Source organism: Dipodomys merriami, unplaced genomic scaffold (genome assembly GCF_024711535.1).
Source record: "Dipodomys merriami isolate MVZ:Mamm:240054 unplaced genomic scaffold, mDipMer1.0.p SCAF_14, whole genome shotgun sequence".
Lineage (NCBI taxonomy): Eukaryota > Metazoa > Chordata > Mammalia > Rodentia > Heteromyidae > Dipodomys > Dipodomys merriami.
Window position 1 is genome coordinate 34,830,836 of NW_027202715.1, and position 71,754 is coordinate 34,902,589.

A 71,754-nucleotide genomic window follows, 5' to 3' on the forward strand; every position below is an offset into this window, starting at 1 on the left:
TGAACCCCATTTTTTTTAGGGTGGGACTGTTTGAGACCGGGTCTCCCTCTCAGCATATAACCCACGTTGGCCCCGAACTCGAGATCCCTTAATCCCAAATTCTAGGGTTCCACCTTAATGCTTATCTTTACTCTTGAGTTTTCCAAGGCAGTTTGAGATTTTTTAAACAATTGGATTGGGAATGGGGAGGGGATGCACGGGTAAACCACAACTCCCAGCATGCTCCGGGTCGGCGTTACGGGTAACGCTGTAAGTAAACTACAACTCCCAGCATGCTCCGGGTCGGGGATACGAGAAACGCTGTAAGTAAACTACAACTCCCAGCATGCCCAGGGGAAGTACGGAGGCTGCACAGACCGGGACACGCGGGAGTTCTTGGGACGTCAGCATGGCGGTGTTTGCAGATTTGGACTTGAGAGCGGGCGCTGATGTGAAAACCCTTCGCGGACTAGTCGAGACCGCTGCTCACCGTGAGTGTGGCCGGCTTCGGAGGTCGCAGCGCTGGCCCCTCGCCGCTCACGTCGGGCTCTGCTCTGCAGATCTTCTAGGCTTCTTGTTCAGGTTTCTCCTGGGGTGTCTGAGATGTCAGGGAGGGAAGCTGGCGCCAGGCTCGGGCCGCTGTGGAGCCCTCTCGTGGGAAAGTTCTGGAAGACGGGTTCCTGTCCCTTCTCGTCTGCCTGCCCCCGCGCAGTGAGGGAGCAGGCCCGAAGGAGACCCCACAGCTGCGAGCGGGAGATGTCAGGCCGGGCCGGGCTCCCCGAGGTTCAGTCATCAACCAGTGCTTTGCGCTTCACCACCGCTTCCTGACCCTGGCGACAGTATCTGGGCTCGTGCAGGGAGTCGGGACACCGGCCGAGAGTGGTGTGGAGGGTCGGAGAGTGACAGAGGAAGAGGAGGGTGGTGAGGGGCGGAGGACAGGAAAGGACCAGAACTCCTTGTGGGAGCTCATTGCTGGCACTTTGCAGAGGCGAAGCTAGAAAACAACCATTTTCTGCCATGTACATCACTGTTTCTTCATGTCACCGTTATGAAGTACAGGCGTCCTGAAAAGCGGCAACACCTGGATCAGGTCCTTTGTCTCTATGGTCTCTAAAAATGAGTTCAGGACCCAGAGGGAGAAGTAAACTTGCAAAATTTATTGAAGAAAAAGATGAGCAGAGCCCCTTCTAGATAGGGGCAGAGGTGGAAATGCACTGTCTGAGTTATGTCATTCAGGAGTTAATATCAAGGTGTCTCCAGGAAAAAGCTATTTGACTCTCAAGATCATTGGACAGCCTGCAAGTCCTATCAGTCCCCAGAGTCTCCATGCATCTTGCACAAGTGTCTCAAGCATTGTTCAGTCCCTCTGACTGGATGCCCCTTTAAGGTGTACCACTTGGTTCACATTCAAGTTTTCCAGGGGTAATGGGCCAAGGGCCTCATGTGCAACTGCTCAAGGCCATGGTGATCTGTGATATCTAGAGACTTGCATACAGGATTGCTCAAGGCCTTGGTGAGAGATGAAGAAGCACTATAAGAAGGGGCCTTGCCCTGATTGCCCAGCCAGGCGCTTTTTCTGCTCCCATTCCCTCTCTGTCTGCAAGAGGATTGAGCCAAGAGCCAACACACACACACACACACACCCCAAAATTTACAGATACTAAAAGGTTCTGTATAAATAGGGTAGTATTTGCATATAATCTGCATACCTCCTGTAAAACATCTCTAGATTCCTTATGATATAGAATAGGATGAAAATGCTATATAAATAACTAATTGTTATAATGTAGTGTTTAGGTAATATGGACAAGGGGGAAAAGGTTGTATAAGATCAATACAGGCACTGTCGGACCCTCAGCCCTCCTCATATTTTCTGTCCCTGTGCACCTATGCAAAGCCAACTGTGTCAGCAGAAGGGCTATCTGTAATAGCCACTAATTAGCATTGTTCTTTGCAGTATACTTCTTTTATCAATCGAAAAAGATAGATTCAATGACCAGAACTGTAAAGTGCTAGTAGTCCTAGCAGTTCCTACAAAATGAATGTACTTGGATGTTGCTTGTTGCAAGTATTACCTTCTCAGCTGTCCTCTCAATGAATACATAAGCATCCTTAGAAAGGGTCTATGTGTTATTCATTCTACTTCTTTGCAATACTCTGTAAAGTCACTCAGCAAGCACCTCTCATGATAGTTACTCAATTAATACTTGTGAAATAAATGAAATACCTTTAAAAAATAAATTTGACAAGTTGTATTTTTTTAGAGAATTGCCATAATTTAAATAGGCTTGAAAGAAATGTGTAAAAGCATGCACATTCTTAGCCAGTCTGTAGTTCTTTAAAATGAAATTCATGACAGGTGACAGGAAATCACTTCAACTTATTAGGCAAAAGGTAAGAGTGTGAGCCATTGGCTCACACTTGCAATCCAACCTGAGGATAGAAGTTTAAAGCCAGGCCAGTCAGGAAAGCCTCAGAGACTCTTAGGTCCAATCAACCAGCAAAACAAAAACAATAACAACAACTGATTGAAGGTATGGCTCAAGTGGTAGAGCACCAGCTTTGAGCGAAAAGCAAGAGCAAGGATAGGAAGCCCTAAATTTAAGCCCCAGCACTGGCACACACGCGTGAGCACACACACACACACACACACACACACACACACACACGAGAAAAGGAGACTGATTTTTTTGGGGGGAGAGGGGGGTCCGGTCATGGAGCCTGAACTCTGGGCCTGGGTGCTGCCCCTCAGCTCTTCAGCTCAAGGCTAGTGCTCTACCACTTGAGCCACAGTGCCACTTCTACCTTTTTCTGGTTATTTGGTGCTGAGGAATCAAACCCAAGGCCTCATGCATGCAAGGCAAGCGCTCTACCACTGAGCCACCTTCCCAGCCCAGGAAACTGATTTTAAAGAACAAGGAAGACCAAGATCCAATGCTCTGTTTATGATGTGACAAAAGAAAAACAATAATGATAAGCTTCACATATATGCTATATAAGTAAAAAGTACACCAAAAACTACTTGGGGAGTTTCTCCTAAGACAACAGATGAAGACTTTAGGAATAAGTTCTGTACTAAATTTTTACTGGCCAAAATGACATCTTAAATGGGTATAATAAAGTGTAACATAGGAATGATACAGACGGAGAACCTAAAATCTAACATTTAAGTAACTTAGTTATATTTAGATTTGGAAGCAATCAGATTTCTCACCCATAACTTCTATGCCAAACTGCTTCCTAGTTTTTTCTTTCCAGTACTGGGGATCAAACTCAGGGCCTGGTGTATACTAGGCAAATATTCATTGGACATGAGTTAAATCCCCAGCCTTATCCTCTAGTCTTTATATCTAGAATTCGAATGATTAGTATGTACAGAATGGAGACTTTCACAAGAATATTCTCTTTTTTTTTTTTTTTTTGCAGTTGGATATTCAGTTGTTGCCATCAATCATATTGTTGACTTTAAGGAAAAGAAACAGGTAAAAAAAATTTTGAAGTTAATATGTATGAAGTATTTATAATTACTGCGTTTAATTGGGAATATGGAAGCTACAATGAGTGTATTTCTTAAATTCACTCTTTGTGCACTCTTACGTGATTATTTTATGTTAGCAAGTCAGCTAGTATGTACTTATGCAAATGATTAATGTTTTTGTGGTTCATTCTGGCATGATATTAGGATTCTCCAAGTTGAATTGGTGTTAAATTTTGTTCAGTCATGTTTACAAATATTAAGCATTGTTACTAACTGAACTGTAACCACAGTATTTTGTGCTCATTAATTTTTTTTCTTATAGACACATTAATTTTCCTGTTGGCTAGTAAATATACACACACATATTTCTCAATAGGCCTACCAAAAACTCTGCCTTATATTTTCTGTCTAAAAAATTGTTTTTAATCCTTTTATCCACTGATGTTATTAGTTTCCTTTCTTTAAAGTAGAAATAAAAGGAAAATCTTAGTCTATTTTGAATGCCAGAATGCCAGAAATTAACTTTATTTTTTTTTCCTTAAGTCTCTTCTTAGACTCATGCCTTAAACACATACAATTGGGGGTGACTTTTCTTCTTATTTGTTATAGGAAATTGAAAAACCAGTAGCTGTTTCTGAGCTCTTCACCACTTTGCCAATTGTACAGGTAGGCATTTTGATGTCGAAGAAGCACTCACTTTGAAGGTAGTCTGTATGAGTACAGTACCATCACCTGAATATACCACCCTCTGCTTACCAGTTTTGCCTTTCTATCAAGACTCAGCTCTTCATGAAATATTCTTTATCCACTCAGTATCCTCTTGAAATCCCTACAACTCCTTTCCCCCTCCCAGCCTCCCCTATAGGGATTGAACTCAAGGACTTCAACTTGCCCGGCAGTCACTATATCACTGGAGCCATGCCCCTAACCTTTTTCTTCACTGGTTTTCTTTTAGGCTGGATTAGCTTGTTCTTCAGTCCTGCTTGTGCTTCCTTGTGTCACTGGGAATGATAGGTGCATGCCACTACACCCAGCACCCAGCTATTGATTGAGCTGGGCATAGGCATCTCAGGAAACTTGTTTATTCTTTGCTGGGCTTAAATCATGATCTCTATCTCCCAATTATTTAGTATTACAGGCTTGAGCACAACACCCACTTGCTCTACAACTTTTAACTGATCTTATTATATGTAGTTTAATAGACCTATTTTATTTTTCCTCTGGTTATATTGAAAACTCCTTGAGAATAGAAGCTAGGCTACAAAGAGGTTACAATTCCATAAGTCAGGTTATGAGTACAATGCATCTTGATCACTGTGGTCACCCCTTCCAGTGTTCTTCCCCATTTTCCCCCTGCCAGTGCCTTTTAATGAGTGCTTTCAACTTAAACAGGAAAATTAATCCATTCTGATTAATGCTTTTTTATTTAAGCTTTTTTTTTGTTTACAGGGGAAATCAAGACCAATTAAAATTTTAACTAGATTGACAATTATAGTTACAGATCCATCTCACTGCAATGTTTTGGTAAGTTAAGTATTTTTCCGCTTTACTTTTGGCCTTGTTAAGTTGAATTGACTAGTGTTAAACATTGTTGTATTTCATCTCACCCCATTCTTTTATTTCTTCTCACCCTCACAACCCACGTGCTCTGTATAACTATGTCTTCTGCTCATACCACAATTAACGCATTTCTTCTCAACTGTTATTCACTGAATTTTTTAAAACCATACATAGGTGCTTGGCAAATTGCTGTGTCTAAAGTAGACATGATCCTTGAACCACAAAGCTTGTAGAACTAAACAACTACTAATTACAAATGTGAGGAATGTTTAAAAGGTGCAAGGGAGATGGAGGGAGTAGCAGATTGAGTGTTCCAGGGGTATATAACCTTAGTAAATTGATGTTCAAGCTGGGACCAGAAGAGATGGTAATTGCCAAATAGCTGACAAATAGGAAAGAGAGTTCCCTTCAAACAAAATGAATTACACAAAGATCCCAAAGTCAAGAACATAATAAGAACTCAGAAATGAAACAAGATAGTTCAGGCAAAGCCTAGTGAGCTGGCTATCTGGAATGAGTTTAGAGAAGGAGGCTTAGTTCAAGATGGAAGGGGAAGACCTTGAAGCTTCCAATCAAGAGAATAAAATGGTGAGATTTGCCTTATAGAGAATGTATTATTAGCAGGAGAGGATTTGAGAGATATCTCAAAGGAGGATTGAATGGATTTTGTGATTGACTGGATATAGAATAATGACTCCCTGGATTGTCTGAGAAGCCAGGTAGACTACCATTTGTTGAAATAGGATGTGAAATGAGAAACTGGCTTTTGTGTCATGTTGGAGACATCACAGGTTATTGTGAGAAGTCAATGGAACCAATCAAATGGGCAGATGGAAATAAAGATATGGCCCTTCAGAAGAGTGAAAGTTAAAGATGTTGTTTTGGTCATCTGTGAAAAGTAATTAAAACTATGAGCATAGATGAGGGTTGTGGTGCTATTTCAAAAAAGGAGACAGTCCTGAGGAACTTCTCCATGATGGAGTAGAAAATGAACAGATTGGAGACAGGAAGCACAGCTCTAGAAAGACAAGAAAGAAAATGGGAAGAAAGAAGGAAAGGTCAGTGGCATCCCTATACCCAAGGTCTCAAGCAGGAGAAGACAAAATCACTAGCTGCCTGGGCAAAAATCATATTATAGATAATAATAGATATGGTCACTGAAGACTGTGCTTGAGAAATCTGACCCTATTAGAGAACAAAAACCATAAGGTAGTCAGTGGATAAAACCTTCTGTGTACAGAGAACTGGGAGAGCTTTGAGTGTGTCTCCTCATAGAAAAGACCAGGTGGTGAGAGAGAAAGTGAGGTCTCTCTGAACCATACTAATCTGGAATGGACGCCTCTGTCATAGAACAGAAGTAAACTCAAAGAATTGTCTCACTTCAAAATAATTGGCATGGGTAAAGAACTCGTGAAAAGACCAACTAATGTTTTATACAGTTACAAGCCAACATTCTGGTTGTCTAGAGTCAGATAAATATAAATGAGCTGAAAAGACGTGAAACAAGCCCTACATCATGTTTACTCAGCATGCCCTCTTGCTTAATCAAGGCACCTGCTACTTCCCTTAAACCTGCCTCCAATTATTATTACACTATATCTTTTCATAAAATAAGGAGTGAAAATGTATAGTATCAACAAATGAAGGTATCATAGCATTATCCTTGTATTCAGAGATTGGACACTGGGACGTGTCTTTCTAGTTTTCACATACAAACTCAGGCTATCATTTGAGATTTTCTTTTTTAAACAGTAAGTCTTTCTCTTTAACCAGTGTGTTTTTCTCCTGTTCTAGGACTTTCAGGTATTTTCTTGTACACCTGACATCTTAATTTGCATTTAACACTACTCTCACTGTGAGCCTAATTGTATCACACGTACTCATTGCACAGAACACATAGCACTAAGTCCTCTATGTTTTTGGTTTTGCAAAAAAAAAAAAAGAAAATGTGAGTCAGGTGCCAGTGGCTCACACCTGGAATCCTAGCTACTCAGGATGCTGAGATCTGAAGATTGCTGTTCAAAGCCAGCAGGAAATGCTGTGAGACTCTTATCTACAATAAACCACTCAGAAAATCAGAAGTGGTGCTGTGGCTCAAGTGGTAAAGCACTAGCCTTGAGCTGAAGAGCTGAGGGACAGCATCTAAGCCCAGAGTTTAAGCCCCATGACCACAAAAAAAAAAAAAAAAAAAGTGAATTCCATTGAAGTCAGACATGCCTTCATGAGCAAGTGCTCAGTAAGTATCTGGTAAGCCCTCCCACTAGTTTGTAAGGTATAAGATGCAGGGCATCCAGGCATGGTGGGTGCATATCTGTAATCTCAGTATTCAGGAGTCTAAAGCACATGAGAACTTCCAAGTTCAAGGCCAGGAGGACTACAATGGAAAATCCTGGATCAAACGAACATACAAGAAAAATCAAGGGCTTTCACTCTTTGGTACACTGTTAAAGCATATATACTGTAGAAAGGAAGAATGGTTGATGGATTAGGTGCTGGTATCTAAACTCCTGGAGCTTTCTGCCAACACACAAAGCAAAACAGAAATGTCAATAACATATAGGAAGTCATGGTTGAAATGTTAAGTGTAACTAGATCTCTAGGCAGAATTCCATGTTTATATTTCTTACTACTGTGTAGTGACATGTGTTTTGTATTACTAGAGAGCAACTTCTTCCAGGGTCCGGCTATATGATATTGTCGCGGTTTTTCCAAAGACAGAAAAGCTTTTTCATGTAAGTAAAGTTATATTTTATGTTAAATCTGATATTGTATCTTTGTACATGACCTTTTTTACATTGCCAAGATACTTACAAGACTACACCTGGAGTCCAGGGATTTCATGGGGATATATTTAACTGGCATGTGGTTTTATTTTGTTTTTATTCATCCCATTAGACATCGGTAGAACAGGTAGAAAGAGCTCACCAAGTTTCCTCTTGTTTCTCTATCCTTGCTCCAGAAATTCTTTTAGAAATTTTTATAGTTATATTGTACTAATAGGATTCCCTTTCCTGTTCTAAAAAACATTATGTATTGCCTTCCTTTTATACTTTCAAAGTTAGCATTTTATTATTAAATTGCCCACTTTTGAGAAGAGCAGAGTTTAACATGCATGTATCGCTTGTTATAGTATAGTAAAGGAAAAAATACAGATAGATATAAATAATATATATACATATATGTACATATATTATTTCTTTTAAGGAATATGTTACTGTGAAAAATTAAGTATAGCTACTTATAGAAATTTCAGAAAGTTGTATTTATCTAAGCTTAAAAAAAAAGATCCCTCTGGCAGAAGTGTATCTCAAAATCTGTTAAAGCAAAATCTGTTCTAAAATTGTAGATTTTTTTCCCTGAGTTTATCCAGTAGATGGAGCTGTTGGCTAAAGGCGACTGATAACTAGGTACCCTATCCAATCTTTTTAAAAATTTGTTTTTGTTATTGTAAAGGTGAGGTAAGTAAGGATTACTGTTACATAAGTCAGGAAATGAGTACATTTCTTTTTGAATAATCTCACTTGTTCCAAGTTCATTTTCAGCATAGTGTCTGGTGAGTGTCACTGCTGCATTTGTTCACCCTTGTCCCACCATTTCTGTGCTTTCTCTTACCCTCCCCCAACCAGATAAACTTTCATATAAGTCAGAAGGTACAGAAATAAAAAACAGTGAGAAATGACTTAAAAAAAAAAAAAAGAAGAAGCAAACTAACATAAAACCTCTCGTTTCCATTCTTGGAGTTCATTTTGATAGACATTTTATATGATTATATGAACATAGCTATAGGGAAACACTTCAGATTATCCATGGGTACCTATCTCTTTTTTTTTATGGATTGCTTTATAAAATACAAAAGTATAATGATTCTCAGGAATTTTACTTTGGTTAAAGGGATAAATGAAAATAAAATGCAAGTAGTAAGTCAATGCACATTCAGCTCTTATCACTGTAGTTAGAAGTTGAAGCTATGTATATGTTTTCTTAAGTTCCATTACAAAAAGTAATTCAATGTTGAAACCGTTGGTGTACAGTACAAGGAGGACCATGGGCATTCCCAAATATGTGAAACAATCACAACTTAGTTTTGTGATTAAATAATAACATTGGGTTATGCACCATGTTTTTCCCCCTGCACTTTAGTGGTGATTATGGAAACAAAACACTGGAAAATATATGTAAATAAAGTCTTTATATATATTTTTATTTATATATGTAAATAAAATCTTTATTTATATATGTAACTAAAAACTTTATTTCCTTGGGGTCTGGGGGCTGTAACCCAACACATGTTAAATATCCACTTACCAGTGAACTACATCCCCAGACTTTTTTACAGAGACAGAAACTCATAAGTTGGTCCAGCAGACCTCGAACTTGGTATCTTCTTGCCTTAGCTCCCTGAATAGCTGGCATTACATTTATGTCCTGGCCTACCAGTCCTTTCCCTCAACATTCCCCTGCCTTGTCTTCAGAAATTCTGGATTACAGGCATGACTATGCCTAGCTTTTATGGTTCTTTAAATGTGCCAGTTAAACATTTGGATTAAAAGAAAGTAAAATCAAATATTTTTGTTTAGAACATTTTAAATTTCAGGTGTCTGAGAGAGCCAACTGGAGTGGTGCTTTATAGCTAAAAGTTTATTATAGTTCATAAATTTAAACCAACACAGATCCTTGTTTAATTGTCTACACCTTCAGTAGAAACATAATGGAGAAATATATAACTAAGATGTGTCCTAACTTACCTCCATCTGGGGGAGAGCCTTTCACAGAATTTTTTAAAATAAACCACTTTTATTTTAAAAAAATTTTTGTCTATGATAATAAACATAATAAAATAAAAAGGTGTACATAAAAGGTATGCCTTCCTGTGGCTCAAGTGGGAGAGTGTTAGTCTTGAGCACAAAGAGGCTGAGGGACAGCACCAAGGCCCTGAGTTCAAGCCCTACAACCAACCAAGAGAAAAAAAAGGTACACCTTCCATCCACTTAAAACTCCCTCTCATTTCCTCTAGTGGCAGCTACTACTACCATTCCTGTTTTCTTTTCAGAATTACCATTTATCTAGCCCTTCTTCCTTTCATTCTGTCTGACTCTTCTTTCCTCATGTCCATGGCCTTTTCACCCCAGAATCAGTAATGCCATGCTTTTCTTCTTCAAACATCAGGTATTTATTGATGACAGTATACTGGTAAGGAAACATAGTCTTAGGACACATAATACCAAATTAATGTGTTTTTTGCCACTTAATAGACTTACTAAAACTTCAGTCCTAGGACAATTCATGGTAAAGATGTCCAGTAAATTGACTGTAGAACAGCTGGACCATACATAAATTCCATTTTGCAAGTTGCTTCCCTGTATTTTGGGAACAGTGTCTTGTTTCTGGGATACTCTGAGGCAGCCTTCTAAGTGTTGAGCCTCCCTAGCAGCCCAGATCTTTGTAGAAGACCATATGAGTCAAAGGTGTTCAGGTCTTATCTTTTGAGAAGGTTCATGGCTATCCCCCTCTATTTCAGCTGAGTCTCAGTTAAACCATCCAAACTAAGGAATGATTAAGTAATTACCTTCATAACAGATCAGATATATTTCAACATAGACCATCACAGAGCCTATGAAGTGAGGCATGCCCACGGAGGTTTTTCTATCTGGTGCGACCCTATCCTTACTCTTACTTGTGCCGGGTTACGGTTTAGCCCTTACCTATTTTTTTCTTCTTCACAGGTTGCTTGCACACATTTAGATGTGGATTTAGTCTGCATAACTTTAACAGAGAAACTACCATTTTACTTCAAAAGACCCCCTATTAATGTGGTAAGTGTTATCTCTTGAATTTTATAACTTTGTAGGAATTTACATTAGCAAATTGGGAGTGAAGAAACCATGTTTCTACAGGGGGAAAAAAGGAGAAGTAATAGGAGGGAGTTTTAGAAAAGAGGATGTTATTATTCTTAAGAATCCAAGCTGGTCATGCTGTCCCAGACGCTCAGGAGGTTGGGGCAGAAGGATCACTTGAGCCCTGGAGTTACACAGTGAGACACGATCTCCAAAATAAACAGTAATACATAATACACTTATTGTCAAGGTGTTTTTGAAAGGCGTTAGAAGTTAAAGTTTATGAAGTATTTTCATTTTTTTGTTTTGTTTTGTTTTTGGGTCTGGTCCTAGAGCCTGAACTTTGGGCCTGGGCGCTGTCCCTCAGCTCTTCAGCTCAAGGAGAGTGCTCTACCACTTGAGCCACAGTGCCACTTCTGGCCTTTTTTTTCTGCTTATGTGGTGCTGAGGAATCGAACCCAGGGCCTCTTATATGCAAGGCAAGAGCTCTACCACTGAGCCACCTTCCCAGCCCCTTATGAAGTATTTTCATTAGTTTGTCTGACATAGAGTCTCACTCTCTCCTTATATAGCCCGAGCTGGCTCTGCATCAGTGTCCTCCTGCCTCTGCACCCCTAATGCTGGGATTATAGGCGTACATCATTATACATGGCTCTATGAAGGATATTTCCTAAGATGGTAGCTAATAATGTTGGGCACTTGCAGTCTGAAAATTGAACATTAAAGGTATAGAACAATGAAAACATACGGAAAAGGACACAACAAACTCCCAGGGTTACTTCCTCCCTCTTGCTATAGAATTTTTCTCATTCCCCTTCTACATAATTTCTCATGTTTCCCCATACCTTTCATCTTCCATGGGTCACACTGCCTTGTAAGCCACAATCTATTTCCATTATAAAGGTGATGCTGTTTCACATCAGTGACTGTTTAGTAGCTATGAAGTCAGCAGTTGTTAAATACTTGTTTGGGAAACTGGAAATGCTGATGTAGAATCATAGCTACCAAAACCTGGGTGTATTCTCAAAAACTACTGTCCAAGAAAGAAATTTGACAGATATAGTCCAGATTTATATATCTATTTTAGTCAGAATTAGACCATCAATTTTTCTGAAGTGGATAATTCCCTTTTTCTTTTATCTGTAGTAGAATCATAACTTCCTCAATATTTGTCTGATTTTTTTGCCAAGGAATCCTCAGTATTGAGGGAGACAAAGGAGAAAATGGATCCATTTGGTATAGAAAATTTTTAACTTGACTTATGTCCTACTTCTGAAAACTATACTACTGTACTTGTACCTGAAAAGTACTAAAACATGTCTAGTCATGTACTTGAAGAGAAAATTAAAACAGCTCTTTTCTGATAAATCCTGAGATTACTGCTGAGCATATAGCACCATCTTTGGTTTGCCATGTTGGTGCCAGTACTTCTAACTGAGCATTAAAGATAACCCTAAATCATCACATTTTAGACTTGGAGACCTGTGTTATTCAGTTATTCATGTCAGATGTGGACTAGCAAGAAGTCATTCAACCCTTCCTTCACAGGACAATTAGAACAGTTCTGATTGGTTGCCTGTCAGAGAAGACATCTGATATGCCCCTGGTGTGTATTATAAAAGCGCAAGCATGCACAGGTGCCTGTCACATACTGTGTCTCTTCATATGTAGCAATTTCTGCCTTTGGAAGTTGGCTTTACTTTTTTGCCAGCTCCAGGCTGCCAGCCCAGTCCTGTATAAACATCTTCTAAAAGTTGTTACCAAACCTTAACAACTTTTTCATCTTTTCACCTTTATTCAACTGGGAAGTCCATTTTCTGTGTCCTTGGTTGAAAGGAGACAGTGTCATGATACTAAGGCCAAAAGTGTGGAAAGGACAGCAATGCACAGCACATAATTAATCCCTCGTGTCCCCCACAATGGTAAGATTCCCAATGACTATGTGGTGAGAGCTCGTCATTGGGTCCCTTAATGTTAACCAGATTGCTAGCTTGGTTATATCGGCTGTGCCACAGACCTTTTTTTGATTGCCTGAGTATCTTGCCTGTGATGAGTCTTTCCTGTAATTATTCTTCTTTGAAGCAGGATATGTCTAATTCTGCTTGTCAGGGGTGTTTATCATTAGTTATTGTGTGGTTGTCATGGTTAGGCAGAAAGCACACACAGTAAGGGAGGCAGGCAGGGCACTGGGGCAGCAGAAGGAGGACACGGGCACTCAAGGCAGAGGCACCAGGACAGCTCACCCCCCACCAAAGGCACCCCCCCCCACCTATTTCCATCTGGAAGTACAAGAAAGCTGCTGCTGTGTGATGGGCATTTTGCGCAGAATTCCCACATTTTTCAATTTTAAAAATTTTGAAAAGTGAGAGGGAGAAGCAATATTTAACAGAGTCTAGTTTTGAAAAAGAAAATCTAGTGTGAACTTTTTACATATGTTAAATAAAAACTGGATGACGGAGTATAAGGGAAGGCTGCACAAGATTTATTTTTAGCCGTCATCTGGTATAGAAGTAGACTGCTTATGTGGTTTGGTCTGGAAGCAGAATTAACCCTATTCACTTGTTCACTTATTTTTCATTTAAGAGAGAAAGCGAGAAACATGTAGTTTGGATCATAATAGTCATTCTATACGTGTGTATGGCAAGATGGTACAGCATGGGAGAAGTGTATGGTACTGGAAACTGCCAGGAAGAAAGGAGAAAGAGAGGATGGAGAGAAGAAAGAGCGTGTGTGTGTGTTTGTGTGTCTGTGCATGCACCAAGGTCCCTTTCAAGTGTTGTAAGATGAGAAAATAGGAGAAGCCACATTTTGAGAGCTCGAATTCTTAGAGTCTTTATTGGAGCACTAGTGGTCTGCAGGCAGCCAATTGTTATAAAGGCCTGCAGCCCACAAATACACAGCACAGTTAGTTAAACAGGCCAGAGAAGAACAAAAACAATACTAACAAACCAGTTCAGCTCCAATGGAGAGCTGAATTGGAATACCATGATGACCAGAGAACAGCCAGGAGACCAGAGACAGGACAGGAACATGGAGACATGTGGCAAGGCGTACTTGTACCTGAGCTGGTCCAGGCCAAAATAGGTCAGCTCAGGGGGCAATGTTACAGGAAAACTCCCAGTCCCAGGCACTGGACTGACAGGTTCAGTAACCTATCAGCCAAGTACCTACCCCTGTCACCAGGACTCAGGTACGCCCATCACCTGAGGTGGAGAAGGGGGGGATGATGTCACTTTCCCCCACCATGAAGACAGAATGCCAGACCTTAACCAGACATACTCGGGTACCAGCAGAACTTTTTCCCTTATGGAAAGATAAGCCTCAACCTTCCTTATAGGGTATGCTCAGAGGCTACTCAGAGGCTGGCAATTAAAGCCATTTAGGGAGTTAATCAATGCAGAATCAGAACATTCTCTATATGCAAAGCTTTACCAAAGCTATGGCATCTGAATTTCTCAGAAACAGAGCCCTCCTAGCTCACCTTGAGCTAGGCCTCTGCATTCAATGTATGGCTTCTCTCACCTCCTGGCTTTTCAGCACTGGGTAGAGAATTTCCTCCACCCAGCAAGAGGCAACCAGGATGGCTGCAAGACGTTACTTAGACTCAGCCTCCTTACCTCACAAGGACCCACCTCTTCCATCAACCTTCTTCCATCACTCCCCCCACCCCCTGTCAAAAAAAAAGGTTTCATCAACCTCCAATAGGGCTACAGTAGAATCCGGCAACCAAACCCTTAGCACATGACCTTTGAGAGACATCAGAATTCAAACTATAAAAGTAACCAAGTCTAATTTTGATAAGGAAACTGTTCATCTACATCCAGATGTTCATGTGCATTTAAAATACAGAATATTCTCCCTTTGAAAACATAACATGTGTAGTACAGGTAGGTATCAGCTAGTCTCGAAGGAGAATTTCAGCCATGAGAAGTTATCAATTAGTGTTATAGGAATCACTTGATTGGGCACTTGAGGAAACAGCACAGATTTATTTTTTTCAGCATTGAAGTTTGAAGTCACAAGACGTGCTCTAACACGGAACCTCTAGCCCTTGCACCAATATTAATTTGGTTGGATTTTGTGCTCTATTCTTTTGTTACTGTGAAAAGCAGGAGTGTTAAGATAGGTAATTCATTAGTCTTTTATTGACAAGCCAGAAGGCATGTGACAATTAGCACCTTAGAAATTGGGATTTTGGAGAGCTGAAGAGCCATAGAAAACAGTTTACACCAAAACAGTGCATTTGTATACTTGACAGCACCAGCACTTTTGTCATCTTCAGCTGCATGATAAGGCCACCATAACTTCAGTTTTACAGTTCCCTCTAAAATCTTCTACAAAAGCTCTGTGCAGTCTTAAGGAACTTGTATAGTAATCCTAAATCATCCAAAGTTGAATTCACCTTCTCATCTTTTAATTAAATGTCTCTTGAAGAGTTGGCTAGATTTATACTCAAGGTTTGATTCCAAGTCTACAATCATTCCCCACTGGTGAATTCTTTTCAGTGTGTGTGTGTGTGTGTGTGTGTGTGTGTGTGTGTGTGTGTGTGTGTGTGTGTGTGTGTGTGTGTGTGTGTGTGTGTGTGTGTGTGTGTGTGTGTGTGTGTGTGTGTGTGTGTGTGTGTGTGTGTGTGTGTGTGTGTGTGTGTGTCTGGTGTCTGAATTTGTGACCAGGCTGGCCTTTTCAGTGTGTGTGTGTGTGTGTGTGTGTGTGTGTGTGTGTGTGTGTGTGTGTGTGTGTGTGTGTGTGTGTGTGTGTGTGTGTGTGTGTGTGTGTGTGTGTGTGTGTGTGTGTGTGTGTGTCTGGTGTCAGAATTTGTGACCAGGCTGGCCTCCAGTTGCAATCCTTCCTCTCTTAGCCTGCTAAGTTCGATTCCATAACAAAGTACCACAAGCCAAGTGGTTAAAACAACACAATTGGTTGCCTCTTGGTTCTGGAGGTAAGTTGTTAGCAGGGTGTATCTCCCTCCAATCTGTAGGAGCCTTTCCTTGTCCCTTCCTTCCTTCTCATAATTTGCCAGCAACCTTTAGCAATGCCCAGCTTGCAGCCATACGAACTCCAACCTCTGCCCCTGTGTCCACAGTTTGTTCAGTTCTTTGTGTGTCTCTGCCTTCACATGGCCATTTTCTTAAAGCACACTAAGATTAGATTAGGACCCTTCCCACTTGCAGTATTAACTACTTCTGTAACTCTGTTTCTAAAAAAGTTAGTGAGAATCTTAAGGGTTAATAATACACTATATCTTTTATGGATAGGGATACAGTTCATCTCTTACTAACTGGCAACCCCTCTTTCTTTTTCTTTTTGGTAGTACTAAGGTTTGAACACACTTGAGCCATGCCTCAGCCCTCCACAGATATCTTGAAACAACCCAAGTCTAGCTAGTAGATGCATCTTAAGTACTATATGTGCCCTGTTTGTATCCAGTAGCATTCAGCTAGAGGAGAGAATGAGGAAATTCTTTGCTAATGTGGAAAAGCTCTCATACTAGGCAGGTCAAGATTGTAGCAGCCTCCCTGTTTGGTAAAGAACAGGGGGAAAAATGCATAGTCAAAAATACTTATATTTTTATGGAGTAATTCTGGAGAACACACAAGAAATTACTGAAAGTGATTTGGGATGGGGCAGGTAAAAGCGGAGACGCAAATAAGACTTTATTCTGTTTTCTTATGTTACTTTGGCTGTGAGTCATGAAGGTGCCTGTTTTAAAAAATGATACACTGAAAGATTGTTATCCTTTTGAATTATTTAAATTAACAGGGAATTAGCACATTCTCCTCCTAATCAACTCCTTGTTTTGTTGGGGGTTTTTTGTCCTCTCTTCTTTCTCTGCAGCTTTGCTTATGATTGGAGTACTTAGAATTGTATTGCCAGTATTGAAATGTCACACACCTGCCCTTGGTTAGCATCTTTATGACTATTATTTCTCATTAATAAAAAAACCTGATCATCTGCCTATTTCTGAACCTTTGGTCAGACTTTCAAACAAAAGGCAATCAGGCAGATATCATTCTTTATGAAGAGGCTATTATGAGCAATCATCTGATGAGCTAATAGCAATTTACATTCAAATGGCCTTAGAAGCAGAAGCCTAGGTAATGAGTGTATTCTATCCATCTAAAAATGTAAAATAAGATGTTATAAAAGAAATATTCACAACCTTCCATAGCACATTATCTTTCAGTTTCTCAAGAGTTTTCCTGGCAATTTTAAAGTGAACCTGATTGATGTAGCAGGATCAAATTTGTGTTTAAAAAAATTAAACTGATAATTATATCTTTGCTTCCCACTCCCGCCCCCAGAAAGCCCCTCTCCTTCCCTCCCCCCGTCCCTTCAAATAGTAAATAGTTAAAATTTTAGCTTTAGTTAATTAGGAATATTTCGGGATCTGATCATACAATTCTGTATCATTCATGCCCTGTATTTCCTGTCTAATGGAGAAAGGTAAATAAATGACTTGCCTGAGAGTCCTTCCCATCCACTCCTTCGGCCTTTTTTCAAACCTTTCTTTGTCTCTTTCTTCATTCTTGGGTCAAATTGGCAAGTCCTTGCACTCACTGAAGAAGGAATTCAGAGGCAGAGACACTTTCACAGAGCAGATTTATTTAGTCAAAAACTAGATTTTATTGAAGTGATCATAAGGCAGTAGCACACATTTAAGGGAGACTGAGGACAGGCCACCAGACCAAGCAGACAAGTGTTCCCAGTCTTCAGCCCTACTGTGGACAGAATGTAAGGATTATGCTACGAATATTTATGTAACAATAGAGTTTTCCAGGAAATGGGAGGGCATGTCCAGGAACCAGGGTGTGGGGAGTGGAGGTATCCTAAGAGCCAAAATGATGATTTGAGGGGAGATGTGTGCCTAAAGCTCTAACTATAATGAAGTGTAAATGAGGCCTCTGGCTAAACTCAGACTTGAAGAAGTCTCTGTTGAAGTCATTACTGAGGACCATTGGTTGGCTGATATACCAAAAAACAGCAATAACTACAGTCAGCCACTGCTCTAGGACAAAATTTACCCATATATGGTGCTGTACCTGTTTCCTGGGTTCTTTGTGGTGTTATTCTCTCTCTACTTGCCCACTCCTATCAGAATTACAGTTAACCCTCTGGGTAACAAGCTCCTCATCTGTTTTCCCTTCCTTACCCGTAGCCTATTTGCCCCCCTGGGACTTCCCTATCCTTATCGTCTTTGTAATGCCTGATTTGATCAAGTTAGCTTCCTCACAGCTAGCATAAACTTTATGTGTCAAGAACAGCCTTGTCTGTTTTCTTCTTGTGGTGGTGCCTTTTGTGTATGAATATGCCTTTGCTTAAAGCAAGGCTTGTGGGAGATGTGTAGGGTAGATAGAGGGTAGGAAGGGAGGTGAGGGGGACTTAAGTAGGATATTGTGTATTTGTCCTTGGCAATTTATTTCTTTTATTTCCTCTGAAGGCAATTGACCGAGGCCTGAGCTTTGAACTTGTCTATAGCCCAGCTATCAGAGACTCCACCATGAGGAGGTACACCATAGCCAATGCCCTCAATTTGATGCAGATCTGCAAAGGAAAGGTATACTCCCAGAATTTCTGGAGGTTTTTCTCTTCTTCAATCACTGGAATTGTCAAGTTGATACTTTTTCCCTAAAGCTAAAAAAATTCTCAAAGCACCACAATAAATTCCTCTTCCCTAGTCCAATGATCTCTACAAAGTTAAGTTTTAAAAAAAAATCTCAAGGGAAGAATAACCTTAAGGAAGGGGAAGGGTTGAAAGCATTTATCTTTTGATAAAAAATGTGCTCTTTGGGGCTGGGAAGGTGGCTCAGTGGTAGAGCACTTGCCTTGCATGCCTGAGGCCCTGGGTTCGATTCCTCAGCACCACATAAGCAGAAAAAAAAAGCCAGAACTGGCACTGTGGCTCAAGTGGTAAAGCGCTAGCCTTGAGGTGAAGAACTAAGAGACAGCACCCAGGCCTAGAGTTCAGGCCCATGACTGGACCCAAAAAAAAATGCTCTTTACCCACTTGAAAAGAACCATCAAGATAGCAACTGCTAATTGGTGAAATTAAGATTTTATGACTTTTCCAACTAGATTTTTACAAGTTAATTCATCTTTACTAAGATGTATTTGGAAAGCCTATTCTATTTCTTTTGATAAGCAACCTTTTAATTTGTCATGAAGCTTTTCATCTTTAATAGAAGTTGTTATCTGTGCCTTTAATGTTACAATGGGATTACTAGTTATTTGTATGATAAGATTCTTCAATTTTTACTATCTTTACTCAAGATTAATATTGATCACTTTTTGTTTTATAGAATGTAATTATATCCAGTGCAGCAGAAAGGGTAAGTATAGCATAGAATAATTTACAGTTCTAAAAAAAACCCCATATTTATAGGATAAAAACTAAAAGTCATGTTAAGAATTACCTGTTTTCTATTTTAACTGCATTTTCATATAGTAATTGCTAAATAATAAGATGTATCTTCATTCAAAGCTTCAAACTTTATCTGTAATTTTTTCCCCTGGGATGGTCCTGAAGTTTGAATTGGGCCTTATACTTGCTAGACAAATGTTCTGCCAGTCAATTAATACCCCTAGCTCTTTTTTGCTTTTGTTATTTTTCTGGATAGGGTCTCAAGTTTTTACCTGAGACTAGCTATAATCCTCCTACCTATTCCTTCAAAGTAACCTGACCCTGCAAAATACTTTTCAAGGTTTGTTCGTATTTTCAACAACCTCCATCACCCATCAAAATTATGAGGAACTAAGTTTGTGTAGTTGGCTTTATTTGAATACTCAGGTGTGGCCACATAAAGCTGTTTAAGTGTTATAAATAACTTCTCTCATACTTTTTTTTTTTTTCATTTCTTTTAGCCTTTGGAAATAAGAGGGCCTTACGATGTGGCAAACTTGTATCCTTTCCTTTGTAGGAAGCTGAAACTTTCTTTTAGGGAATTTGAAGTGTTCTTAAATTTGTATCAATCTCTAATTGTAAGTTTATTGATTAGCAGCTTCCAAATCAGATTACTTCAGGTTGTAGAAAATTTTATCTTCTTACCTTTTAGATTAAGTGGGAGGTAGAGAAGGAGAGTGAGCGTCTATGATAAAATCAGAGTTCAGCGAATTTCAGCTACTAGTTCCAACACTGGTTTCCAATCTACACAGACTGCTATAGAATTAATTAGGCTTTCTCTCAAAGCAACTAAGTGAGCTAGCGTTTTCAGTTGTTTTTGTTAGTCTCATTCTCTGATTCCGGTTGAGATCTTTAATGGTGCCACCAGAGGTTTGCTGTTTGGACTCTCTGAGAATGATGCCAAGGCTGCCGTATCCACGAATTGCCGAGTGGCACTTCTCCATGGAGGTGAGCAAGATCTTCCTGCAAAAACTGAACTGAACCATATCTGCTTTGCACAGTGTCTTTACAGCCATCGTTTCTCAACCTGTTTTAAGACCCATCAGTGCTGTCTCACCCTTACTTCAGGTTTTCCTTTCTGTAGTTTATCAAATGAATATAGTTTGTATCATAAGACAACCAATGAATGAGTTTTTTCAAACTGCACAGGCTTATCTCCCTTACCCCCCCCTCCTCTCTTGCGGGGTATGCTTTCCATGATGAAAACCACTGTTTTAGAGAACTGAGATGTTAGAAATAATATATTAAACCATTTGTTAGGGAAGCAAAAACAGCAGGTGCATTTTTAATATGTTTTTATTGTAAAAATACTGTACAGAGGGGTTACATTTACATGAGCAAGGTAATAAGTACATTTCCTATAAGCATTGTTACTTCCTCCTTTGTTTTTCCCCTACCATCCCTTCCCTCTCACCTCCACAGTTACACTCCACCCCCCATCCTCCCCCCCCACTGCCTAAAATTGTAAAGTTGGTTTTCAACATAATGTCTTGTACATCTCATTGTTACAATGGGTCAACCTGTATCCCTATTTAAGCATTTTGTTTTTCCCTTCCCCTCCCCAAATTAGAGAAGTGTATATACAAGATACAGGGCACTAACATCAAATACAGGGGTTATACCTTGGGGGAGGAACATACAAAGCAACAAAAAAAATCATATGGTACATTATAAGTACATTAGAAACAATAACAAGAACCCCTATTTTGGGGTTCATTTTGCTTAACATCATATGTACATAGCTTTTGACATTTTCCACTTGTCCCAAACATATACTAGTTATTGCAAATTAAGGGAAACCATGGGGCCTATGTTTCTTTGGGCCTGCCTTACTTCACTTAATATAATTTTTTCCAAGTCTTTCCATTTCCTAATAAATGGGGTGATGTCATTCTTTCTGATGGAGGCATAGAATTCCATTGTGTATATATACCACATTTTCTTGATCCATTCATCTGCTGAGGGGCATCTGGGTTGGTTCTATATCTTAGCTATGGTAAATAATGCTGCAATAAACATAGTTGTGCTGGTAGCTTTAATATGGTCTTGTTTGTGATCATTTGGGTAAATGCCCAAAAGTGGGATTGCTGGGTCATAGGGGAGCTCTATGTTTAGTCTTTTGAGGAACCTCCATACTGCTTTCCAAAGTGGTTGAACAAGTTTACATTCCCACCAACAATGCAGTAGGGTTCCCTTTTGGCCACATCCCCTCCAGCATCTGTTGTTATTAGAGTTCTTGATTATAGCCATTCTAACTGGGGTGAGGTGGAATCTCATGTTGTTTTGATTTGCATTTCTTTTATGACTAGAGAGGTTGAGCATTTCTTCATGTGTCTATTGGCCATCCTTCTTTCCTCTTCAGAGAAGTTTCTCTGTAAGTCATTAGCTCACTTATTACCGGGCAGTTGTTTCTTTGAGGGTTTGTTGTTTGGGGGATTTAATTTTTTTGAGTCCAAGTATATTTTAGATATGAGACCCCTATCTGTTGTATGGCTAGTGAAGATCTTCTCCCAATCCGTGGGCTTTCTGTTGATCTTGGTAGCTATGTCCTTTGTCATGCAGAAGCTCTGCAGCTTCATGTAATCTCATTTATCCAACCTTTCTTTCATTGTTGTATGTGGGTGTCTATTAAGAAAATTTCAGGGCTGGGAAGGTGGCTCAGTGGTAGAGCACTTGCCTTGCATGCTCAAGGCCCTGGGTTCGATTCCTCAGCACCACATAAGCAAAAAGAAAAAAGCCGGAAGTGGCGCTGTAGCTCAAGTGGTAGAGCGCTATCCTTGAGCTGAAGAGCTGAGGGACAGCGCCCAGGCCCAGAGTTCAGGCCCCATGACCGGACCCCTCCCCCCCCAAAAAAAAGAAAGAAAATTTCAGCCTGTGTCAAGGATCCCTAGAGTTTCTCCTATTCCTTCCTGTAATGTTTTCAGGGTGTCTGCTTTGACTCCAAGGTCTTTGATCCATTTGGAGTTGATTCTGGTGCGGGGTGATATATAAGGATCTACAGATGATTAACCAATTTTGCCAGCACCATTTACTGAAGAGACTGTCTTCCAGTCTATTTTCTAGCACCCTTATCAAAGCTTAGGTGGCTAGAGGTCTGTGGGTTCATTTCTGGGTTTTCAGAAGTTAACTAAGTTTCAGTTGTCCCATCCTGATCTGAGCATACAAAATAATCGCCATTGTTTTGCTCCTTGTCACCAGTATATAAAATGTCATTCAGTCACTCAACAAGCATTTTTTGAATGTTGATTTATAACCAGGCTATTGTTAGGTATAGGCAATACAGTAGATTGTTGAGAGGCCTATTGACAGTGCAGAAGAAGATGTGGTACATGCTATAAAATGAGGTGAATTCAGACACTGGGAACAGTATTGTTGACTGCTGTAATTACCATTCATAAAGCAATCCTTAGACCCAGTGCTGACTGTATAAGATGCCTGGTCAGACCATTAGACATAAAGCTGCCCTGCAGTTCTACCCAGGAGGTGGTCCTTAGGGATGAATTTGAAGTTGATGATAGACTGCAGGCTTGTCTGTGTTGGGGGAAAAGATAATGGTGTCAGCATCTGCAGAAGTTCACAGGGGTTTTATCATTAACTAGTGCTCCAAGCCAACAAAATGTGATGTCACTCATTAATCAACCTCTTTATGTCTTACCTTGGAACATTGTGATTCTTGTGATTCTTTTGTTTTACAGAAACTAGAAAAACTGCTTTTGGAATTATTTCTACAGTGAAGAAGCCTCGATCCTCAGAAGGGGACGATGATTCTTTTCCAGTCTGCAAGAAAGCTAAATGTGAGGGCTGAAGAGGATGACTCAGTCTGTAACGCTGCCTTCTTCCCCTTCACACTTCATCCTCAATGGAAATAAAACTTTTGCAAGATAGATTGTTTTCATTTAAAGCTAGAAACCAAAACTCAAGCCATCAAAACAGCAAACAAAACCTAGCACAGCAAGTCCTACAAGGCATGGTGGAATGGTGGTGCGTACTATAATCTTAGCAGCTCTGGTGTTCAGGGGCTGAGGCAGGAATAGCACTAGTTTTAGGATAGCAGGAAAACTTAGCAAGCTCTTACCTCAAAAGAAGAATTGTAGGGTTTGCATTTTTAAAAAGTATGTGGCAGGGGGAGTTTGAGGAGACTCACAGTGTAGCTCAGTGGAGGAGCATTTGTCTACAATGTATGAGGCCATAAGTTCAATCCCCAATACAAAAATAAGATAGATAGGTCTAGGAAAAATTTTATTCTAACCTCACTTATGAATGCAGGTGCCTAAATAAACTATGAGCAAAGAATAACCATTAAAATGGGTGAGATTTTTTTCCATGAATATAGAATAGTTCAATACTTTAATTCTTTCTAATATACTTAAATGAGAAATATATAATAATATATGTAATAAATGAGAAAAATCAATATTTTAATAGATATCAAAAAGATGATTTCTAAGATATAGCTTCACTCCTGATTTTATGAATAGCAAAACTGTTAGCAAGTACAAGGCCTAGTTGCACACAGTAGCACTTGGGAAGCTAAGATGGGAGGATTGTGAGTTCAAGGCCAGTGTAGGGTACATAAGAACAAAAGCAAAATAAAACTTGTCAGAAATGCAAATAGAGGGAAATTGGACACACACACATGTATAAGGGTATGTGTGTGTGTTCATATATGTATTAAGAAGTTTGGTTCTAAAAACATTGACTCCACTGGAATTCATGAGTGAGTATTTATTTACAAGTCTGTACCAAATGCATTTTAATACTATAAATTTGGCAAGCTAATTTAAAGACTGAGTTAAGAGGGTCAGAGAACTCCCAGCTAAGTTGATGCTTTGATATTCTGGTTTCTCTTCAGATCATAGAAATCTTCCACCTTTATCTAAGTTGATGCTTTGGAAAGACTTAGCAAAAGGTCATAGGGGGTAGATTTGTGGCCCAAGTGGTAGAGCACCAGTCTTGAGTAACAAACAAAGTCAAGTGAGAGCATCAGCCTGGAGTTGCAACAAGAAAGGCCAGTTATTAAAAAGAATGACCATCAACTCTGCCTCTCGCATTCAGCAGATTGCAGCTTTCATGCAGTGCCGGCCACATCCTGCTGGTGACGATCAGGGTTACAGCGGTGGGTCAGGTGGGTGGCCAGCACATCTGCTTTACCCTCTGGGAAGTGGATATTGTTGCCATCAGTGACCCCTTCATTGACCTCAGCTTCATGGTCTGCTGGTCTCCACCTATCACAAGTTCAGTGGCACTGTTGAGGCTAGGAACAGGAAGCTGTCAACAATAAGAAGCCCTCCTTCAAAAGAAATCCTACCAACACTAAATGGGGTGATGCTGTAGAGTCCTCTGGTGTCTTGCCATCCAGAACAGGTTTTCTGTTCCCTTCTGGTGTGCTTATGTTTGTGATGGGCAAGAACTATGAAAATACCACAACTCATGTAATAGTATCAGTACATCTGCCCCTGCCTCCCAGCTGCTTAGCCTTCCTGGCCAAGGTGGTCTGTCACAACTTCCACAGAGCATTAGAGGGCATCATGCCACTCAGAAGATCATGGACAGCCCCCTTCGGAAGCTGGTATGACAGTTGTGAGACTTTCCAGAACACCCTTCTATCTATTGGTGCTGCTATACTGGCCCAGACAAAAAGACCTTATCTCATAATAGCCAGCGTAAAATGGCTAGGGGAAAGAGGGGCAAGCTGTAGAATGTGTGCCCAGCAAGTGCAAGGTTCTGCATTCAAACTCCAGTACAACCCCAAACGATCTGAGCACTGGTGGCCTGAAACCCTAACTACTCAGGAGGTTGAGATCTGAGCATCATGGTTTGAAGCCAGCTGAGGCAGGAAAGTGTATGAGACTCATGCATGGCAGATACTTTTTAGTGTCTGCCCAGATCTCCTTCCCAGTTGGCAAGCTTATCTGGCTGCTTCCAATGCTGCATACTAACGCAGCTTCACCTTTCCCCAGAGCCTTTCCTGAGCTGAAAGGAGTCACTGTGTCCAGAATTTTGCTCTGTGAATCTGGCCCATACCAGTGAGTGGTGCTGAACCTTCATAGCCCAGCCTCTGACCTTTAGGGTATAAATTTTTATCCCAATCACATCGAGGGGATTAGGCTAAAGATTGTTTTCTCTTGAAGCCAACTTTGCTTCATTTCTGCCCTGTCCTGTTCCCTCCTCATTAAGTAAATCACTTGCACAAGAATCCTCATTTCAAGAGCACCTGACTTAGAAGAAAATTGGAGCAAGTTAAACCTCCCCCAAAATATCCAATAAACATAAACACTTGAATTTACTAGGTTTGGCGGGGGGAATCAAAAACACTTTTGCTGGTCATATTGAACATATTTTAATATCCATCTATTCCAGGAAGGCTGAGAGGAACAATTTTTCTCACCAGCGGTCTTAGCACCTGGTTTATAATCTGACAACAAAACAGCTCCTACTGGCAGTCAGAAATTATTGACGTCTCCTGGAAGGCCTTTGACCTACCAGCCCAGGTTCACAGCATAGTGATTGATTGATAAACGCCTGAATAGACTCAAACAATAATGGAACGTAAACTTTAACTTGCAGAAACCACTGTGGCCACGAGGGGACGCTTTTGCCCCACCATTGAAGGAAAAGAACGCCTCTGAATAGTTACTGCTTTAGGCTTTGCTGCTTCTAGTGCAGAAGCCTAGAAATGAAGACTCCCAGGTCCCCACCTGAGACCAGTTGAATCCAAACCCACATTTAACAAGATCACCAGGTGATCTGTGTGCATATTTTATACTGATTATGCTATTTATACAGGACAGTTCAGATAAGATGATGTTAAGCGAAATGAACCCCAAGATAGGGACACAAGTGGTTTTTTTCTTGCTTGCTATTGTTTCTAATGTATTTATAAGGTACCATGCAATTTTTTTGTTACTTTGTATGTCCCTCCCCCATGGTATAACCCCTGTTTTCACTGTATTTGATGTTAGTATAATTTGGGGGAGGGGAAAGGAAAAAACAAATTGTTTAAATAGGGATATAGGTTGACCCATTGTAACAATGAGATGTATAAGAAGTAATGCTAAAAAACAAACTTTACAATTTAGTGAGGGGAGGGGAGTGTAGTTGAGGAGGTGGGGAGGGAAGAGATGGTAGGGGAAAAACAAAGGAAGAGGCAACAATGCTTGATAAGAAATGTACTCATTATCTTGCTCATGTAACCGTAACCCCTCTGAATAGAATTTTCACAATTAAAAAAAATTAAAAAAACCTTCCTAAGTGGACTTTCTTACATGGGACATTTCCATCATACTGACAAAGGAACTTAGAAAGAGGTTTTAAGTTTGCTTTTATTATGAATACAAAATATACATATAACACAATGTACATTTATACATTTATACTTTACATTTCCTGTCATCTTTTTTCATTAAACTCAATGGCCCCATTGACCACTCCCTCATGACATTCTCTTCACCTTGGTGTATAGTGTGACTCAGTTAAAAAAAAAATCCCACCAGGCCTCAGGGTCAAATGGCTGGCTTCCATGTCCCCTTCAGAGGTGGAATAGCTTTACTGTCCCATCCACAGAACTGCTTTTGTCCTCGTGTTATTCTCCTTCCCTGTCTCTACCTGTCTTCCATTGCTTCATTCAAATATCACCATTAAAAACTCAGAAGAACAGACGGAGGCAATAACCATCCTTGTCTTTCGGGAAATACCTTGAAACATTGTATGTGAGTGAGAACACATAAGTAGGCACTTGGCACGTTGCTCACTCTACAGTTTTATCTATGAGAAGGCTTGAAAGTACAAGTGAAGTTTTGCTCACCAAATGGATGTTCGTGCAATTATGCTTCTCAAAGTCATTGAACAAATAAGGAGGAATAAATAAACACAGACTATGAGTTTCACTAAAGGAAATTTAAATGCCTATCAGTGTGCACTTTCTGGGACATCTTCATAACAAGTTGATGAATAAAAGCTGGATTTTCTAGCTAGTGGCTTTTGGGCCATGCTTTCAAAATGCCAATGAAGAGCTCCCAGTGTGAGAGTGTGGGTCTCTTAGAATGTCACTATGCGAGAGGTTTTGTAGGCACTGTCCTTGAGACTGTCGAATATTGCTTTGGTTCCATTCTGCCAGTGCAGCACCAGATCCATTGGGGTCTTCCCAGCCTAGTCAAAAGAGAAGAGGAAACTCAACATGTTCCTGTTCATACTTTCTCTATGTGTATCCTACTGAGGTATAGTGTAGTTGTGATAGGGTTTCCACTATGAGTAATCTGCAATTGATTCAAACAATCCTCACTGTGCTTCATGGAGTGCTTTTAGTGCTTTACATTGACTTCCCCTCCTCTCACCATGGAACAACCCCAGGTATTGGTAAAAATCCCTCTAGACTGTAAGTGGCAAGAACAGTCCAATGCCTATAGACATCTCCATATACTGTAGCATGGGCTCTGGGAGGTGGCTACTTACCTCTCAATCATACTGATTTGGGAGGAAAAAAAGGTTTTGAATTAATAAGAATTATAAATCAGCCGGGCGCTGGTGGCTCACGCCTGTAATCCTAGCTACTCAGGAGGCTGAGATCTGAGGATCGCGGTTCAAAGCCAACCCGGGCAAGAAAGACCGCGAGACTCCTATCTCCAATAAACCACCAGAAAACCGGAAGTGGCGCTGTAGCTCAAGTGGTAGAGCGCTCGCCTTGAGCTGAAGAGCTGAGGGACAACACCCAGGCCCAGAGTTCAAGCCCCATGACCGACAAAAAAAAAAAAAAAAAAAAAAAAGAATTATAAATCAATGGTGCTGCTGCAGCACCCTAGGTTAAATACTCCTGAGCTGCTCCTGAAGGCACTTTTCACAACTCTTTACTAATTTATACTTATTCTTCCTGCTGGCATTTTTTTAACTCATGGTAAATAATAGTGTCTAAGAATGAAAACCACGAGGGAAAGTTGCTTACATTCCCTTCTTTCAGATGAAATTAATAGGCACTTGTGTACAATTATTTTAGGACCTAAATATAAGAACCTATTTTGAGCCAGGTGCTGGCGGCTCACGCCTCTAATTCTGAGTAGCTACCCAGGAGGCTGAGGTCTGAGGATTGTGGTTCAAAGCCAGCTCCAGTAGGAGTGCCAGAAGTGGCACTGTGGCTCAAGTGGTAGAGTGCTGGCCTTGAGCTGAAGAGGTGAGGGAAGCACCCAGGCCCAGAGTTCAAGCTCCATGACCGACAAAAAAGAAAAGAAAAGAAACCATTTGGAGATGTGCATGTTTTAAACCACAGTGGAGAATGGGTAGAAGTCATCTGATAAATACCAGCTAAATCACCGCTGAGACAGAATGGTAGCATTGTACATTGTTCTAAGGAGAGAAGGACTAGTCTGAGTTATTCAAATCGGATATAGATTAAATTCATTATTACTAACCACTGTGATATTTTAGCCCTCTTCAGAAATGGTGGAGGGCCAAACCCCTACCTACCCTAGGTTCTCAGCCAGGAATGAACAAGGCAGACTGGACTTCCCCAAGAAGCATATTCTGACCTTTTATTTTTCAGGACTGAATTTTTCAAAGAGACATGGTATTCAGTAGTAACTCTCCCCTCCTGCATTTCTGATCATATGACTCACTTCCCTCATCTCTTGATCACGTGACCCAAATCCTCCTCCAAGTGTGCCCCTTATGGAAATGACCAGGAACATTTAAACAAGTAGATGTCCACCCGGCCCCACCCCCAAATACTACTGTGATGGACTAGGTTTAAGAAATTCTGGAAATGAAGCAAGCCTGCCAAGCACGTCCTTGTTCTGGCTACTTACACAGTTCTTGATGTTGAGGTCAGCGCCATACATGATCAACAGCCTGATCATCTTGTAACGATTCAGTCTCACCGCGTCATGCAGGGGCGTGTCTCCTTCCTAGGAAAAGCCCCATCAAAGGCTTGGCGGATGGTCTGAAGCCAGGATATGTCTCCCGCCCCCCCAGGGCATTCAAGTTTGGCCAGGTGATTCCAAAGCTGTGCTGAAGCCATTGGAGATGGAGTTGTGCAGGCTACTCACCCTGTCCTTGGCGTTGAGGTCTGCCTCACAGGCGATGAGGTGCTCCGCGCACTCGTAGTGGCCAGTCCTCACCGCCACGTGCAGCGCAGTGCTGAGCAGCTGGGAGATGGGAAACAGGGCTGATTCCTGGGGAGTGAGGACAGACACTGCCCCATACACCAGGCAGGTGTGTCTGCCCATCACCTGCTTCCAGACTATCTCAGTGCACAGGGGGTTAGGAAGTATGCACGGGGGTGGGGGGGTGGGGTGGCGGTGGCAGAGGGTAGGGTAGGGAGGAGGAACCGGGGAGGGGACATACCTTATCTCTGGCACTAATTCTGGCACCTTTGTTCAGCAACAACTTTAAGACATCCAGGTTTCCTCCACGGCATGCCCAGTGGATGGCTGTAGATTCAAGCTATCCAGGAAGGCAAAAGGACAGGACTGGGTAAAGGAGAAGCAGATCTGAAGATTCATACTTGGGCTGCAAGGCTCAGGAGAGCGCAGGTTTGCTATGGTGACTGCGACTAGCCCGGGTGCCTCTCAACTACCCGGCCACTTGTAACTTGTGGTTGAAGGTTCTTGCTAAATGCGTGTGTGCGTGTGCACTCATGAGTGCGCATGTGTGTCATTCATAACTATAGTAACATTCCAAAATATTTTAATCTAGGTCTGAAGCACCCTGGGCAGGGAGGGATGTCTCTGTTGCTCTTTGCCCATCCCTTGGCTTTGTCTTATGCTAGGACGGTCTCTTCCCTGTAGTCATGGTACATTGTGGGCCTGAAGAAGATGGACTTCTCTCTGCCCTATTTGGCACCTCTGACCATTCAGATTTCACATTCACATTTCATTATCATTTTTGTTTTTTTTAGTGTCTTTAATTTTTTAAAATATGTTTGGTCTTTGGATCCAGTTTGAACTAATCCCTTTGGATTCTTTCTTCCTTTTCCCTTTTTTGGTCAGTTGTGGGGCCTGGACTCTGGGCTAGTGCTCAACTACTTGAGCCACAGTACCACTTCTGACTTTTTCTGCTTATGTGGTGCTGAGGAATCGAACCCAGGGCCTCATGTGTGCAAGGCAAGCACTCTACCACTAAGCCACCTTCCCAGCCCTTTTTCCTTTTCCATCTTGCCATGAAGATGTTAAGGGGAGCAGTTTCTCATCTCACTCTTCATTCCATCAAATATGCTGTGTCTACACAGGTCTTTGTAGAAATCGCAGTAGGTGAATTATCAAAGTCTGAAAAGCAACTACTTTCCCTTCAATGCAACTCATTTAGTATGCAGTCTAGCTCCAAATCTCACTGAGAGCAATTGGCATCTATCATACAAAGGGTGTATATAGAGAATCCTTACACATTGCAAGGGGCCACGAGCAGGCTGCCATATATAATGGAAGAACAGGGGTGTTAAAAGGAAAGAGTCAGCTGCATTACTTCTCAGTAATGCCACTGACATGATAATGACCCAAGTTCCTGGTGAGGTTGTTGAATACTGTTCGGGGGCTTTCACTTCCTCCCCTTTTCTGATACACTTCACCTTCTCAGTATGTACGAAAATACCTTCCACATGACCTGGTCCCATCTCCCAACTTTCCTTTGTATGAAGAAATGAGTTTTTGCCTAGCTCTCTGAGATCAATTTTCAATCCAATTGGGCTAGCTATTTTATTTTTTTATTTTTGGTAAGTTTTCTTCCATCTACTTACTTTGGCTCATTTCCAAGCAAAGAAATATACTTACCATATCACGGAATTCGATCTGGGCTCCAGCTTGTATTAACTTTTCCACAATTGCCAAATGTCCTTCCAAGCATGCTCTATGAAGAGCAGTCCGTTTATACTGTCAGAGATGTTTAAAAAAGATAGCAATGCGTATATAAATACACATAATCCTTTAAGAGGCATGAAGCTAAGGGCTCTGATGCCCTAACAGATAGACACTTCAGTGCTTCTTTATGAATTAGAAACACACAGTTTACTAGAATTTCAGACTTAGAACAATTATCTTGCAGCCAAAAGTTGAGCATCTTGCCATAATAAATTTCTAAGTGGTCAAAGACTGACATTGAGACATGTGAACTCTTGTTTGTGGAGCATTTCAAACAGGTTTTTTCCCTCCATTAAGAATTATTTCTAGATTAAATATGGGAAAAAACCAACTTCATTCATTTTTAAGAAAACGAAAGTATCCATTTTTATAGGATCTCCATTTTAGTTCATAGGGAAAGAGCTAATGATTTCTGATAAATTGATTCTATATGAAAGAATTTATGGACTAATAGAACTGGTACAACTTTAAGCACTTATTTTACTCCAGTGGCCTATGCTTATATATAAAGAAATTGAGGTAAGAAGAAAGTAAATGAGCTGCTCAAAATCAAATACAGTAGACAAGTAGTGGTAGAGCCAGAACCTGAATCCCATTTTCTAGATTCTCTGCCTAGTGCCCATGTATATTTGTTCAAAGATGATGCTAATAATGTTCAAACTAATTTCTGACCCTGCCTTATTAAAAGTCTACCCCCGAATTATAAAGAAGTTAAAGATAAACTGCTCTCATATAAACCAGCTACAATTATGTGAGTACACAAAAAATGATAAGAAATATAAAAGCATTAAGCTATATTTTTGTAGTGCTTAGTATCAGCCTTACCTCATCACAAACATCTGGGTTGTTCTTATCTGACAAGAATTTTTCTACTACTGGCACTTTATTCTCCAGGGCAGCCTTCAGAAACCTAGGTACATCCACAGGTTCTATCTAAAGTAAACACACAAACAAAGAGTATGGAAGATGCTTCCAGATATCCAGTCAACCCCCTTACCCTCCATGCTCACCCCCTTTAGCATAACACAGCCACCCACAAAACCCAGTAGTTCTTACAATGATTTCGGGTTCTGGTTCCTTCACAACTGGAACTTTAGCTTTCCTGTATTTTTTCCTTTTCTTCAGTTGAATGATGAGTTCAAGGTCTTCTAAATTTTCAAGCTTGGATCTCTGTTCTAGTTTTTTCTTTTTCAGCTAAGAAAAAAATCCATAGTTTAAAAACAAAAAGAATCCTACTGACATACTCTCTGGTGGTGTCTAAACAATACCTGCAGGGTCTCAGGTAATTAGATGGATGATTTGGGCAAAAGAAATGAAGTAAATATTTGATTTCAGTCTATATTTTATATCCAGTTATTTGATTGTCTTATTCTTGATTTCGTTACTTATGGAGTCAGCCTTTGGTTTGTTGGAAATTCAATCTAGCTTCTAAATGAATTAATTTTGGAATTAATACTACAAACAAGCCCCAGATTTCTGTAGAATTTTTTTAAAATCATGGTCAAAGATGAAATTGTTTTCTAACCCCAAATAATCTAACAATAAACAAATTCTAAAATGTTATTGTCACTCTCTTTCAGGTGTCTATTTGTTGGGGGAGGGTGTATGTCTGGAAGAGATTTATCCAGAGACAGTTCTCCACCACCAGCTAACTAATGCACTTTTTAATCTGTATGAGAAGCTAAAGAAAATTTAACAAACATGTGGCGTCAATAGATAGCAGACACGGTGTGACATTGATCCATGGACCACAAACCAATTTATTCAGAAAATGATCTCCTTTGAGGTTAAGTAGATGATTTATGGCGCTGGAAATTCACTGAACACAACTGTCTTTCCAAGCCTGTCTTTCAATCAAAGCATGGTCCTAGCACATTAGATCATAGATGTGGAATGCAGAGGTGATGATCTTACTTAAGTATTATTTCCCAGCCAGGCACCAGTGGCTCATGACTGCAATCCTAACTACTCAGAAGGCTGAGATGTAAAGATCATGGTTTGAAGCCAGCCTGGCAAGAAAGCCAATTGGAAATTTATCTCCAATTAACTACCAAAAAAGCTAAAGAGGTAGAGTGCTAACCTTGAGAGGGGAAAAAAAAAGCTCATGGATAGCACCCAGACCCTGAGTTCAAGCTTCAAACCCCAGGAACAGGAAGGATGGGGGGGGGAGGGAGGGAGAGAGAGGGAGAGGGAGGGAAAGGGAGGGAGAGGGAGAGAGATAAAGGGAGAGGAAGTGGGAAGGAGAGGGAGAGAGAGGGAGGGAGAGGGAGGAAGAGGGAGGGAGAGGGAGAGGGAAGGAGAGGGAGGGAGAGAGAGGGGGAGGGAGGAAAGAAGAGAAAAGAGAAAAAGAGAGAGAGAGGAAAAAGGTAGAGAGAGGGAGGGAGAGAGGGGGAAGAAAGAGGGAGGGGAGAGAATTACTTCCCAAATCTATCTCACATACATTGACTTTGGTAAACAAACATCTTTGGATAGAATGGTTTCATTTTCTCTCCTTCTCTCTATCTATGCCCACCCCACCCAGCCCCACACTCCCCTGTGGGAGTGGTCTTATGGAAGGTTCTTACCTCTGCCTCTCGCTGCTTCTCATTTTTCCACTGTTGCTCCCCCAGGCTCACATGGTGGGTGGGGAGTGTCTTTAGATCCTCCTGTTTCTCCAAAGTGACAGCAGCTTCATATTCTCCATCTCTGAAGTCCTCGGGGAGGAATTCCCCTGCCTCCCCATTGCTGTTTTTCTTCCCAGTGACCTACAAGGAAAGGGTAGTGGGGTCAGGAGCGGTGGGGCTCCCCACAGGATTCTATGTGAGGCCTTGCGTCCTTGCTCCTTGCTAATGGTCACGAGACAGAGATTCTGTCTCAGATCTCAGCTGCAACAAGTAGCTATAGATAGCCCAGAATAACTCCAGGTGCCTGTCCTTAAATAAAGTCCTAGGTCAGGTTGAAATATTTTAATTTGCTTTTAATATACATTATCACATTTCTCCTAAGAAATTCACATGCCCCCACACTTAAATTTCCTTTTCATTCTTTTAGGTAATTTTGGTAACTCTTGCCTTTGAATTATACAATTTCCATGCATTATCCTTGCATTATCCTAAGGCATTTTGATAACTATATGTAATTCCACAGTCTAGTCATAAAACAAAAGAAGGAGATAATAAATAGGATCTATGCAGATAGTTCATTATTAGCAACTCCATTTTTTTCTCATTACACAAAGCAACCTTTTTCCTCATATGACATTTTCAGACTTTCCCTTTCACTATGCCTGAAAGAAAAGAGCATTTCCACTCTCAAATAAAACCCAAGATGCAGCAGTTTTCACTGTTTTGAAAGAATGTGTCTTACATACCAGCTCCTCTACCTTCAGCATCATCATGCTGGTGGCGGTGAGTGTGTCTGTATGTTTTGCTCCTGTGGAATGAAGCCCTGGAAATGGCCCTGTCCAGCGCTTCCAACACCACTCAGCTTATATAGCTTGGGCTGGGTGAGATAATCTTCCAACCTGGGAACCCAAGTTAAACCTCCCCCCACCCCCCCCCCCCACCGCACTGATGGCCAACTCAGAGGCAGGTGAATTTTCATTCCAGACTTGGTGTCTGGGAAGCTCAAGAGGGAGGGAGGTGACAAGCTGGCCACACTGAATATGTGAATCAGAAAGAAATGTGAGAGGGCCATTCCTTTGGCAGTGACCGCACCGCTCAGCAATGCAAGTCATCCTATTTATCGGGAAGCCGGGACAGCTGTCCGTTGATATTCTACCACACATCACTGCTCCTTTTCCTTCTTTGTCAGCTTTCATATGACTAACCTATCAAGAAACTGTGATGTCCTGTGTATCATCCTCCTACTAATATCTTTCTGATAACTGGAATTATCAGCACTTCACTTGGGGGATGAGCTATCCTATCGTCATGGGTAAAGAGCCCTAGAGGAAAGGATCAGGGTCTCAGTGGCACTTGTCTATATCTGTTTGGAATTCTCTGGAGTGATGTCTGGGGCTAAAATGGCCCCATGACATGCCACCTTACCATCATTTTAAGAAATTGAAAGCATTCTGTAATGCACTTTTATTTCATGGTGTCACTGGCCAGAATTAGCATATGACATGCTGTGTTCTAAAACAGAATAGGAACTGGAGCATTTTTCTTTCAAAATGGATCACAGTAGTCCAGAGATAGATTATATGAGATGGTGATTAGCCAAAAGCCTGACCTTGATTCAGTCATTGAGAGCACTCAGAAATGTTGTGGGAAAGAGTCTCTGGGGCAAGCTTGTCAAAAATGCAATTTTTAGTCTTTGGTAACATCCTTGCCTAACATGTGTGAAGCGCCCTGGATTCTATCTCAGTGATGAGGAAAAGGAAGAAGAAGAGGAGAGGGAAAAAGGAAGGAAGGAGGATAGGTGAAAGGGAGGGAGGGGGTGTGGAAGGAAGGAAGAAAAAAGAAAGGAAGGAAGGAAGGAAGGAAGGAAGGAAGGAAGGAAGGAAGGAAGGAAGGAAGGAAGGAAGGAAGGAAGGAAGGATGGTTCCCCAGCCTCACTTCAGGAATTTATGGTGAGTCCTCCTAGAACCTATTTTTTTTCCAAAGGACCCAAATGATACTACACAAGATCTAAAACAAAGGGCCAGAGAGGCAATAAGCTTTGTTTTGGAGAAAGGTGTAAAAGACCTTTCTGGTTTTTCTTCTCTGAGGTGTTAAGTTGTGAAAAATATTGAGGCTTTCCCTATAGTTCAGGGAGAAACTGAGGTTACTTGCCAAAGCCATTTAAAATCTTATTTTTCAAATAAAAGAAGAATGAAAAAAAGGGCATATTAGTGGAAGATGGTATAAATTACATTTTTTTGTACTCTTTTGTGTGTATCTCTCCTCAAACTTTACCATTCAACAAATATAACTACCTGTCTTGTCTTGCCCCTCAAAATGATCAGCTGATGTGTGGCACTTCTTGAACTTACAGAGTGAGAAATTGCCTTCCAAACGGAAAGAGTACTGAAGGAGGATCTTCTGAATGACTTGTGCTGTGTGTTTTCTGTTCTAATGTCCTATCATACAAGAGAGATGATTAAAGGAAATCTCCCAGCTAGATATACCACTATTCTGCTCATCAGAAACAGAAATCAATGAGCCCAGATCAGATTTCTTATAGCAGTTCCTACCAAGCCCCAGTGCCCAAACAAAACTGATTAAAAGTCTCTTTGGTGCTCAAGGCAACTCAAAGAATACAAAATGGTTGGGAAGACTAACCCAGCTCCCCAGCTCCCCAGCTCTTTGCTTCTACAGTCATACCTGGCTGCTTCCGTACAGTTTCCAGGAAAGTTTGCAAATAATTCCACTGGAACAAGTGATGGAACGAGCTGGGATATATTCCAGGCTAGCAAAATCACTGCTGGGTCAATCTTTCCTAGTGCTGACCCAGTTCATCATTATTAAGAGAGAATCCATTTTTTGAGGGTTTTGTATGTGTGGTTAGATGAACCCAAGGCCTAACACATGCTAGGCAAGTGTATTAGCACGGAGCTCCAACCCCAAAGACGAGCTTTTTGAAAATATATTTTAGACATTGTATAAGGCAAAATTGTATTGTCAAGCCATTCTTATCCATCAACATTGAGATTAAAATTTCTCAATAAGAGAAAAGCTCTCTGTGATTTATTTTAAGGGGCATCCCTGGAATAAAAAAAATTCACCTGGAAGATACATTTTTACAATTGTTGATTTCATTGATCAGAGCCTCAAACTAGGCATAGGATGAATTAAAATAACACAGCTCCTAATTGGATCTCAAATCATTTAACAGCGCATTGTTATACATCTTTGGCCAGAATGAGTAGAGAATGATCCTTAAGCTCTGCTAGTATTACTGCACATGCATTTCCTCCTCCTCTCCAGATTTATGTATTTCAATGGGGGAAATGAGAAGTAAGCAGAATTATAACCCTGCTTATGGAAAGAGAAAACTAGAGGTGAAAAAGGAGATCCTGAAGCACTTATTGCTGGCATCTAGGAATGGAAAAGGTACCTAGATACCACCTGAGGTTCATGTGCCAGACCTTAGTGACAAGGACAATTTTTGTCTTTCTTCATACAGTGTGGGAATATTCTATTTTTCTTTTCTGTTTTTATTTGTGTGCTAGTACTGGGACTTTAATTCAGGGCTTCGCATTGTGTCTTGCTTAGTTTTTTTTTTCTCTCAAGGCTGGTGCACCTACCATTTAAGCCACACTTCCATTTCTGGTGTTTTGAAGGTTAACTGGTGATGAGTCTCATCTGCCTGGGCTGGCTTTGAATCTCAATCTTCAGATCTCAGTTTATAGGCATTAGCTACCACCATCACCCAACCTGGTATAGTTTAACTATATAGCTAATAAGTGTATGGTTGTTAAAGATTAAAATAGCACAGAGAGATTGTTGCTAGGTTGAGATCTCACTGACTGTTGATCTGATCTTTGATTTTTCTTCACAATAATCTCTTCGACAGTATCTTCTATCAGCACAAACAACTCTCATTGTTTTAGACAACTAAATGGTTTTCATGTGTGGGTAGAGCATTTCTTATTTTCTACTTCCCTTTTATGAACATGCAGGTCATTTGAGGGCATGGTTGAGAGAGGGTCTCAGCTGGCCTTCAACTCACAATCCTCCTGTCTCAGCCTCTTTGGTGCTAGGATTACAGGTATGAACCATCTTGTCCAGACTCTCAGGAATTATTTTTATTTGCTGTAGTTTTATAATGAATAAGATTTTACTGTTATTGATACTTCTTGTCCTTAAAACACCTAAGTCAACACTAAAAGGAAAAGTCCAAGGACTGTAGCCAGATTCTGAGTTGGAAGACACCTTGTTCCACTGTTGTACTTCTAATCACTCATTTGTCATTCTTCTTAAGAGCTACCCAGGCCCAGCTGTTGTCTACCTTCCTTGGCTCAGAGAAGTGCTGACATAGCCTGCCTAGGAGTCCAAGCCTCCTTTGAGCCAAGCATAGCTCAGTTACACATTCAAAAATGCCAAGGGGAGGTCAGGAAAGTGAAGCAAGCAGAGCTTGAGGTTGAAAGCCGGGAATGGAATCACCTGACTTTAAGAAACAGAGATGTACTGGGAACCTATTGAACAAAATGATAGCATCATTGTGACTTCATTTCTTAAGGACAGAGGACACACTAAAATATTTCTACCCAGAGCCCTGGGTAAGAGCCAGTTGGACCGCTCACCTCAGAGATTTCCTTTTCTCAATGCTGGAGGCCTTCTGACACTGGAGGTAAAGGCTGGAGGTCTCATCCCTTCCCTCACCTTCTAGCAGTTGCCTTGTCACAGGAAGTAATGAGTTTCACTATGAATTCCATCATACATGTAAACAGATAGAAAGAGCAACACAAGTGATCTATAAACTCAGAGAAGCATGGTCCTCTGCTCTGGACAATACAAAGTCTGACACAAAAAGTATACTCAGAGCTAATGCAACTGCATGCTAGCTAACAGCACCGGGCTCCACTCTAGGACTCAAAAGGCATAGACAAAAGGAGCTAACAGAATATTTAAATGAGACTCAGCAGGAATTTTACTTTCTTTCCCATTCCCCTTTTATTAAAAAGTGTGTCAGTTCTAGTGGTGATAACAAAGATCTTCTACTTACAAGGGTGATGCTGGAGCTCTCAGTTCACTAACATCTTTCAAATGCTCACTAAATCCAGCTGGGGCTACTGAGAACAGAATTACTAACATCTGAGGGCAGTGGTTTTAAAGGATGGGTGCCACTTAAAAGATACTTTGAAGCTTTGTTTTTCAAATGCCTTTGGCACCTGTGTGAGTAGTCTAGGCCTGTAATTTTACCTACTCAGGAGGCTAAAATCTGAGGATCACAGTTCCAAGCCAGCCGAAGCAGTTAAGTCTGTCATCTATGAGACTCATCAATTAGCCTTAAAAAAAAAAAGTTGGATTGTGGCTCAAGTGGTAGAATGCTAGCCTTGAGGGGGAAAAAATGCTCCGGGACAATGCCCAGGCCCTGAGCTCAAGCCCAGACTGGTGCTTGCACACACACACACACACACACACACACACACACACACACACACACACACACACAGTGCTCATGCCCCTCACTCCTCTAGGGGTGAGGGAGTGGGTGGGCAGTTGTTTTCATTTGGAATTTTAACTACTCTGGAGGGCTAACCATTTGGAGAATGACAGTTTGAGGCTAGCCCTAAAGAAAAGTTCATCTCAATGGATGCTACTTGTTTCTTATGTATTGTCTCAGAACTCTACAATGCTGGCTCGAGTAGTAGAGTACCTACCTAGCAGGCATAAGTTCAAATCCCAGTATTATTAGAAACATATAAATAAATACACATTTATGTCCAGGAGATGAAATCTAAAGCTTTGTACTACAGACTAGGTATGGGGACTTAAAAAGTTTTCCAAAGGATTCTAATTTCCACTCCAGGATAAAGGTTTAAGTGAATATCTATGTAAATGCATCACTCATGTGCCTACTCTAGAAAGAGTGGTAGACAGTAAAACTATCCATATCCTGGTATCATAAGTTTTATCGTTGGAGACCCTATCTTTACTAAGACTATGAGAAACACACACATAACATTTACCCATGCAAGGTCAGGAATGGTGCTCCCAGATAAAGCACTTGTCTAGCATGTTGCAGTCCCTAAGTTCTATCCCCAGTACTGAAAAAACACATTCGATATTATAGTCTACTATATATCAGCCATTTTTCTGGAGCTGAGCTATCCCAATGATCACAAAAGGCAAACAGACTTATGCCCATGGAGTTTATGGGGTTTCAATGAAATGTTTAAGGAAAGCCATAGAGGAAAGAAGGTCTGTGGCTGTGTGCCTGAAGAATGTGGTATTCTCAGTGCTGGGAAGGTGGCTCAGTGGTAGAGCGCTTGCCTTGCATGCATGAGGCCCTGGGTTCGATTCCTCAGCACCACACAAGCAAAAAGAAAAAAGCCGGAAGTGGTGCTGTGGCTCAAGTGGTAGAGCGCTAGCCTTGAGCTGAAGAGCTAAGGGACAGTGCCCAGGCCCAGAGTTCAGGCCCCACAACTGCCCCCCCCAAAAAAAAGAATGTGGTATTCTCAAGGAACCTAGCCTCTTGCTTTGCCAGTGTCCACTTGTGTAGCTCTTAGAATTCCTAGTTCCAAAGTTCTAGAATAAGAACTTTAAAGAAAAGGATTTTTACAGCCTTAAATTTTATCAAGCCTTCAAAGATTACTGAATCCAATAGTAGAAATAAACATTCACACCTGCAGCAAGTGTGATGGCAAAGTTGATTCTCCAAGTCCCATTAGTAGAAAATGGTCTATAAAGCTTTCCCCCACCTACTGCACTTTGTTTTTGCTTTTGTTTTGGATCAGTTGTGGGCTTGAACCCATTTTTTTTTTTTCTCAAGTCTAGCACTCAATCACTTTGAGCAACAGTTCCACTTCCACTTTTCTGGTGGTTTATTGGAGATAAGAGCTTCACAGACTTTGCTGTTCTGGCTGGCTTTGAACCTCGATCCTCAGCTGAGTAGTTAGGATCACAGGCATGAGCCACCATCTTTAAGGCATGTCACCACACACCCTCCATTTACATAAATAGATATTTCAAGACTAATTTGGGAATAAAAATAAAATCTAAGCCATGATAACTTGTAATATACTTTTCCTGCAAAACATCCTAAGTTTGCTAATTAACCCAAAGATTAGACTCTTGTCCTCACCTTTCTGTGATCACAAAGGACAGTCAGCAGCTTTCTATTAAAATTCTTACTTCCCCAACAATAGGCTATTGTTTCGGCCCCTGTATTAATTCTTCCAGTCTTAAGAAGGCTTAACAATCAATATTCTGGGGCTGTTGTGGTGAGGGTGGCTGTTACAACTTTAAGAAAGAATGGGTCTGTGGGGAGAATTGGTTAAAATGTGAATGCATAACGATCTGCCTCAACTTTCTGAAAGGCCACATTTACTTCAGGAGATGAAATTTCACTGAATGGATGAGGGGGGTGATAGAGAATTGGCACTGAAGAGCTTTAAAAAAATAAAAAGAAAAGAAAAAATCCAATTGTCATAGCAACACTCAGAAAAGATTTTGATGCAACTTTGGATTACTTCACACCCAATTACATAGGACATCCACTTGGGATGAGAGAGAAATGCTTCTGTGACTGCAAACATAGAAAGAAAAAAATCCACTTAACAGTTTGGGCCATTTATTAGAGCAGAAGAGAGTTATTTTCAAAATGCAATTTCAGAATTCAGAAAGGACTATTGGAAAAAATATTTTCTCAGTGTAGTTTGAAGTCTTCTAATGAAAAATAAGAAAGAAAATGCTGTAAGACTTCTTAAGGATAAGTTCTTTGGCAAAGAGAGGGATATTTAGGGCAGTAAGATACTGAACAGACATTAATACCATTCCCAGGCCATCTGGAAGGACCAGGCGAGCACAGACAGGCAGGAGCCCCTTTAAGGGCGGAACCTTCCCTTTCTATGCTTTCTGGCTGGCATGAAGAATGGCAGTTTATCACAACGCTCTTATGGCTTACATAAATCTCTGTAGTTGGTCTGTGCCATGCTTAGCTTTCAGGAAGAGCATCACCATCTTGAGGATTTTTTGTTGTTGTTTTGTGTTTTGTTTTGTTTTTTTAACAATGACTTCTACTAGTTGAAGGGGGAAAAAGGCTGAAATGGCAGTTTCTACCATTGAACAATCTTCCTCTACTGGCTCCTAATCATTTTCTCTTCTCTTTGTTTCTTTCTCTTCTAACATTAAAAAAAATTACCATATGTTAATAGTAATATTTTGAGTGTGGTGGTATAGGGTTTTACTATATAGTCCAGACTTACTGGAACTTACTATAAAACCCAGACTAGCCTTGAACTCTTGATCCTGGTGCCTCAGCTTCAGATGGTATATGCCATCACACCAAAATTCAAAACACGTTTCACAAGTAACTAAGCTCTACGTGTGTGTGTGTGTGTGTGTGTGTAGCTTTTATTTTTTTTAGGTGAGAGGGCTTTAATACTGTTCATTCTCCTAATTATACACATCAGAGCATGGAACACCTGAGAAAATTACACTCATCTATATTCTCTTCTCATTCAACTTATACTTATCTAGACTATTCCTATCAGACAGCCTGCCACTGTACATTTCGGATATGTGGCCACAGGAAATATGTACCACTCTTTAGTAAAATTCTTGCTTGGGTTTTTCAAAAAGGCAGAACACAAAAGCAGCAAGGGATTCTTTCAGATGGAAAAGACTAAGGACAAATTGTAGCGGTGAACACCTGTAATCCTAAGCAAGAAGATCAGGAGTTCAAGGCCAGCCTGAACAGAACTAAAAAAACAGAAGTAGTGAATATGAACCTTGGTTGTATCTTATAATTTAAAATACAAAAGGCATACAATACATTTTTGAAGTATCTAAAGAAATAGGGATGGTATTTTAGACAACACTATTAGCCTAATCATCCTTTTCTTGTGCTTGATGGTAGCTTTCTGGCATTTGCCGTCTATCCCTGTCTTCAGGACATGTGTTCTGAAGAACTTAGGAATTAATGTATCATGCTTTCAAATGGTTTGGGAAATACTAACAAGTGTGTGCAAAGAGTCTACAACTGTTTAATATATTCTTTCTTCAAGTCTCTGCACTTTCCAAAACTTTAAATAAGACATTTCAGTGAACTAGAAACTCTAAAACTTAAGTTCCTTGAAGTAAGAGATATACTCCTGTTCCTGTCACTGCTGTATATAGCCCTTAGAGCAGCCTTGGCACACAGCAGACACTCATTAATGTGTTTGTTTTTTTTTTTAAAGAAGGCAGCAGGCTGGGAATGTGGCTTAGTGGTAGAGTGCTTGCCTAGCATGTATGAAGCCCTGGGTTCGATTCCTCAGTACCATATAAACAGAAAAGGCCAGAAGTGGAACTATGGCTAAAGTAGTAGAGTACAAGCCTTGAGCAAAAGCTGTTCAGGGACAGTGCCTAGGCCCTGAGTTCAACTCCTAGGACTGGCAAGAAAGAAAGAAAGAAAGAAAGAAAGAAAGAAAGAAAGAAAGAAAGAAAGAAAGAAAGAAAGAAAGAAAGAAAGAAAGAAAGAAAGAAAGAGGGAAAGAAAGAAAGAAAGAAAGAAAGAGGGAAAGAAAGAAAGAAAGAAAGAAAGAGGGAAAGAAAGAAAGAAAGAAAGAAAGAAAGAAAGAAAGAAAGAAAGAAAGAAAGAGGGAAAGAAAGAAAGAAAGAAAGAAAGAGGGAAAGAAAGAAAGAAAGAAAGAGGGAAAGAAAGAAAGAAAGAGGGAAAGAAAGAAAGAAAGAAAGAGGGAAAGAAAGAAAGAAAGAAAGAAAGAGGGAGGGAAAGAAAGAAAGAGGGAAAGAAAGAAAGAAAGAGGGAAAGAAAGAAAGAAAGAGGGAAAGAAAGAAAGAAAGAGGGAAAGAAAGAAAGAAAGAGGGAAAGAAAGAAAGAAAGAGGGAAAGAAAGACTCAAGAAACAAAGGCCCTCTACTCAATTTGTCCTATCATTTCTAAATGACTCCATGTTCTTTTTGTTGGTTAATTGGCAAAAAGAGTCTTTTGGGCTTTTCTGCCCTGAATAGCTAAGATTACAGGCATGGGCCATTAATACCTGGCTGGCATCTCATTTTAAAATGAAGAGTTTTCAGATAGTCTACCAATTGTAGACATTATCTAATTTCTGAAATCCAGAGTTAAGGAAATAAATATATTAAAAAATGGCCAAAATATGAATAAAACAAGCTTTACCAGGAAAGCCAATGGAAGAGTATAGTTCTAGAACCACAAGGGGAACTCCACTCCTCCCTTCCTCCCTTCCTTCCTCCCTCCCTCCCTCCCTCCCTCTCTCCCTTCCTTCCCTCCTTGCCTCCCTCCTTCCCTCCCTCCCTTCCTTCCTTCCTCCCTTCCTTCCTTCCTTCCTTCCTTCCTTCCTTCCTTCCTTCCTTCCTTCCTTCCTTCCTTCCTTTCTTCCTTCCTTCCTTCCTTCCTTCCTTCCTTCCTTCCTTCCTTCTCCCCTTCCTCTTCCCTCCTCCTCCTCTTCTCTTGCATTTTTTCAGTCTGTCCCCAGGCATACTCCACCACCCCTTCTTCTCCAGAGCTTCCATCTCAGGGCTGAGAACCCAGTACCACCCACCCCTACCCTACTTCCTGGTACATGGAGTCATGGCCCCACTAAGAGTGACTAGTGGAGATAGTCGAGAAAGAGGCTTAGAGCTGTTTAATCCCCCACCCCCACTCCCTAAGCATGTCACCTTGTCTGTGTAGACCTGAGAAGGAATACCTCTCCCATTGAAGAAGCCTAGCAGTGCTTTCTGAACAGAATTCACATAAGAAAGAGCAGGGCTTGTTTGGAAAATCTAAGTGTTCTGCTGCCAACATAAGCAGGTCTTTTAGGGAGGGGGGAAATGGTAAGCCTTCCAAGATCTTTGCTCTCCTTAGGAGACAAGGCTCTCAGATTTCATAAAGGAATTTAGAGATCAGACTGATGCCTCTAAGGTTGGAGTCAGTGCTGGGCTGAGTGGAGAGCAAGAAGAGGGACAGGCACCCTTCTCTGGCCCGAGAAGCCTGGGGATTGTTTACCCAGGGATGAGATTGGCCTCTCCCTGGCTCACTGGGAAGGAATGTTTGGCAAGGAACTAGCCTCTGGAGGCAAAAGCAAATGACTCCCTGAGGAGTCGCTTTGGGTTAGGAAAGGATCAGAACTATCAACCTGCACAGATGGCACTGGGTGAGGCAGGAGGAGGAAGCTGGTCACTGGAGCTTGGGGATGTTTAAAGCTTCAGAGGACAGTGGTTGATTTTTCTAGGTAAATTATATATTGCACAAATTCAAAAGGAAAAGGAAAGGGGGGAGAAAAGGGGAGGGGTTTGAAAATATATCAAAACCAAGCAAAAATGTTTGATTTGTTTATATGTCTCCTGACGAAACCACGTAGCTCAGTTCCTGGCACAGGTCCTTTCAAAATCATATTTCCAGGGGTGCTGAGATGATAGAGGATGAGCCACTCTGCTGATAACCACACTTGAGTGAGGTAGAGGAAGATGTCTTTCCTTATTTGGTGTCTCGGAAGCCAGAATCCCTTCTCATCTCCCTCCTCAGAGCAGAAGGCGAGGCCAGGGAGCAGCCCCTGCTACCAGCATTTCTTTATCTCAGAGTCTCCACTGTGGAATTCCAAGGCCAGGCCCACCCAGGGCTCCGGATGTACTTCACTCCAGGGCTTGACACTTGGCTCCCCAGTGGAAGACAAGCAGATAACATAGCTTACATGCCTTTTTCCTTTCCCTGCATACCAGCCAGACCCCAGCACTGAAAAGGAAGCAACCACAAACCAACAGGGATGCTTTATTTTTATACAGACATTGTTCAGACTTCTGCACTAAGCTTAGCATTTCGGTAGAGTGCTTTCCGATGTTGCTTCAGCTAATCTCTTCAGTCATTCTGGTATTTTTTCGAACATGAAGCAATGAGTAGGTATAGATAGAGATTAACAAAATATTACATAGAAAAGTCTATGTGGAGGGCGAGGGGAGGGGAGAGGGGGAAGGAGGGTACATTTCAAAATCAAGGCTGGCTCCAAGACCAATGCACCTTTATAGTAGCTTAATGGGGTGATAAACTAGTGTGACCCTGTTGATAAGCGGAAGTTTAACCACGTTCTCACATCACTTATTTGAAGACAATCTTTAAGGTTTTTAATGATATGCTTCTGTTGTTCATCAGTATTACCATGGTTACAACCACATCTCATTGCAAAGATTCTACAAGAACATAAAGAACATATTTGATGAATACATTAGGTCATAAATGGTTAAAAATATAAGACAAAGTGAAAGGAATATATCCAAATAAGTCAATATGGATGAGTTAAATGCCTCATTTAAAATAGGGTGATATACCTAGGTATAACATCAATGGAATTGTAAACAAGATGGGGTATGATAATTCACACCTATAATCCTAGATATTTGGGAGGCAGAGGTGGAATGTCCAGTGTTCAAAGCCAGCCCAGGAAAAAATTAGTTTGAGATCCTTTTTTAACAAGTCAAGCATGGTGGTACATTCATATAATTCTAGTTACTTGGGAAGCACAATTATGAGGGATTTTGGTGTGAGGCCTATCCCCAGGCCAAAACTAGAGACTCTTTCTAAAAATAAGTAAAGCAAAAGGTCTAGCTGCATAGCTCAAGTAGTAGAGTGAGTAGAGTGAGCCTAGTAAGCACAAGGCCGGGGGTTCAAACCTTAGTATTAAAAAACAAACACAAACAAGCAAACAAAAACAACAGCAAAAGAAATAAAAGAAATGAAGCGCCCAGCTGAAATAAGAATACTGTATCTAATCAGCGCCATCTTGGCCACCTGGTAGATGACAGGGAATTGGGTTTAACTGGCACCATCTTGTCTTCGTGGTGGAGAAAGGTGAAGTCCCACTGGATGATAGGCATGTCTGAATACCTAGAGGCAGGGGAAGGGACTTGGACAATAGATTACTGGACCTGCCAGATTTGGGTCATGAACTCTCAAGCTACCTGTGACCCTGCCCCCTGCCCCTGCCCCTATTTAGGCCCAAACCAGCTCAAGTGCCATGCCTCATGTCTCCTGGCTCTCCTCCAGTCACGTGACATCCCACTTCACTTCCCCATTGCAGTTGTTCTGGTTTGTTGGTATTGTTTTTCTGCTCTTTCTTTCCTCTCCTACTCTCCTGGCGCAGTTTTCTAACTGTGTTAAGTATATTCAAGGCAACTGCAGGTCTTGTGACAAGAGTCCACCTGCAGTCACTGGCTCTCCAATAAAGACTCCCAATTTTGACTCCCAAAATGTGGCTTCTGTTTCTTGCTGATTGAGTTCCCATGCAACACAAAGAGCTACATGCTCTTTGTAAGAGATATGCTTACACCAAAATGGAAATAGAGATGGACAAATATTGCATATGAATGCTTCCAAATATGCAGAGGGACAATATAGTACGTGTGTGTGTGTGTGTGTGTGTGTGTGTGTGTGTGTGTGTGTGTGTGTGTGTGTGTGTTTTCTCCTGGTACTGGAGCTTGAACTCAGGGTCTGTGTGCTATTTCTTAGCTTCTTTGCTTCAGGCTAGCACTCTACCACTTGTGATATACCCCCACTTTCAGCTTTTTGCTGGTTCCTTGGAGATAAGAATCTCTCAGATTTTTCTGCCTGGACTGGCCTTAAACCTCAATCCTCAGATCTCAACCTCCTACATAGCTAGAATTACAGGTGTAAGCCACCAATGTCCAGTTTATTATTATTGTCTTTATTACAGTTCTCAACCAAAAGCACCAAATGGTTTAAAGAGACCAAAAACCCATAATCTCCCAAGGTCATGCTAATAATTAACTTTTGTAAAATAAACAACATAACATCAAAATATCTGTCTACCAAATCTGTGTAGTCAGAAGAAGTAAATAGAGTAAAAAGTATTGTTTTGGCATAACAGGAACTTGCTGTCTCTCCCACTGGATAATTTGGCTGCAGTTTATTTAAAGCTGAGAGCTTAAGCTCAGACTCCAGATTGGAAAGATTCAGAGTATTTCAGGGAGGGGTTATTTATGCTTTATGGGTATTTTACGTCAGGGAAGCATTACAACAAATAGACCGTGAAAATCATACCACATCCTAAGGAAAAACAAAAAAGCCACAGAAGGTTCTTGGAGTGTCTCTTCAGGAAATCCTCAGGCACTCCAGGCGCTTGGCAGTTAGGATAATGCGTTCATAAGTTTCCTTTAACAAACTCAGTCCAGAGTCAGAAAATGACAAATCAATCAAACTTGAAGGGATTGATAGCTAAGCCGTTCCAGGACAATGGCATGAATCCAGGAAAGGAATCTATGCCAGCACATTGAACTCTTGCCTGCCAAAAAAAAAAAAAAAGACCAAAGGAAAGTAGTATGTGCTTCATTTCAACTGAAACCCACCACACTAGGTGAAGCTTAGAGGTCTGCACAGCTGAGATGCAATTTCCAGCCAAAACAAGCCCCCGAGTACTCAGTTCTTAAGAAAATCCCATCTTTCTTGGAAGAGATTAGGTTAGTTGGAGGGAAGGGACCAGAGAATCAGTGGAAAGCAGTGAACAGGGAACCTGGGGACAGACTTTGAGTCAATATTAAAGGAAAATCCCCAAAGTAGTTAGTGATAATCAAAGAATCTACTTATTGTGAAAAGTGTCTATCATACACAATGAATTGGGAATTCTATATAAGTTTACCAAAGGTGTGTGTGTGTGTGTGTGTGTGTGTGTGTGTGTGTGTGTGTGCGCGCGCGCGCGCGTGCTGGTACTGGAACTTGAACTCATGGACTGGGTGCTGTCCATTAGGTTCTTTTTTGCTCAAGGCTGATGTTCTACTACTTGAGCCACAGCTCTACTTCTGGCTTTTTGGTGATTAATTGGAGATAAGAGTCTCATGGACTTTCCTGGCAAGGCTGGCTTTAAATTGCAATCCTCAGATCTCAGCCTCCTGAGTGGCTTAGATTACAAGCTTGAACCACCAATGCTGGGCTACAAAAAGAGGCTTTTGTCAGTAGGATTCTTGTACTTGAGAAGAGCTATTATTTGATGTAGTTGAGCTCTGTAGTATCTTATATTTTGTTTCTAAATTAATACCTCCAAACTTCTTGGAAACAGAGTGGAGATCACACACACACACACACACACACACACACACACACACACACACACACACACACACACACACACACACACACACACACACACACACACACACACACACACCTGTATAACCTGTATATATAATTAGGTATTAACCTTATATGGCTTTGCCTACCCCTTCTCCTCCCCGACCCCCTTCTCCCTTGCATTCTCCTTTCTTTTCCTCCTTGCCTGGTGAGTCTAGCCGTTTGTCTCTGTTTGGGAGGAAGGAGGTGTTTTCTCTTTCTGCATTTCTCTCCCTGTGACTCAGTATATTTCTCTGTCTCACTAGCTGCCTGCCCTCTCTTTCTTCCTGTCTCTGCCTCGCTCTTCCTTTCTCCTGTATTCTGCTCTGGCTGTGGACTGCTGCCTGCTGCTGCTGCTGCTTAGATTCATTATCTATTGATGGAATGAGCATTAAGGAGGCCCAAATATGGTAATGGGTTTCAGTTGGGGCTGAGGTCTGGGCAGGCAGGCAGTGCCTCCTGCACTGTTCTAGGGAAACATGGAGTTGTCAGAAACACTGGTGCACCTTAAAACTGGACACCTAATGTCAGAAAGAGACAGTGATGCAGCCAAAACTCTGTTTATAAAAGGCAGCAGGAGCTTTCTGCTGACAGCTGTCACTTGTCACAATTCAGTCAATTTTCCACTCCACAGAAGTTTACATTCATGACCCTGTTATGATCCCTTTCCTAAGCCCTAACTGAAGAGGAATCCATCTTCTTTAGCATCATTTAGGTAATTAGAAGAAAGCCACTGGATAAGGGAAGATCAGGTACAACAATGGAAGTACAGAAAAATCTTTCCTTTTAAACTTTTAAAAGAATGTTCAAAGAAATTGCTACATCAAAGTTCTAAAATGTCAAGAATTCCTATTATTTCCTGCTGTGAATATAGCCAAGAACTTTCTAGAACACTGCAATTTCTTATTCCATAGAGTAAAGGATAAAGACTAATTTATTTGCCTGAGAATTTTACCTCCCTGAAAAGTATTTTTCCAGGGTCTCCTTGAAATAAAAGCCTGGCCAAAAAAAAAACAAAACAACTTTCAACCAACCTTTAGGGAAATTAATATTTTTATTAAAAATCTTTGATGAATCAAGCATTTCTCCATGGCAATTTAGGGAATTCACTTTTATTGCATCCTTTTTGAATGTATAGAAGATCTTCAAAATGGACCACACTGACTTTAATCACAACAAACAGCAGTGGCTGAAAGTTCGGCTACAGCTCCATTTTTCTACATTGCTTTTTGTAATTCTTTTTTTAAAAAAAGGGAGGTCCAAGCCTCATTAATGGACAATATAAACAAGGGGGTGGGGTCAAGGAACAGGGCATAAACAATGAAGAGAAGTAAAGGAGAATGTAGTAACAAATTCAATGTATATCCTACAAAATTAAGAAAAGAGAGGGAAGGGTGGGTTGGGAGAGATGGGTGAAAATGGTAAAAGAGGTGACATTGATCAAGATGCCTGGTGTTCTTAAACTGCTTTCTCAAATGGCAAGTCCTTTGTGTATTTACTTAAAGATAATAAACATTAAAATAAAAAACAGACAATATAACTTGCATACATATAATTTACCCTCCAAAAACTAGCATAATGCCCGAGTTTTATAGAAGTAACTTAAAGGGGAGGCAGTTATAATTAAAATAGAGAAACAGCTATTTCCCAGGATACCACAATACTAAAAAATGATAATGAAACAGTTGGTTGTTTAGATCTTACAATGAATAAATTTGGAGTCTGGGGTTTTTGTTTGTTTGTTTGCTTTCAGTCTGATGGGCTGCATGCCCAACACTTGGCCTGGAAATAAGTTTGAGTTTCCTATCTTACTCAACAGGCCATCATACCTGTTATAGTCTACCTAGTAAAGTTACCCACCAACAAGAAGATGTCAGTGCCCAGTCCCTATGGGATCTGAGGCAGGAATGAGAGGAGGGTCATAGAGGGGGAGCTGGTAGGAGAGATCCGTGGCCAGGGAATTGGACAGCAGGGGTTCTCTGAAAAACCTCTGCCAAATGCTACATTGAAGGCATGGATACAGGCCAGCCTGCACTTGCTACTTAGCAACACAAGAGATGGCCTGCACCCGTTAAAGACAACTCTTCCCTTTCTTCCATCCACTTTCCCCATCCCAAGACATGAACGAACAAGAGAGTTGAGAGAAAAGGTATGCAGCGCTTTGAACCACTTAGAAGACTGAAATTAAATATTGTGCTAGGCTGAATTTTAACACCTAAAATAGTAAAGAGAAGGTTATAGAGTTTACTTAAGATGGTGGTAAAGAATAAATATGGAATATTTGGGATTTGGAAGCAGCTATTGAGGGAAATCAACATTATTTCGCAGCTATCATCCAAGTTGAGGCTCCTCAATAACCTAGTTATATAACTAATTTTGTCCCATAACATAAGAAATGTAAGCTTATAACTAAAGCAAAAATATAACCTAAATACAACAGCACTCAAGCAAAAGAGAAAGGTACTGTATCTCATGTCTATAACTAGACAAAATGTTCACAAGACTTCTTCCTGACCAATAGGCACATGCCTGTCATCTTAGATTTGTATGGCACCAAGGTTTGAACTCAAAGCCTCATGCTTGCTAGGCTAGAACCCTACCACTTGAGCCATCCCTCTCACTTTGCTATTTGCTGGTTATTTTGGAGATGGAATCCAGTAACCTTCGCTGACTGGGCTGGCTTCAAACCATAATCCTCCAGACCTTGGTCTCTTGAATTGAAAATAATACTGGGAGACCCATGAGAATCATGCGTAATTCAATTTTAGAATCCACAAATAAAGCTCTAAGGCAATACATACCCTTTTGTGTAGGTATTAACTCTGGTGACTTTTGAGCCCTAACAGCAGACTTGAATTTTTGCTATGAGACCATATGACAAAACTTAAAATATAGCTGGCCTTCTATGTCCCTTCCATATCTGAAGATAAACTCCCTCAAGTGGAAAATGTAGAAAAAAATTGTGTTAGTGCAAAACATGTACAGATTTTTTTCTTGTCATTAATCCCACAATGCTACAGTAAAATGAATTTATACAGCATTTACGTTGTATCAGCTATTACAAGTAATCTACAGATGGCTTGAGCTATGGGGGAAGATGTATACAGATTCTATGTGAATATAATGAGCACTGTGGGTTATGGAGTCCACATGGGGTCCTCTGATGCAAACAACTCCTCAGGTAGTGAAGAACTGTATTTACTATCCAGTCCTTTACAGAAAAGTTTCCTTGCTGCCTCTCTTAGACATAGACAACAGCTTAATATGAGTACATATGTGATACCCACAGGAAAGGACACATAGGAGATAGTCCAGGCACCATGGATTTTGAGATCAGTAAATCCTGTCTTAAATGGCTAAGTTTAAAGATGGTTTGCTATGCACTAATAGCTAACCATTTTTTCAGATACCTTATTTTCTTGACTTGGAATTAAATGAAAAGTCTTTTTTAATATGGAACCAAAACAAGACATATCTTTTGTTTGCTTGTTTTATTTGCTGGTACCTGGATTTGAACTCCGCGCTCACCCAGCTTTTGCTTTCTTTGCTGGGGGCTCTACCACTGGAGTCATACCTCCATCACAAAATATGACTGTTTAATAACAAAGAAAAGGAAAGGAAACTACTCCTAAGACACTGAGCATCTGAGGATCAAATGTAAACCTTTATTCATGTGCATAGCTACAAGTTTTCAGGTAACTATTTTTAATTGTGGTTTACAGAAAACATTATTTGTTGAGCGAAAACTCTTCATTAAGCATGTTAAATGCCTTGATTTACACTGAACTTCATTTTAAATGCCAGTTTCCTGAATTTCATGCTAGGAGCCTCAGAATTTGACAAGATCAGCTCAACTAGCTCACCCATTCCTTGCATACTGGTGGTAGAATTGAGCTGCTCTGAAATGAACCCAGTTTGTTTTCTGAGCAATGGTACAGTTAGCTGACTTCCTGTGCAGAAGACTCAGATGTTGACTAACCACAGACATGTGAAACCTGACAATGAGAGCTAGCACCCATGAGGACTGGGAAGACCTGGGACCAAACCTTCCCACTTAATCTGAAGCACCTGCTTCCACCACAACAGCCAAGTTCCCACAAGATACCAGGGAAAATCACTGAATGAAGAGGAGGAGAGCCATGATTCCATCCGGTACTACCTTACACATCTTCTCTACATGCAGCAGGTTTAATGATATTTAGCAGGTCCTTCATTCAGATATTGAAGGCTAACCATGTGCCAAGTATTGATCTTGGGACAGAGCTGTAAATGGAACCAAGTCTTTGCTCTCCCGGAAGAGACAGAATTCTATGATGGGAGGAGCCAAACAAGAAACATACAAATAAGTGAATACTACAGAGTATATGGTGAGTAAGTCCCATGAAGGAACATAAAGCTGGGTAAAAGTTGTGCTGTGGCCCTGGGTGCCTGTTTTGAACTGATGGTGGAGGATGGTAGCAGACAAGAGGGATGTCTTATAGCCTGTGTGGGGCTTTCTTTGAGTGCCCACAGGCTTAGAGAGTTCATTGATGTTTGAATGCTATGTTGTTTCTATATTATAAAGCAATCAGGAACAGGGAACATCTCAATTACATCAGAAATAAGTTGTTGAAAATGAAGAGAGCCTTATTTGTCCCCAAGGATTTTCATCAGCGATAGGGCTGATGCCCCAAGCTATTAGGGGAATTCCTATGGACAAAAGAGGTTTAGAAATATCTATTTCCCATTGATGCCAAGGTGAGGGATAGAGACACTGGCTTGAAATAACCCTCCCAGGACCAAACAGCTTAATGGTACACTTAACCTCTCCGTGACCCATTTTCCACATCTGCACAAGGAAGGGTTAGGAGCAGGTTCCAGTGGGTGAGCGCCTGCCCAACAAGCATGAGGTCATGCATTGAAATCATAGTACAACAACAACCACCACCTAACATAGACACAGATCTGTACAATGGGTATTGAAGTACAGTCTGCAGTGTCTTCTGAGTTCCAAGATTTTTAGAGTTAAGATAATAGAATGTAGTGATACTAATATAAATAAAAGAAACAAGGGAGAATTTTTTTTTAGCTATTTGGAAATCCCCCATCACAACTATGACTAGAGATAGAACTCAGATTTATAACCCAAGATTGGCTCTCTCTTCAAACACTCACAAGTTTCTTTCTGGCTTAATGTTACATTCTATTGTGGATTAGGCCAAATCTATTCTATTGTGATTAAATAGGAGCAAAGCTGAGTACCTTAAATAAGTAAGTAAACTCATAAACCTAGAGAGGCTAGCAAAGGTTGATACTACAGCTCACAAAAATCCAATACACGACTCAGGTGACAAATGAGTAATGAGCAAGGGTATCTTTGTCCAGGACAAAGTGGGCTTGTGAGAAGGACACATGAGATCTCCCAAACCTCAAGGGCACACAGGGCAGCAGGCCTGATGGGGTTGGCATCAGAGGTTGAATCCAATCACCAGGAAACAACACAGTCTTCCTGCCAACCACCCAAGCACATGGTCTCTTATCTCTGCCTCTCTCTACATATCTACTTCCCTCACGATGAGGGTTTGTGAGCTGGGCAGATACATGGAAGAAAAAAACAAAACAAAACACATGTCCCAGGCAAGCCTGGAGTCTTGGGAGTTAATCACTAATGGTTCTGGCTTTAAAGGAGTTTGGTATTTGCTGCTCTTTGAAAATCACAAATAAAAACAAGCCAAACAAAACAGAAAAACAACCCCCCCCCATACACAAAGCACTAGATAATGAAGGGAATTGATTTAAAAAGTGTCAACTTCCTGAAAGTTCCAAACCAGGCTTGAAGGGTCCTATGTCCCTGTTCACCCTATTTCTGAAGACACTTGTTCTATTGGCTTAAACAAAGCATGCAAAAGGGTCAGCTGGAAAGAGTAAGTATTCAGCCGACCACATTCAGTCCTGAGAGCTGGCTTTGTACCAAGAAGAAGCGAACCTTCCCTCGTACTCAAACATCTTTGACTTTATTTTTTATAAATTCCAGATCTCACAATTGTTTGTGCCAAAAGTTGAAGACCCAGATCCTAGTTCAAGCCTTGTTAATGATTTATTCTGACGCTCTTTCTTGGAGCCATTTGGTGGAAAGCACAGAATCCCTTTCCTACTGTCTCCCAGGCTGACTGTTTTGAAAGAGGACGAGATCTGGCATCTTGGTGCATGAGCTGTGTACTCTTCCCTAGGTAGCTTCACCTCTCTGAACTTTTCTCATTCAGAAGACTTGATTGCTAGATTGCTTTTCAAGTCTGTGTGAGTTGTCACTTTTGCCAGTTTACCTCTTTAAAAGCAATGCTTCTCACCTATCCATTTTGCCCTACCATTGTGAGTGCAGTGTTAGGTTGAGGAGAAATGTGCTGAAAATGTTTGTGATAGGGCATGGTGGTGGTACATGCTTGTAATCTCAGTGACTTGGGAGGCAGAAACATGAAGATCCTGGTTTGAGGGCAGTTAAATGAGTACAATTAGTAAGACCCTACCTAAAAAACAAACTAAAAGCAAAAGATCTAGGTAAATGGATAGAATGTTTGCCTAAGAGGCTCTGAGTTCAACCCCAGGACCACCAAAGAAGAAATTATGTCTTTTTTTTTTTTTTGGTTAGTTATGGGGCTTGAACTCTGGGCTGGGCACTGTCCCTCAGCTCTTTGGCTCAAGGCTAGTGCTCTACCACTTGAGCCACAGCACCACTTCTGGTTTCCTAGTGGGTTTATTTAAGATAAGAGTCTCATGAACTTTTTTGCCTGGGCTGGCTTTGAACTGCGATCCTCAGATCTCAGCCTCCTAAGTTGCTTAGGAGTACAGGCGTGAGCCACCAGCGCCCGGCCAAAAACATTATTAATAATCGATTGAAAATTTATTCTGGGCAAGATATTGAGTATGGTTACCATGATGGGCTGGGGAATGAGACTTGGAATAAACTTTTCCTTAAGGAAAGTCTAATTCAGTGTGGAGGTCGGACAGGAAGACAAGCTAACTCACTTGGCAGAGTTTTTCTCCTTCTTCCTATAATCTCTGACTTTGGGAGGAGGGATTGTTTGGGGACTAGAAATTGTCAGGAGCAGAGCTGTTTTCTGGGTGGATAACTGTGCTGCCTGGTGGTCTATAGAACATGCTCCCTTTGCATACCCTTCTGTCCTAAAAGAAATGCATACTGGATTCCAAGAAGTTAGGCAGCAGTTTCCTCCAAGGTTCAGTTCATGGCCTTGAAGATCCCGAGTGGAGTAACGGAGGCAGGGTGGCCCTGCAGATCCTCTTGCTCCCCCTCTGTTCTCCTGTACCACTTAAAGGACCGATGCCTCCCCTGCATGCACTGGGGGCTGCTCCTAAGGACCCCCCTTGTCCTTGCCTCCTGCGTCTCTGGCTAATTCTTGCTGATCTTCTGGAGTAGAAGGTGAGGTTGGAGGGAACATCGGATCTGGTTCTGTGGATGCAGGAAGAGGAGGCAGCCCCGGGAAAAGGAGGTAGAGGTAGAAGGAAGGAAAGATGGACTTCCATTACAGGCTGGTGTTAGTTCCCTCCCCAAATCGAAAACCACACACTTTTTGTCTGTAGGAGGATTTGCTTTCTTTTGATAATATCCACCCCAGTGCAGCCTGAATGAGGGGTTCCTTTTCTCCTCTGAATAGAACTTTGGTCCTATTTCCTGTGAAATAATAATTCTGGCTTTATCAAGCAAGCAGTATCTGTCCTCTCTGTGTTCTGTGTGAGTATGAAGCTTCCTGGTATAAACTGACAATGATGGATGCCTGCTTTCCCGGATTTCTCCCCATTCCCAAGGGATAGACTAGGAGGCCGGGAAAAGTGGAAGATTACACCAGTTTCTGAACAATGAAATATAGTGCTGATGTTAATACAAGCAATATTATTATGGAGAGGTCCAAGGAAACATTAGTCTTAAGAAATTGTGGAAGATGCTAGCAACCTATTGGATCTGGGTGTTGATGACAGCTTATGATTTCTAGAGAAATTGCTTGAGCGGCACTTTGCTATGTAATAGGAACATCGTGGGCTGCGAAGGTGGCTCAGTGGTAGAGCGCTTGCCTTGCATGCCTAAGGTCCTGGGTTCGATTCCTCAGCACCACATAAGCAAAAAGAAAAAAGCCAGAAGTGGTGCTGTGGCTCAAATGGTAGAGTACTAGCCTTGAGCTGAAGAGCTGAGGGACAGCGCCCAGGCCCAGAGTTCAGACCCCACGACCAGACCCCCCACACACACAAAAAGGAACACAGTGTGTGTCCCATGCAATTGTTTTATTCATCCCTACTACTCCCAACTTAGACTGTGAGCCACTTGATGGCAAAATCCCTACCCCATCACCACAACCAGCCAAGGCCAAGCTACCTTCTCATATCACCAGCCATATCACAGTGCAGCTGTTGTTGTTTTTGGCAGGAGGAAGGAATTGTACATAATTTAATAGGTTCAGCATCCCCCCTCCCTAAGCCATCAAGGTTACACTGTAAAGCCAGCCCGTGATTGAAGAAGCAGGATATATAAAAAGACAAATAAAAGACAGATTGTCTTTCAGGCCTAGAGCAGACTGGCTGGGAAGTAGCTCTATTGGTTCATCTAAAGCTGCAAAGGGTGAATGACATTGCCTTAATCAAGAAGAGAGGGAGAATTGGACTACAGTAGCTAAGGGAGAAAGGAGAGTACAGGAAGTACGTACCTGCGACATGTCTCCAGGGCTGCCCCACACCTGTGACCTGTCTATTAAGCTGTGCAGACAGATAATTCCACTCAGAGCCTGAAGCCATGATGTAGTTGAGTCATACACACAGCTCCCCTTGTTCTGATTTCATGCTTTCTAAGCAACTGACAAATTACAATTTGGGATCCCATGTATTTATTAATGGCCTGTGTTGTTATTAAAAGGTTATAAAGAAACTTATAAAAGTGTATATAATTCAGTTAAACAAAAAAATGGAATGTGAATGGATACTGTGGTTTTAGACATGTCTGTCTTGTGCCTATTTTATCATTATGCTTCCCTGTTTCCTTTAGAGGAGCTATTTCCCACTCAGGTGGAACTCATCACAAGTTCCAAGAGGAAATGTGTACCTCATGCCTGGCCGATCTGTGGACTTAATCTGCTCTCAGTAGCTTGGACCAGCCACTCACAGAAACTGAATTTACTGTCTGCAGGATGGCAGAGGCAATGATCTGAGAATGGAGCCAACCCAGAGTGGCCAGGACTGAGAGATGGCGGGAAAGGAGGCTGAGTGCAGAGGAAAATTTAAAGAAAAATTCCCAGTGATGGCTAGAAGTCACTGAACTCCTGGAATTTTTCAGTAGAAGTTTCTGGCCATTCTTGAAAGGTTCTGATGAATTCAGCAGATGAGAAAAGTGAGAAAACAAATGGGCCTGGAGAAGAAAGTGTGTAACTGATAGTAAAATGAATATATATCTCCCTCCCCACCAAAAAAAAGTGCTTGGCCAGAATTTCTGCATATTTGCAAGTGTGAGCCCTTCAGGTCGACTTGACAGCTATCAGTACTCTAAGCCATGATGATACCAGTGTCCAGAAGACAATAACAAATTAAGAAGTTCAGAAGAAATGATCAAACTTGAAAGGATGTCTACCTGATAAAGAATATGCTTTGTAAAATGGTCATGCCCTCAATAATGTTCTTATTAAAAAATACAGCAATGGATACAAAATGAAGCAATGGGTTTCATAGGCTGGCTTCTTAAAACATCCTGTAAATAGCCTTGAGCCAGACAAAAAGGAGCTCAGGGAGAGCACCCAGGCCCTGAGTTCAAGTCCTAAGAGAATGGCGCAAAAATATAATATCCTGCAAAGTAGATGTAACTAAGACCAAGGTAAAATCCAATGAGGCCAGTTTCTTACTTTTCTTTTTTTGTTTATTTCTTTCTTTTCTTCTCATTCTTTCTTTCTTTCTTTCCTTCTTTCTTTCCTTCCTTCTTTCTTTCCTTCCTTCTTTCTTTCCTTCCTTCTTTCTTTCCTTCCTTCTTTCCTTCTTTCTTTCTTTCTTTCTTTCTTTCTTTCTTTCTTTCTTTCTTTCTTTCTTTCTGTCTGTCTGTCTTTCTTTCTGCCTTCCTTTCCTTCTTCCTTTCTTCCTTCCTTCCTTCCTTCCTTCCTTCCTTCCTTCCTTCCTTCCTTCCTTCCTTTCATTCATTCTTTCTTTTTCTTTCTGTTCAGGGGTTTGAACTTAGGGCCTGGGGCACCGTCCCTGAGCCTCTTTGTACTCAAGGCTAGTGCTCTACCACTCGAGCCACAGTGCCTTTTCCAGCTTTTTCTGAGTAGTTTATTGGAGATAAGAGTCTCAAGGACTTTTCTGCCTGGGCTGGTTTTCAAACACCATGATCCTAGATCTCAACCTCCTGAGTAGCTGGGATTATAGGCAGGAACCACCAGCACCCAGCTGAGGCCAGTTTCTTAAACTGGGGAAATAATACAAGTCATATGCATGGCTGTTATGTAGAATGAGATAGTAAAAAGAATGAACCAGCAGAAAATTCTAACTTGGGGATACTGGATAGTTCAACGTTTCTACTCAAGTAAAATTCCTTAAGATCAACTGAGGGAAACTGACCTGAGTCTTATAGGAAAATTAGGTAAGAGAGTCTTGTTATTTAGTCAGAGACAATTTTACTCTGATTCTAGGTTTTATGCAAAGAATGTCTTTCTGTTCATTGTAAGTGGGTTTCCCACCTACTTCTAGAAGGAATCCTTCCTCATTGTAAAAGAGTCCTCCTACCTGCAATGTGGCAAAGTATGTGTGTGTGTGTGTGTGTGTGTGTGTGTGTGTGTGTGTGTGTGTGTGTGTGTGAATCTCATGATTTCAGCATTAACTGTGTGACTAGCCCTGAAGTAGGTCACATGAGATTGAAAGACAGTGCAGGCAGCTCTGTAGCTTACATAAGGTGAGATAATCATGCACTAAAAGTTTACCTAATAAAGGCTCTCTGTTCTTACCGAGATAGAGAAGTAGATGAAATCCCTAATAACACTTTGCCCTCTGGATATAATCTTAGATGTTAGGTTTCTAACATGTTGTATGTCCAGCAAGCTCTTTAATTAAATATCCATTATCTATTTTGTAAAAAAAAGTATAAAAAGTTCGTCTCTTATTGTTGTAAGTTTTATTTTGTTTTGGTTTTTTTTTTTTTTTTGGTCATGGGGCCTGAGCTCTTGGCCTGGGCACTGTCCTCAGCTCTGTAGACTAGTGCTCTACCACTTGAGCCTTAGCCCCACTTCCGGCTTTTTCTGTTTATGGGGTGCTGAGGAATCGAACTGAGGGCCTCATGCATGCAAGGCAAGCACTCTACCACTGAGCCACCTTCCCAGCCCCTGTTGTAACTTTTAATGTCTTTTTCCCCCATTGAATTGCATTTCCAGCCCATCCATGGAATTTTTATTCTAATATACTCTTATATTTGAAATTTACTGATCAATACTTACCTTGAGCAAATACAGTTTTGTAAGTTGAAATTAATTATTTTTATTCTTGTGACTATAAAGTTATTATCAACATTTTATCAGGATTCATTTACTATTACAAAAGATATTACAATATGATTGATCCAAATGTAACTATGGAGGGGGATGGGGAAGGGGGGAGTGGGGTGGGGAGGGATGGGAAGGGGAAACAAAGGAGGAGGCAACATTATACTTGATAAGAAATGTACTCATTACCTTGCCCATGTAATTGTAACCCCTCTGTATGGTATTTTCACAATAAAAAAATGTAACTATATTACAATTTCTAGTAAGTATTTAAGTGTAAGAAAATTTTATTAAATTGTCTTCTCTTAATATTACTTACTGGAACTATATTTTCAGTTAGTTTATATATTTATGGGTAAATATTACTTATTGCGGGAAAGTAACAAGATACAGCATCACTTCTGTTTCTCATTTGTATTTTTTAAATGTAGTAAGCATGAAGAATCCTAATTTATTTGAATAAATAGAAATAGAAATAACTTTATTCTCCCAATGCAACTCAATTATTTAAATTCCTTTCATAAAATATCCCCCAAATTATATAGTAATCTATGTTCTAGTAATATTTAATGACCTTGAAAAATTATTTGGTCCTCTTTTAATTTTGCTGAAGCATAACACTAGACTGTGGACTGAGGGTGTAGCTCAATGCATGTGCCAGTCGTAGGGCATGAACTCAGGGCCTGTTCACTGTCCTTGAGTTTTTTGCAGGAGACTAGCCCTGTAGCACTGGAGCCACAGCTCCACTTCTGGCTTTTTTTGGTGATTAATTGGAGATAAGAGTCTCACCAACTTTTCTGTGCAAACTGGTAGAACCAGGATCCTCAGATCTCAGCCTCTAGCACCCAACAACAAGCTGTAATTTTAAAAAATTTAACTAACCTAACTCGCATGAGAAATTATATCTAAATAGTCTCTTGGTCCCATGGTAGAAAGTATTATAAAATAACTGTTACACAAAAAGGAGCATATGATATAACCATGAAGCAGAGAATGCAAATATAGAAACAGCGTTACAGAGATATGTTGGACAGCTCATTAATAAAATGCTCAGGTGAGTGCCGGTGGCTCACACCTGTAATCCTAGCTACTCAAGAGGCAAAGATCTTAGCATCAAATTCAGCCTAGGCTGAAAGGTCCATGTTACTCTTATCTCCAATTAGCCACCAGAAAACTGGAAGTGGAGCTGTCGCTCAAGTGGTAGAGCTCAGGGACAGCGCCCAGGCCCAGAATTCAAACCCCATAACCCACCAAAAATATATAAAATGTTCTATTATCTATTGATTTTGTGATGAAACTGGTATTTATCAGTAGTACAATATTTGTAATTCATGGTGATTTCATTTTTGTCAGATTGAGTATTTATATTTTGAATTTTTCATGTTAAAGAGGGTTCCTAAATTGTTTAAGCTTCAAGTCCACTAAACCTAGTCCTACCCTTGGCAGGCAGCATGCCTAGTAAGACAGGGAAGGCTTGGTACAAAACAGAAGAGAGCTGTGTATTGAAGAGATAAGATGTGGGATAATTAGTGGCTTGGGGGCTAGATTAAGCAGCAAATGTCTATTGGACCTCTAAATGAATGTTGACAGTTGAATAAATAAGCCTGCAGCTCAAGAGTTTGGACAGTCATTGTTTAGTTGGTATCTGAAACACTTAGATACCCTAAAATTTCCTAGGGAAAGCATAGAGAGAGAAGGAAAAGAACAGGGTTTCTGACAGAGCTCTGAGACCCATGACATTTACCACTGTAGTATAGAAAAGGAGTCAAAAGGTGTCTCAGTACCAATGGCTAAGGTCATAGAGGGGGAGCCAGGTAAATATGCAGCTAAGAAGCCTAGAGAAGAGATTCTCATGGAGAAGAGGAAATCAGTTCGGTCTAGCCCTCCTGGGAAGCTAAGAATGACAAAGACAGAACTGTGAGTGACTTCAATATAGAGTAAGGGTAAGAGAGGGGAGCTGAGGGGAAGAAAGAGGAGGGGAAGGAAAGAATGGGAGGAATGTCCCCATTAATTCCACTAATACTTTTCCTTCCTTGGGAGGGACACATCTGTGGAAATGTGTAGGAGATCTGGATCAGAAATGAGCCAGACCTAACAGTTCTGAAGGTAGACAGTTGGCAGTAATGTCTCCACAACAATGTAAATGTATTTAATGCACACAAACTGTATATTTAAACAGTTATAATAGTAAATGTTATGTGATATATACTTTGTCTAAATAAATGAAATATATATGTTTTTAAAAAGTGAACTGGATTTAATCATGATTGTTACTTCGGTCTTGCTTTGTCTTGAGTTAATGGTTCTAGGTTTTAAAAACAGAATAGCCTATTCTTTGGCTAATCCACTTTTTTCTCCAGAGGCAAACAATACTACTAGAATTTTGATATTCTTCCAGTGATATTTTATGCATTCCCAAGAAAATACATTAAAATGTTTTGTGTATCATATTTTACATACTCCTTTGAGATTTGCTTTTTACCTTGATGAAATTTCTCAGGGAATGTTCCCTATCAGTACATCAGAGTTCCAATATTCATGCTACATTATTTTTCCAGTGCATGGATTTCCACAGTTGATTTAATCAGTTCCCCCTGTGGTTCAAGTCTAGATTATTTGATTTTTTTGGTATTCCAAACAGTAGATCACCTCTTGTACATGACAGTTACCCACTCAAAGGCTAAAGAGAATGGAATTGTCTAATTTCAGTTTTAATTGTTTTCAACATAGGTAAACCTGACTTCAATACCATTGAGTAGACATTTGGAAGTTGATCCTAACTGACCAACACCTCTAATCTGGTCAAGTGATACAAATGTCTCATTTACCGAGCATGAATCCACACTATAATCTTGGAAAACTTTGAAATAAACCCCAAACAATAATGTCAATTTCAAACAAAACAACAATTGGGTTTCATATTTTGAAAGAGAGTATTCCTGAGTTTATACATAGTTAATGTGACATTTACTTGAGTCATAGTAGACAAAAGAACTCAGAATTCTTTGAAATTGCTATGTCTAGCCTTGATGTAAAAGAGTCTGTTTCTTAGTCTTATAACAAACTATCCCAGATCTTGCTGCAGTAACAAAGATTGGTTTCTCACATGGACCATAACTGGGTGAGACTTGATAGGAAAGGGGGAAAGAAACTCTGCCCATGCAGTCATGCATATGGCATCAAACCACGTTCCATTGGCCAGCGCTCAGTGTTTCCCATTTCCTGAGAGGCTGGAATGACTTGTCCTCTGTGGTCTATTGAAGGTAACCAATTAGAGTGAATACATAGCGGTATCTCTGTTCCATCAACAAAAACTAGCTAAGGACTTAAAGTGGTACAAAACACAGAAGAGAGTAATGAAGACATGAGAAAGGAGGAAAGAAAAGAATAGAGATGTGAGCAGGACTAGATAAAGACATTTGCCTTTAGACAAGTCTTTGGTAAAATGGGTGTGGAAATTGATTACAGAATTTCACATCATATTATTTATGGCTTGTGAGACATAGCGATGTGTTAGATTGACTGTGAAATTAACTGTACATGATTTTCATTTCATAGGTGAAGTCAATTATTCTCCATTAGCCTTTTTTTTTTACTGTCTTTATCAAGTTCTGGGATAAAGAACCTTACTGGAAGGGTTGGGAATTTGGCTTGGTAGTACAGTACCTGCCTAGCGTGCATGAAGCCCTGGGTTCAATTCCTCAGTACCACACACAACAGAAAAAGCTGGAAGTGGCACTGTGGCTCACGTGGTAGAGTACTAGCTTTGAGTAAAAGAACCTAGGGGCAGTGCCCAGGCCCTGAGTTCAAGCCCCAGAACTGGCAAAAAAATAAGTAAATAAATAAAAGAACTTTACTGGGTATTTCAAACATGAAGTATCTGGGATGGGAGGGTCAAGATTCCTATCTAGATACATACATGAATAATGTTCAACATCTTCAGCCATCACGAGAATGCAAATCAAAAACTGCATCAAGACGCTCCATCTCATCTCATTGGAATGGTAATCATCAAGAAAGCAACAAATATTGATAAGGATGCAAGGGAAAGGAAGCACTATAGGCTCATGGTGGAAATATAAATTAGCACATCCACTATTGAGATCAATATGGCGGCACTTTAAAAACTAAACATGGAACTACCATTGTGGCTCTTCTATACCTTTTCTGGGTATATAATGGATCTAAGCCAACATATAACAGAGAGACCTGCACTGTCATGTTTATGGTAGCACCATTCACAGTAACCAAGTCAAAAAGTTAGCCTAAGTATTGATCAACTGATGAATGGATAAAGAAAATGTGGTATATATTTACCATCTATGGGGTATTAGTCATTAAAGAAGTAGAAATTACACCATTTACAAAAAAATGGATGGAACAGGAGGTAAACAAATTAAGCCAGATTCAATGCGATAAGCATTATATCAATAAGGTAAATTTTCTTTCATATGCAAAGTTTAGAATAAAAAATATATAACAGCCAATAGACTCTTTGAGTAGTGGCCAACAGAAAGATGAAAAGAGAGAGAGGATGATGAGGGGTAAATGTGATCGAAATTCTGTATATAGCATACAAATATGAAAACGTCATAATGAAATCCATTCTTCTGCTTCTGTTCTTGCTTTTTTTTTTTAAAGGGAAGATCTCTGTCTAGGCCGTGAAGCAGGGAAGGGATCATCATGGAGCCTCCCTGGCCACACTTATTCCTGCCTGGTACACTAAACATTTTGCTGGAAAAACTAGGCAGTGAGCAAGTGTCCTCAGAGGTGCTGGCAGGGTTTTTTTCAAGCTATGCACCATGACTAACCTCAAGGATGCTAAAAAACAATCATAACCAAGGCAGCTTGGTAACTATGAAAAGAGATGGCATATTATTACTTCAAACCCAGATTCCTGTGAGCCTAGCAACTACCCCACATCGAAATAAATAGCCATTTGCACACACATTTAAACACAGTCTGACGTATGAGCCGTATCTGACTTCAGAAATATGAATGTCTACGAGGGAGGGTCTGCATGGGTGGGTTTATAAGAGTGTGCCTATGCGAGAATGTGTTTAGACTGTTAACATGCGTTTGTGTTACTGTGTGTCTGTTAACATGAGAGAGGGGGAGGGAGAGAGACAGAGGGAAGGGAAGAGAAGGAGAGGGAGACAGGGAGTGAGAGAGAGAAAGAGAGAAGGAGAGAGAGATTCAGAGCAGGAAGAGAAGGCAGCTCTAGTGGACCTACATTTCCGTAACATTATATAAAACTCTAATTAATTGGCTATAAAGAAATGGGAACTCGCAAGGAACTGACATGAGGGCTGTTGAAAGGCTCCCAGAAGAATTAACCCACACTGGTTCTGTAATCACAAGCACCTGCAAAGCTCTAGTTTGCTGAGGAGAGAGCAGAGCACACCTGGCAGCTGACATCTGCCTGCAGGAGGAAAGACAGTGCTCCCCCCTGAGCAGAAGAGCACTGGCAACTCTTCTATTCTCTGCTGTCACGCTCAGTTGCACCCTGCTTGGATCTGCCTGTCAGCCTGTGCTGATTCCTCCGGCCCTATTCCAGGCCTTCCTATCTGCACTCTCTTCTCAAAGACTTGTTGCCTCTACTTGTGTGCTCTCAGAGGACTCTGGTTTCTATAGCAACGGACTAGATGCCCTGCCTACCTGGTATGATGTGTGTGCCCACCTGCCAATCCATGTGGATTTAGCTCAACCCTCAGCCTGGCCTCTCCATCTAGTCAACAATGCTGATCATTGGTCTCATCCAAGAATACAGCATGGAAAATGGAGATTCAGTAAATACACAAATGATTTTGTAAGCTGTTCTAATCTTGTAGTCCTTTGCTCCACTTTATCTAGGTACTTTTAGGCTTACAGAAAAAAAATATAAGAGGTCAGCTGTCCATTGGCTTGCTATGATGTTTTCTCAAATATCTGTTGGAAGAGAAGATGAATTCAAATTTATTTTTAATCTAGGAGAAGCAGCATAATGCACTTATGAAGATAATCTATTTTTGTGGTGTTTTCTATCATGTATATGCTTTTTGTTTTCATGAAGGACTGAATTGGAGGAAGAGAATAGGTAAAAAAGTTTTTCTGAGGGCTTTCTGCAATCTGGAAGGAATAAAGTTTGTATAGCAGAAGTCACAAAGTCCCAGAGACTGTGATTTCTGTGTTGCAACTGGATTCACATTTGCAGTCATCCACATCACCAGAAGAGCATGACTAATGTGTGTTCTGGAGGACCTAACAGAACTGTCTAGTCCAATGCAGAAGCAGAGGTATGGAGCTCTGAAGGTTCAAAGAGCAATCTCCCCTAGCAGCTGAAGGGCCTGTTAGAACCAACCATTCATCCTCTAGAGTTAGCTGCTTTACTACCAAAAGTAATTGCTGAGAGCAGATGACCCTACAAACTGCTTTAGCACCTTTGACTGCTAGGAAACATTCTCTTGGGAAACAGAAGCAGGGACAATAAATCTCTGTTCTCTGTTTATAGTCTACCTACCTACCTCAGCATCTCCCCCTCCCCCAAGCAAATGCAACTTGGTAGAACAGACTTTCTGCGTGTAACATTGAAAGTAGTGTGTGTGTGTGTGTGTGTGTGTGTGTGTGTGTGTGTGTGTGTGTGTGTGTGTGTGTGTGTGTGTGTTGGTACGAGGGCTTGAACTCAGGGCCTGGTCACTGTCCCTTGGATTTTTTGCTCAAGGTTGGTGCTCTATCATTTGAGTCACAGCTCCACTTTCAGCTTTTTGATAGTTAATTGAAGATAAGTATCTCATAGACTTTCCTGCCCAAGTTGGCATCAAACTGTGATCCTCAGATCTCAGCCTCCTGAGTAACTAGGCTTGAGCCACTGGCACCTGGCAGCTTTCATTCTGATAAGTTTTTAGGCGTGGGAGGGCTCTGACTAATTCCATTTTATTTGATGATCTCAGTATTATAGGAGGGAGGAACAGTTCCATCTTGACCAGAACTATCAGCAGCTGGGGGTAGGGAGGGGAGACAGGGATTAAATGTCATGCCAGTGTCACCAGGTAAATCAGCAGCATGAATTTCAACATAATTTATTCTAATGAATAAGTGAGGGGATTTTCTATTCTACTATGCAGAGACAATTCAAAACTAATTCTGTGGATTTTTAAAGAACATAGTGGCCACTAACACATAAGCCCCTGGAAAATCCAAACTGATGAAAGGAATCTATTTTAGTGATTCAAGGGAATATTGAGCTGCTGATTTTGAGAACAGCAGCCAATGCAAATAAGCATGATATATTCATATATTCACCCACTTGAAAAAAAATATGATGGTAGGATTTTTCTCCTGACAAGGCAGATTCTAGAATGTGCCAGCATCTGTACAAATGCATGCTGCTCTCTGCAAGCTCTGGTGTGTGAAGGAACCACACATTCCTTGAACATGGAGACTGGACAGAAGCTGAGATAATCAAATTCAAGCTCTGCTATGAAGGAGAGAAGCAGGTTCAGAGACCTATGCCTGTTTCAAGGTCACCTTCAAAAGTAGGATGAGACCCCAGACTTGCAGACACTACGCCTAATTTAGAGCAACATCTTGGAATCCCTATGTGATTGATTCCAAGTCACAACAGCATAGCAAAGGATGTTCGGTTTGGTGTTTAAGTAGATTAGCATGTCAAGGCCTTTTAGCAAGATTTAGAGCACCAAAGTCTAAAGTCACCAGCTGTTGACTTGTTTAAGGTTGTTCTGACTGACTGTGGGTCTCTGCACACTGTGGGCACGCTGGAAATCAACTTCCAGCCTACTTTGCCCTGAGGCTTCAGGGTGGAGCCAGTGTTGGCCAGCGCTTGGTGTGGTGTGATGGCTAAGACAGGGTTTGGCTCTGGGCTCCCTGAGATTTCTCCATGGCTTAGTTTATCAGCCAGGGTACAGTTTGAGCTCCAGAAAATCAGGCCAAAACCAATCCTAATCCATGTAGCAGGGGGCTATGGAATTTATTCAGGGGCCGTCTCAGAAAGCCTTCCAAATACTCTTTTGGGAGGTTTGTTTTCAAACTTTAGTCCAAGACCAAACCACTTAGAGTAATGTCAGCAGCTTTGCCTAAGGTGTCCCTGAGCTGTTGTCAGCAGGATTCTAAAAGAAACACACAAACTTGGGACTCGCAGACTCAGGCATGGCCTGAGAGGAGGGTCAATAAGAAATTTTGCTCTTTGTGTGTGTAGCAGATACTGAAGTACTCAGAACCCCTCAGGACCCCGGCATAAGCCCTCATAGGCACCATCAATGGGGCCCGCTGATAGTCTATAGCTATTCTTCTCAAGGCATGCCTTTGGTCAGAGGTTGCTGCCTCTCTCTGAGGTTCCATCTTCCTTAGGAACAACCTGTGATCAGTGTGGAAAGACAGTGTTTGGCCCCTTTGCTCAATTCAGCATATCTTTGAAGGGTGATCTCCAATAACACAGCTTCCATGGGATTGGTGGAAGCTTTTGTGTTTCTGTATTAGGTGTAACTTCAGCCTGTTCCCAGGCCTGCTTATCCCTTTCTATAGATATCTGTTCCCAAGTCACTCCTCAATAAACAACCAGCATGTTGTTCTTTGTCTCAGGGAACTTTTCCCCAGGGAACTTGACCATCTGCAAACACACACATCCCACACACTCTCTTAAAGTTTCTATCGCCCACCAAGCTGGGGACCATGACTACAACACAGGGGCTGGCATTGAACTCACAAAGAAGACAAGCAAGATTTTGATTCTAATCATGTGACAGAGACTCTTTCATTAACAACTCCATATCAAATGCCTGGAAGGCTTCTGTTTTCAAGGCAGCCAAAGAAAGCTGCATTCATTCCCTAAGCCTGCTGAAACTTATCACCGCTAACTTGGTGCCTTAAAACAATACACATTTATTCCTTCATAGTTCTGGAGGACAGAAGTCTGAAATGAGTTTCATGGGCCAAAAGCAAGGTGTCAGCAAGGCTGGGCTTCCTCTGGAGGCTCCAGGGGGAAGATCCAGTTTCTTACCTTTTCTAGTTTTTAGAGTCCTTCCTTCCTTTCTTCCTTCCTTCCTTCCTTCCTTTCCTTTCCTTCCTTCCTTCCTTCCTTTCCTTCCTTCCTTCCTTTCCTTTCTTCCTTCTCTCCCACTCTCCCACTCTCCCTCCCTCCTTCCCTCCTTCCTTCCTTCCTTCCTTCCTTCCTTCCTTCCTTCCTTCCTTCCTTCCTTTCCTCTCCTACCTTCCCTTCTTTCTCTTTCTCTTTCTCTATTCCCCTCCCTCCCTTCTTCCTTCTCTCTCTCCCATTCTCCCTCCCTCCCTCCCTCCCTCCTTCCTTCCTTCCTTTCTCCCTTCCTCCCTTCCTCCATTTCTCCCTTCCTCCCTTCCTTTTCTTCTCTCACCTATCACTTTCAAAGCCAGCAGCAAATAATCTGCTATAATGGTCACACAATTTTCTTATGTGTCATATTGCACTCTGCCTCTATTTTGGAAGGCCATTTGTGGTTACCTTTAGGGCCCACCTAGGTAATTAAATATGTCCTCTTCAAGAACCTTCATTTAATACTGTCTATGGAGTCTCTGCTGTAAAACATGGCATTCATGGGCTCTTGGGATTAGGGAATGGGTGTCTTGGTAGGCCATTATTAGCTTGCTCCAAAGCCATGGTGCAAATACAGAGGCCCGGGCATCCTGCTTTCACTATGTGATCTGTCTTCACCCTCAAGTGAAGTGCTTTCTGGATGTTATTCATGCCACTTGTTTGCTGTGATCCCAAGCTGGGCATCATCTGAGATACCTTCTTTTCCCTTTTTTGTTTTTGTTTTTTTTCCCTCTATTTGCTTTTGTTGAAACAGTTTCACTATGTGGCTCAGGCTGGCCTTGAACTCACTGTGAAACCCAGCCTGGCCACAAACTTGTAGCAATTGTCCCACACCAGCAGGTTGACTACTGGCATTACAGTTGTACATCATGGAGCCTGCCTTGGGATATATACTTCTTGATTCAGGCTTTTATTAGGACATCCCAGTTATTGTTGATTTTTACGTGCAACTTTTTTTTACCTGCAAAATTTTACCTCCAACTTACTAGAACTCATATCTCTGACTCACTCTGCACCCCCATCCTCCCTCCAAGTATAACACACACTCTAGAGAGTCTACTAAGTTAGAATAACATTCTCAGCATACTATGGCATTGGGGAGAGGCAAACAGATTGAGGACTAGAATTGTGGTTTATTGGCAAATTGGCAAATTCCTATGTCAATCCCACAATGCAATGGCAATTTGGGCTGATACTGTCTGACTATTTCAGACAGAGATCTATATGCCAGGCTGATCTTCATCACTTATTGGCCAAAAAGAAGACTAGTATTAAATTCTGTTGGTCTTAAGAAATCACCTGCAATCTCAAGTCTCCCTCTACCATATCAATTCTTTTAGTATGCTGTTTCTACTTCCTTTATGGTGTGAAAAACAAACACATGAAACAAATCAACTTAGTAAGAGAAAAGGTTTAGTTTAGCTCATAGTTTTGGAGGTTCCAGTCCATGACTGGTTGTTGCTTTGAGTCTATGGCAAGGCAATATACCAACAACGGAGGAGGCTCATGTCAAACTATTCACTTCAGGGTAGGGAAGTGAATGAGAATGGAAAAGGAAGTGACTAGGATCCCATGATCCTGGTTGAGGCCCAACCTCCAATGACCTAAAGACCTCCCACAAGTTTCCACCTCTTAAAATTTCCACCACTTCCGAAAGGCACCATGCTGCTGACTAAGGCTACAATATGCAGGGTTTTCTAGAACATTAAAGTTCTAAATTATAATGATCATATGGTTTCATCTACATGTTTGTCCCTCCCACTGGACTGTGAGTTCCTTCCTTCCTTTCAGTCCTAATAGAGTAACTATCCAGGTTCCACCTGAGAGAATATGGCTACTTTTTAGAAGAAAGTCCAAAATATTATCCCAGCAGCTCTGGCTGGCCATACCCACAAGGACAGGCGGCGACATTCAATGACATTTGGCAGTCAGGGAAGCTGTGTCTGCCATCTGCAGACATGACAGCCAAGGCTGTGACCTGGGGAAAGCCCTTCACATGGGTCTTTCCTTGCTTTGTTTATATTTAGCACAGATGAAAATGTACTGCTGAAACTCAGTGTCAGGTAGAAAACAGTAACTAAAGAAAATAAATAAGACTTGTCACACAGTTGATACCTTTCTCCCCATGAGGACATGCACGCCTCGGGTTTGTGCTTTTGCTGTTGTTGTTATCCTTAGTTTTTAATTTTTTTGTTTGCTCAGCTTTTGTGTGTTTGTTTTCAGTGAAATCCGACCCAATGTCTCGCAGGTACTAAGAAGTAGTCTGCCACTGTGCTATGGTCCCCAGACTCAGACTTTACACAAGGGACCAGCCCTCTCTGACAGCTCTTTCATGAGATGTATACAAGCATTTATTGTACTGATAATGACTCAGAGGGAAACAAGCTAAATTCTCATTCTCTGATTTTTTGCTTATTTATTTACT

The 71,754-nt window shown here is 41.0% G+C and overlaps 2 protein-coding genes across 2 annotated transcripts; one reads left to right on the top strand and one right to left on the bottom strand.

The window, feature by feature from the left end:
- Positions 1–360: 360 nt before the first annotated feature.
- On the top strand, positions 361–23,133 carry Rpp30 (ribonuclease P/MRP subunit p30). The gene is made up of 11 exons (XM_070021177.1): positions 361–470; positions 3,406–3,461; positions 4,067–4,123; positions 4,907–4,981; positions 7,678–7,749; positions 10,741–10,830; positions 18,290–18,406; positions 19,149–19,178; positions 19,711–19,748; positions 20,118–20,197; positions 22,945–23,133. Exons 1-11 carry the CDS (start codon positions 389–391, stop codon positions 23,052–23,054), a joined length of 807 nt encoding a protein of 268 aa, XP_069877278.1. The 5' UTR covers positions 361–388; the 3' UTR covers positions 23,055–23,133.
- A 3,420-nt stretch (positions 23,134–26,553) lies between these two features.
- Positions 26,554–34,547, bottom strand: Ankrd1 (ankyrin repeat domain 1). Its single transcript, XM_070021176.1, has 9 exons — positions 34,439–34,547; positions 33,654–33,833; positions 32,146–32,283; positions 31,915–32,022; positions 31,003–31,101; positions 29,582–29,680; positions 29,284–29,382; positions 29,044–29,142; positions 26,554–27,397 (listed from the first exon to the last, which is right to left on the bottom strand). The coding sequence occupies exons 1-9, from the start codon at positions 34,463–34,465 to the stop codon at positions 27,287–27,289; spliced, it is 960 nt and encodes a 319-aa protein (XP_069877277.1). The 5' UTR covers positions 34,466–34,547; the 3' UTR covers positions 26,554–27,286.
- Positions 34,548–71,754: the final 37,207 nt, after the last annotated feature.

What these genes read in the sequence shown, in the direction of transcription:
- Ankrd1 (XM_070021176.1), bottom strand. Translation starts at nt 34,465, where the DNA reads ATGATGATGCTGAAGGTAGAGGAGCTG. An exon ending in AGATCGAATTCCGTGATATG is followed by an intron (nt 29,681 to 31,002) that starts GTAAGTATATTT and finishes CTTCCTGGATAG; the next exon opens with CTTGAATCTACAGCCATCCA. An exon ending in ACCTCAACATCAAGAACTGT is followed by an intron (nt 27,398 to 29,043) that starts GTAAGTAGCCAG and finishes TCTTTTGACTAG; the next exon opens with GCTGGGAAGACCCCAATGGA.
- Rpp30 (XM_070021177.1), top strand. Translation starts at nt 389, where the DNA reads ATGGCGGTGTTTGCAGATTTGGACTTGAGAGCGGGCGCTGATGTGAAA. An exon ending in CCACTTTGCCAATTGTACAG is followed by an intron (nt 4,124 to 4,906) that starts GTAGGCATTTTG and finishes TTTTGTTTACAG; the next exon opens with GGGAAATCAAGACCAATTAA. An exon ending in AGACAGAAAAGCTTTTTCAT is followed by an intron (nt 7,750 to 10,740) that starts GTAAGTAAAGTT and finishes TCTTCTTCACAG; the next exon opens with GTTGCTTGCACACATTTAGA.